Source organism: Camarhynchus parvulus, chromosome 3, assembly GCF_901933205.1.
Source record: "Camarhynchus parvulus chromosome 3, STF_HiC, whole genome shotgun sequence".
Taxonomy (NCBI): domain Eukaryota; kingdom Metazoa; phylum Chordata; class Aves; order Passeriformes; family Thraupidae; genus Camarhynchus; species Camarhynchus parvulus.
In genome coordinates, this window is record NC_044573.1 from 92146572 (window position 1) to 92218660 (window position 72089).

Here is a 72089-nt window from a genome sequence, read left to right on the forward strand (position 1 = left end):
GTTTCTGCTAGAACCAGAACGAATGGCTGGCCAGATTCAAAAATCCCTAAATATGCTTAGGACCCAGTGGTGAGTTTCATAGAGTAAACACAGGTAAATTACAAACTCAAAGAATATCCTGAGTTGAAAGGGACACTCAAGGATCATCGAGTCCAACTTCTGACTCTGCACATGACAACTCCAAAAACCACACCAGGTATCTGAAAGCATTATTCAAACACTTGAACTTCAAATTCAGGCAATATGGAACTCCTTTCTAATTGCCTGGCCTAGGAATATCTAATTGGCACATTTCCCAAACACTTTACCTGCCTCTGTCAGAAACATATCCTGAAATAGAAGTAATAAAACAGCATTTATTTTATTTAGCTGACAACAGCTTACTATTTCATTTTGTAAATAACCTCTTCAAAATCTCCTGGCCTGAGGCATCTTTTTCCACACGAGTTTTATAATGTATTTACCATCCATTTCTGATGGCATTTGTATTCATTTTCCCCCACATCTTTTGTGCTCTTTAATCTTTAGTTTATTTGACTTACTGTACCATTCTTCTCCTAAAAATCCTTTTCTATTTGTTTCTGTAATCACTGCCTCTCACACAAACCCTCTAACATGTCCCAAAATACTTTTCATTGCTGACGCCTTTCCCAAGGGCCTTCCTCTCCTCCTGCACTTCCTCATTTATGCAGGGAAGCAATGCTCAGACTAACATCCAGGAGATCTCATCCGCCAGCAATTCGGTGGGTCGGCTACCCTCTTCTCTGAAGCAAAAATCAGATAAGAAGCTCTCCTCCCAAGAGACTGCTTAAGTAGTGAACAATACCAGCAGAAATGAATTTACAGTACATTTTCTACTTTGACTAACACCCACCTGTGTCAGATACTTATCTTTGGAGAGGATGAATCATCCCCGGAGAGTCTCTTTGCTCTCTGCTGTCTGTAGGTGGGAAACCAGATGATTAGCTAAGAACAGCTGTCTCACAGAAGAAAAGGGAAAAATCAGCAGGCACAGCCCAATCAATGCCAGAGGTCAGAAGTTCCTTGCCCAAATTGAAGATCTTCACTCCCAATTTTGCTCTTAGAGAGAATAGCAATGCCAGTGAAACAGTTTGTCTCAGCTATTATAACCACCATCTGAGGATGAGTGGAATTGCCTTCTGAAGCAGATTTGTAGCTGGCTAGAGAGGGAAGGTAAGGTGCTAAGCTTAGGTCCCCAAGGCTGACTTTTAAACAGGGGACAAATGTTAAAGCAGGTATGCTACCACACAGCTTATGTGAGGGTGAAAATATAATTAAGTAGCAATTCAGCTTTTATTGCACACTGGAGGCCCTAGTAAATTTGGGTACTGGAAGTTCTCCTAAGGATGACAGCATTTTGGGACCAGACTGGCCAGTCTTCATCACAAACAGCTCCAGAGTTAAGATGACCTCCTTAATCTGTTCGCTACTGCTTGCATTACTTATGTTCAAGAATCAGGAGCTATTAAAATTCAGACAATGATGACAAACATATAATCCATTAGTGAAGTTTATTACTTTTTTCTAATACATGATATTAAAGATAAGAATTATTTATGACCAGGATGCATGCAAATCAGTAAGGAAGCATTTGATTCCCTCATGAGTGACTGAAGTGACAAAGATACACTTTGAAATATGTTTGAAACATTATATGCTGTTACTGCATGTTTTCACCACACTCAAAATTAGAGGTTAATTGCAGGCAGGCTGGAAAATAATGAGATAGCATCACCATTTACAAACAGTGACAGCTGTAATATGGTAAATAAGTATGACAACTGAATGAGTAATATGCTATTTCACTCTGAACCTGTACAAGGTCTTTTTCTTGCAGCCTAAGATCATTTTTCACTCTCTATAAGAGAATATGGTATCTTCATCCAAAGGAAGCATTGTAATATATAACAAAAGCAGATATCAGTAAGAAAGCATCAAAAAGGACTTCTGTTTTCTTTGAACAAGAAGACATGTTTGGGACTCAGAGGAAAAAACTGCACATGTAAATGCCATCACTATCTCAAAAGCAATTACTTACTCAGCTACACAGGGTACAGAGGAGGCTGTAGATCCAGCTTTAAATACTAAAACTTCTCCTGATACTAGTGTTTGAATGTTCCATATTTTTACCCTTATTTCTGAATGATGCATAACTTTTTTTTATTACCGGTTCATACACAGAGCTCTTCAATCATTTTAATCACAGACAGTCTCCTCAAATATAAAAGTCTGTGCTTTTAATTCACTGTGACAGACAGCTAAACCCCAAGAATTTTCTATTTTCACTGGGGAGGAAAGACACAAAATGGTTGATTACACTTAACTTACCATGTGTGTAATGTGAATGTTTACATCATCTAGCAATAGCATGAACAACCAAAGTGTGTCTGATTTAAAATTCAGTTCCAGATGGTTTTCAAATTGAACATATTATGAAGAAAATTAGAAGTGAAAAAAAAGAATTGTTCTTACGTCTATCATGCATTTGAATAAGGAAAATCCCTCAAAAAGAGAATCTGTTACCAGTGACAGTTTTTACTCTCTGCATAAGCATGACCTTGATTAATGAGCATAGAATGATATGCATCATGTGAGCTGTCAAAACAGGAGGCGGATATCTAGTAAGTGTTCAATGTCACTAAAATTTTGGCAAAGACAACCACTTTGGAACTGTTCAGAGGATGAGACAGTGAGAGGAATCCTAACAACAAAAAAAAGGCAAAATATTTCTCCTTTATTCAGGCATGTAAAGAGCTTGGCTTGCACATGACCCATAATAAACACCACACAACCCTTTGATGAATATCTATTGGCACTGCAATAGCACTGAGCTTTCTTAATGACCATTGTGGGCTTTCAAAACCAAAAATACTTAGTAGGAATATAGGCATTGTCATATAAAGGGCTAAAACCCCCCAGAAGGGATTGAAGACATATTTTCTCTTATTCTGCATAGGATAGTTGAGGCAAAGAGGAATTAAATTACTCAAGCAAGGCAGCGAGTGTTGTAAATACAACCCATGAATGGAAGCTTCATCTTTTCAAAGCTCTGACCAGATCCAGCAGAACAAATATCCCCCTGGAGGACTTCAGAACAGTTAGCCACATTTCACTGATAGATAAGAGGCAGCATTCAGCTGAAGGAAGAGTGTTTCAGCAGAAAACCAAACCTACAGCTCTGAGGTCGGTATCTCAGCAGACCAAATCTAACTCATGGTATCTTAATGAAAAGACTGATGAAATTCTCTGTTGCTAGATGTGGTCAGGAAGGCTGTGATTGTCTTGATTGATAGGAAGAGGATCCAGGCCATCCTGTCAGGTTATCCTTTCTTGTGGCAGGACATGCTGTAGTACACAAATCCTTCCTTTACCTGCTGCAGAGAAGTGTGCCTGTGTCCTGAGCCACTGGGGACATCTGTCCCCGAGTCAGGCATTGTTGCACTTACCTGATAGCTGCTCTGGGCACCTTTCCTCATATTCTGCCTCATATGTTAAAATATTTCCTGAAATATGGATATGTTATGACTTTCACACCCATTGTAATATATACAAAAATACTCAAGCAAATTTCTGAAGTTTGGGCTTCCAGTAATGGATCTATGCTGATCAACTTTTATTAAATTATATTTTTTGAGCTCTTCTGTCTCGAAGAAGACTGAAGTCAGAGTTTTAAAATTTTATTCAGTGACCATTTGGGGTTTTGTTCTTTTCTTCTTGTCTTACACTTGGGAATCTTCATGTGCAGTCTTCTGTTGTTTTGTCCTTCATGCCTAATGAATCATCAAAATCTTCTTCAATGGTACTTAAATTCCCTGATGCTTCCTTCTATGCAGCCATTGATAAACCTAGCCTTGCAAAAGTGTATTATTCTCTGATTGTGATGTCTTTGGACTTCAGCAATTATTCAATGTTAAATTACAGCATTATGTTCTGCTTCAAATTAGAGAATCCAAATTTATGTTGTAATAGAGTAGGTCCTTTATGTTTTGTTATTCTCACTTATTAATTAAAGGAACAGAACAGTACTCCCAATTTAGGAAACTGAGTCATGAAAGTTATAAGATTATATGTACTTTAAAACATAAACTGCAAGAAAACCCATTTCACTGCATGAACAGGCTGAGCTTAACAGGATTTGTTTTCCTTTGACAGCTTTGTGTCTGCCCTACTTCTGGTTGCTAGAAATGCTTTTCATGTCATGGTGCCCCATGCTCCTTCCTCTCTTTCGACTGTCAAAAAATAAGCATAACAAGATTACTTTGAAAAGTCACTATGGAGGACATATGTTAATCTGAAATGTGACCTCTACCTGCCACCACCTCCACCAGACTGGAAGGAGTGGAAAAGCAAGAGTGCCAGAAATTAAACAGATAGCTGAGCTCCAGACACAGGAGCTGAGGCACTGCATGTGGACAGTCACTGAACCCCAGTTTGATTTCTGTGCTTGTGGATATTTGACCCCAATACCCACTCCTCCACTGTGCTCACCCTGCTTTGGGACAAAGCTCATCCCATGGCATCAGAAGAGTTCAAGCCATGATGGCTCAAACCAGGGAGGTCTCAGCAGGATGTAAAAAAGGTGTTTGCTTTTAATTTGTCAGAATGTGGTATGAATTCTAAGATCAATTTCTCTTCAGAGTAGCTAAGCAGACTAGTACCTCTTATCTCAAGGACTCTGTGGAGGTAAAAATGATTTATAAGTTTTACATAGCAATTTTTTTTCTTCTCTTTGCTATAGTTTCCCCCTATTTTCTGTCATCTATCTTTTTATTCAACTAAATGGCATGTAATTATTTGCACTTACTACCTGGACAAAGAATGAGTTCTCTGTACAAAGAAAAAGCTTATAATGTTTCCCTTGAACAGCACTAGCTTTTTATCATGCCAAAGTGGATACAAAAAGTTTCTCTGGTCAATTACTCACTCACCATCAGCAACCACCACAATTGTGCTCTTTCAGAAACGCATGAAGCTAACATCTTCTGGGTAATAGAAAATAGATTTCCTTGTTCTGAAAAATGACCATAATGAATTTGAAATCTTAGTAGAATGGATAGCCTGTGGACAGCACTTTCAACTAACCACTGGAAGAAGTGTTATAAAAACAACAATAATCAGAATCATTTCTATAGGAACTAACCAAACCTGTCACTTAAGGGCATATGTTCCAGGCTGCCAAATGCACAGGATAATACATTGCTTTGCCAGATTGTGCCTGTATACACCACTGAAAGTCTTTTAATGACCTCTCTAGTGAACCACTTTTTCTCAGTATTTATTTCCACTAGATTTTTCTGATATTGCATTCGTTATGATGCCTTGGAGGACACACTGTATCAGGGTGATTCTAGGGGTCCACCATCTCACAAGAATACGCTGCTCAGAGTTCTCACGGTGTATATGCTGCTCACAATTATTGGAGAGTGCTTCCATTAGGATACATCAGTGGTATCCTTTGCCTCTGCTCCCTGTTTCTTGAATTTTCCCTGAAGAATCCAAAAGGAAAAATAAAATTTTCTTTGCATACGTGTGAGAAGCAAGACATTGAGCTTTATGTGAAACCACAGTCAGCAAAGGGGTGCAAGGACATCTGCTTTAGTGCCCTGACAATGATCTCTTTAAACACTTTGATTGCTTGTGCCTCTGTGAAATTAGCATCAGTATATTAATATATGCCACTACCTCAAAATAGAGATAGAATTTTTTTTTCTGGGAAATTCTTACTGTACTTTTCATGAAAAGAGTAAAAGGCAGTTTGAGAAGTCATAAATGGGAAAAAGTTAGAAATATATGTGTGAACTTAGAAATACCTACACAAGGTTAACTTTTAAAAGGAGTTCCTTTTTTAAAATACAAAAGTTTTTTTAAACGTATTTTCACTGAAACAATTGCCAGTCATGTTCATATAGCATAGAGTCATTCTTCAAGCATGGCAAAATGTAGGAAAGCTAAAAAGAATATGATAATGATTCGGAAAGCCTAACAATTTAAAAAAAAAGAAGTTAGACGTTTGAATGGATGTGAATCACCCCAGTGAACTGTTGATAAGACATTAGACAAGCTAGCTGTTTACAAGGATTTACAAGCTAATATGCTTCACAGCAAGTACAATATACACAATCATAAACAATGTTTGTATCAAAACTTGAATTACCACATTCTAGAGAAACAAGTGAAAAGTGATGTAAATCAGAAAGTTAAGTCTTTTCATGTTAATGTATAATGTTAGTCAAATTCTCAGATATGTAAACACTCTGGATTTATTAACAAAATAAAAATAAATATTAAGACTCTGTGGAGAAAAATTGGTGTCAACACTCTACCCAAAAATAGTACACCTTAACTTCCCATTTTGCTAGAGGTGCAGCTGGGAAAAAAATCGCTTTGTTTGTGGCAAATAAAGAAAGATGTTAAAGGAGAAGATATAAAGGGAGAATGAAAATAGATGGACTTATAAAGAGCTCAAAAAGAGGTTTAGAAAGGCATCTCTACTTGGTGGGTGATGACAAACAAAGGGATTTTGCAGGCTGGTCAGTTTTCTGGGCTGGTCAGCCTGCCAAGAGCTGGCACAACATATTAGTCATTGCTGTTCTCTCATTCAGCAGAAATTACTTTCCAGAATAAATAATCAGATACATTATTTTGTAGCTTCCTCTGTGTGCTTAGTATCGTAAAGGGCACATGCAATACCCTGAGGGCCATGACAAATGGTTTATAAAGCAATGATCATGCTGGCCAAGCTGGCTACATTTACAGCGGGGCACACAGCAGCTCTCACAGAAGGGAAAGCTATCTGGCAGGCCAACCAGCTGCAGGCTTTGTGCACAGAAAGGTAAGGGCTCAGGTGGAGAGATGAACAAAAATATGTTCTCCTTCCTAGGAACTGACTGCAGCAAAAATGCCCAAAGAAATGGAAGTAGCAGAAAATACTGTAATTCCAGTTAAGCTTTAAGACTTAAATAGATGTGAAACTCAGCAGGTCACAGGTCCTCTTTGTGCCGTGACTAAGTGCACCAAAGAAGCAGAAAGTAATAATTTGGTTTTACTTAGAGTGTAAGTGATGAATATCTTCATGGCACAGTGTGGACTGATCCCTCAGTACATCTCCCTAGGGGAGATGTGCTTTGAGATAGATGATCTTACACAGATGAAGGAGTTTTTTGGTTTATCTGCTTAATTGACTGATGCTAATTATTGTTTGCCTTGGCCTATGATAAAGCACACTAAGGGTTTAAACACACACACACACACACACATACACACAGAAGCCTTTTCCTTGCCATACCTGATAGCATAGTACTGGAAACTAATTAGAAGTATAAGATGGGTATGAAAAGCAATAAAAGCAAATTCTAAGAGAAAGTCTTAGAAACATGAAACACCACCATTTTATAACCGTGGTGATGCAATTTACAAATATTTGTCACTAATGTCTCCTACCTATTTTATTCCCAGAAAAGTTGGGAACCCAGCTAATGAGCAATAACAAATGGCACAAAGGGACTGGGTACTGGTGTTGTCATTGAGTATGAAGGAGGATGGCAGAAAATGATAATAGCTCAGTTGTTACTTAACCAATATTTTGTTACGATTACATCTGGCTTGATCATGTCCACTCAGAGACAAAAATCAGTCCAACCTTGGACTTCAGAGGAAAAGAGAAGAGTCATAAAATCCATGCAGCTTATTAGAATCATGTACACTGCAGAGCCCTCTGTGGTGATCTAGTCCCTACCCCTTTCAAAACAGAGCCAGCTTCAACGTTTTCCCAGGTTACCCAGATAGAAACTCCACAACCTCACCGAGAAACTTGTTCAAGTCCTTATGGGAACTCTTGTTGTGATTTTTTTTCCATTTGTCTAAGTGCAACCTGTACTTGCTGTCTCATCTTTTTCTTGCACACCTCTGATTCTACCTAAGGTGCAGACTTCAAAATTGACTAAGACTGATGAGCCTCACGGTAAAGCATTTAGAGAACTGACCGAAACAATCTCAAGCAAAACCCACCAACAATTTTCAGAGTTCATGGAGAACAGATGTGGTCCAAAAGACTACAAATGAGCAAATATATAGCAAGTTTTAAAGAAAGGATAAAGGAAGTACTGTGAGTTAGATACTAGCAAGGACGGGGTTTCAGGAAAAAAATATAGTAATAAATAATCAATCTGTAATTTAGAGACACCTGGATGATGACAAGAAGACCAGCCAGTCTGGAGTTGGTAAATTTGATTTAAGTGTTCCATAAGAGAAAAAAAGCAGGAGAAGTATATATCATATCCTCACTTTAGAAAGGTTTGACAGTTTTATATGATATTTCTGAAAACAAGTTAGGGGAAAAGCCTGTCATACAGAGATTTTTATGAAAGAGTATAAATCTTGAGCATTTGGTAACCACTAAAAGTGTTTATTAATGATTGGTGTCAAAATGGAAGACATGCCAAACGACTTTTGAAGAGCTCCCTCTTGAGATGGCTACTACTCAATTTTTCTGTTAAAAACTTTCATAGCAGAATATGAAGTTTGCAGATGGCACTGAACTGGAGCTGGGGATGAAAGGACAGGGAAAAACAGGTTAGAATTAGATTTGCAGATGGCACTGAACTGGAGCTGGGGATGAAAGGACAGGGAAAAACAGGGTTTTTACTAAATACAGCAGGCTGTTCTCTAGGGATTTTTTTTTCCTCAGCCATTAATGAGTAGTGTCTCCAGCAGTAATAAATATGCTCAATAAAAAAAGGAACTAGTATAGAGTTCAAAGTAATAAAATTGATCTCATAGAGAAAGAGTGGATAATTTTAAATGTCTTAGTCTAGAGTGAAAGAATTTAGAGACTATATATCAAAACATGAAAAAAAATGATCAGTTCCCCATACCTTTGAGTGGAAAGTAGCTTAAACTGAAGCATCGTGAGGAAAATCTCATAGGATGGATAATGAAGCATAGGACTAGGCTTGGAGGGGTTGTGAGATAGACAATTCTGAAAGTTTTTGATAATAATAGGTTAGAAAAACACCAATCAAGAATAATAAAAGCATGAGAAATCCTGGGACAGGAGAAGGACAAGGTAACATCCAAAGGTATCATGTCACCTAGTTTTGCCTTAATGACTGAAAAAACCAAAAATTAATGAGCCATCTCTCACATACAAATTGTTTCAGACTATTAAATATTAAAATTCTGAAGTTTATTATGGTGTTACTTCTCAGTGCTTACTACACCAAACTAGCAGAATAAGGTATTAGCAAATAGGGATTTAAGTGTGGTTTCACCTGTTCAGACAGAGTACAGACAGACAGGAATCTGGTATCTAAGACTGAGTAATTTACTTTACATGATCTATGCATTCCATGAGTAGAGGAGCTAGTCTGCTCATTTTCTCCTGTCTGACCTGTGCTTTCTTTCATTAGTAAAGCACAGCTGTGGGTCTGAGGTCAGCTCCACACCCCAGGATATGCTATCAGCTGGTAGCATCAATCTAATCTGAGAACATACAGCTGTAGTTCCTGCTTCAACTAAACAGTTTTTAGGCATAGGGTGAGTTGGATGTCCAATCCACAGAGGAGCTGGATAAGGAGGGAAGGGTCCAGAACTTGCTCTGTCATGAGTGACAGTTCTTGCTAAAATAGACTGCTGGGCAAAAGGGGACTGTAATGCATCTTCTGTTTCCCTGTGTGTCTCCCTTTGTGGTGTCTCAGGGTAGATAGGAAACACCAGCCAGAGCTAAACACATGGCTTGGAGAAGTCCCTGGTTTCCACAGCCTTTAAGGGTGGGCCTAAGCTGGGTGTCAAGCCACAGTCAACACCAGCTGAGCAGTGGTGCTTGGGGTGTGTTGAGACAGACCTGGGGCAGTTATGTTCTGACCTGAGATTTCAATTATATTCTCACCTGAGAGCCCAAAAGAACAGCTTAGTAGCAATACTGACAACTTAGCTTTTACACTTAGAATTATATTTTATTAGAACTTTGGCTCATCTGACCTTTGGTTGATTTTTTCCAGCTCCAGTTGTACCACAATATATTTTATTCTCCTTTGAGTAGCTATCCTGCAGGGATATTTCAATATCACTAATTCAGTGCAGGTTATGAGAAATACCATAAATAACAGATGATACATAAAAAGGAATATTTCATATTCTGCAGAGTTTTATTAGTGTATATTAGTTGACCTTTAGGTAAAACCTAATTCTTTAGCTCAACAAGCTTCTTTTATTATTAAATTAGAAGAAAAAAAATACTCTTAAAAGAATGTTATAAAGGCTCAGAAGTGTGCAATGGATAGAAAATGTCAAGATAGTTATGTATTGTGATATAGACAAAAAATTCAAGGTTATATTTTCTTCACAGGTGACTCCTTTCCACTTCAGCACAAGACATGATTTGGTTTTGCTTCATATACAGAATTTCCATATTTTGCAGTGTCCTTTTAATATTCTGTGGTGCTGAGGGTTTCACTAACTGAAATCTGGCTTCTTAGCAATCTCTGGCATAAGCACAACCTAGCAGAAAGACCAGAAACAAGGCACAAATAATTTTTAAAATAACAATATATCTTCTGGCTGTGGCTATTACTGCAATAGGCTGGGCTCATTTAAAAATATTTTTTTGGAAACCTCAATAAATAAAATCTCCTTTGTTCAAAGTAAGTCACCTGATTTCAGCTGTTCCAAGGAGTTACCAAAACTTCTGCACATGAGGCCGCAATGACTTAAGACCATAATATTGTTAAAAGGGTTATGTTATTTGCTCCTGGTACTCTCGTGAACTGTGTTTACAGGAATGGACAGCAAATACTATGGGACCATGATTTAACCATGATACTATGGGAAAATGTTACTTTCCTCTATTCAGCCTTTGTGAAGACATACCTGGAGTATTGTAACCAGGCCCTCCAGAGCAAGAGGGAGACTGGCAAACAGTGTGAGGCCAGTGAAAGGCTACTGAATTATCAAGGACTGGAGAGCATGATGTGTTAAGAGAGGCTGAGGTGACTGCATTTGATTAGTTTGGAGAGGAGAAGGCTAAAGGGAAGGTATCCAATCACTATCTTCACTCAGGAAGAGTCTGTCTTGCATCAGGAAGAGTGTCCCCGGCAGGTCACAGGTCTTCCTTCCCTCTGTGCTATGCAGGAACCCAGAAGAGAAAATTTCAATCCAAGTATTTGTCACTAGTAAGAAGTAGCTGCAAACTGATGAGTCTAATCAAAATGTTACGTTAAGAGGAAATTTGTCCCAAATTATGCAAAGAAACAAAATGCAGAGTCTTTTTGCAAGTGTTTTGCTCTCTGCCTGCATTATCTGTGGCCTTTGCATGCAAGGATGAAGTTACTATTCACAGGTTACTATGGGGACTTAGACAACAGTGTGGTGCTTACATTTGTTCCCCTGGCAAATTCCAGAAGGCAGATTAGTGAATGGGGTGGATCTTTGTCTTGACATAATCTACACCTGTTAGCTGTATACAAATTATGATCACAGTTTGTGTCAGCTTCCTGTCATGCCTAAAGCAATAAAAGAGAAAAGATAAAGAAAAAGCCCTTAATCTCCTGCAAACAAGGAAATGGCATGTGCAGTCACCTTTCTGAAGATATCAATTCTTTAGCCCAAGTCACAAGCACTGGCAGTGAAAAGCTTCAGAATGCATAAAGCCCTTCTGAATTCCAAACTTGCAGTCTCACTGAGCATTTAGGAACTTCTTTATTCTCAGTGAGGAATTTTTATAAAAACAAATAATTTCCCTGTAATTGTGGAAAAACTAGTGTTCAGTCCTTGGGAACCTGGAAAACTCTTAGTGTCCTACATGCACTGGTAGAGAAACCTGGACATTGCACGTGCAGAAAGTTTTGATGCTACCTGTGTTTTCCACATATGAACAAATCCAAACATTATAGCCTGTTTTTTCTGTCCAAAATTTTTTTCGTTGATGCACAAGGGAACTTAAGCCAGTACTGTCATTGAGAGAACATGAATTTTGTGCCATCTCTTCCAAAATTTCTTCTCCATCCACCATCCTAAATGTTCCTATTGTATTCAGAGGTACTTTTCCTCTTAGAGCTTTGTGCTGTGTAATTGTGTAGTAAATCTTGTGCAGCATATTTGTAGCTGTGCCTCAGGCAAAATTCCTGGAGTACTGAGATGACTTCACCTGGATTGCTAAATAGAGCAGTCTCTCAATGACAATAGTGCAGCAGTTGATAGGGATTAATGAGCTCCAGGTTTATTTACACTCCCCCGAGTGTTGTTTTGGGTTGTTTATAGACAGCATTAGCAATGTTCGATCCAATTCTGAAAGGCAGTTCTCACAATCCACAGACTAGAAAACAACGGAGGTTTTGCAATCCTCATTGTCACATAAATCAAATAAATACTGCAGTGAGCAGGGTCTAGGGCTGTATACACAATTTCTTCATAGGACCTAAAAACTGACGCTTCAGCACTCTGAAATTTCTATCCAAGCAAGAGTATTTATGATGAAGAAAGGGTAAAGCCTTTGCAAAATTGATACCTCCTAAAAGTACAAGGTACAATCCCATCAGGGACTGAAAAATGGAACCTACAATGCAGACTTTGAGCCATAGCGAGTATAATGTTATATATTCTCTGTCAACTGTGCAGAGCTAGGATCCTAAATCTAGCATAGCCTAGGGTTTCCAAGGACCATTATACTCAAGCCACAGGGAGGTGATCAAAAATATAGTTACAACACTTAATGGAAATAGTCTTTGCTTGACTCTAGTCAGATGGAAGTCAATATTCCTTGTCTTATTTCTCCCCTTGTGCATTGTTCCTCTCAGGATGGCTCCTAGTGCAATGACAATGTACAGCTGTTGCTATTTTGGTTCCTAGGAATTTGCAAGGCAGGTGATACGTCTCCTGGTAAAACTTACACAGAGAGCTAGAGTCAATAGAAAACCCTGAAATATCTAGAGATAGCCTGTGAAAGTGGATATGTAAATTATTTTTGTCTCTAATTTGCTATTCTGAATTTAAAATATTGTGAAAATAAACACATAGCTTGAAAATCAATGAACAAATCAACAATTACAATGCCAAGTAATGTGTCTCAAACAAAGGCTAACAAAACATTTTCCATAGGAAAATAGTGTCAACAGAAAAAAACCCCTTTAATATTTAAGCAGATTGTGCAGTGTTTGAACAACACAGTTAACAATGTGATTATTAAACTTATATTCAGAAGGATGAAAAATTCACTGTGCATTGTTTCAGCCATTCAATTTCTTTTTGACAATATGGAATTCGGTTCATGAAATAAACATGCAAATTAAGTAAATTTTGTAAATGGCAGGTATAAATATAGGGTGCAAAAATATCAATGCAAAATGAATTCACGGAAAATAATCATATTGTAAGATTATCAAATTAAACTTATATTTGAAAGATATGTCTTAATTACCCAGAGATACAGAGAATTAACAATATTATCATACTATTTCTGGTCATTTTAATCCATCATATTTCTTCTTCAGAATGATGACCATGGGTTTTTTCTTATTCTTTGAAGGTCCGAAGTCTCAGACTTAATTCTGACAGGGAATTTTTTCTCCCTGGCTCCTTCCTACTTTTTCTTTTTTACAACTCTGTGGAGAGAATTTCTGACTTGTTCCTGAAACAATTACCAGCATAGGACAGAAGGGTCATATTGCTCAGGAAAACAGGTTTTTAGAAAGCCATGTCAATATGCACTTTTTAGAAAACCATGTCAATATACACCAGATCTTCTTGCCACATGCACTTCCCAGAATTTCTGGGTGTATACCTCAAGCCCTCTTCTTCTACACATTTAATTTCCCTCTTTATAAAGACAGGTACAGGCAACCCACATGTCCCAGCCTCAGACTGCCTCCTAATTCCTGTGATAGGGCCTTATAGAATACACTGTTTTCTTTTTTTTTTTTAATAGATTTTTCCTTAAGCTTGCGACATGTGCCCTACTAAGGAAAGCCAGAGTGAAGGGCTTACAGTTTGTCCTCTACACAGCTTTAACTGAGATAAAACATGGGGCTCTAGAGAAAAGGAACTGGGGCCTGAGTGAGGAATTACTTAGGGAAACACAAGAGATGGATGCAGAACCAGTTAGGTCTATCAGAACATCTATGGCTCTGTCTCTGCAACCACCATCCAGGACAAGATAGTTTTACACATTTGCAGTAAAACCAGAAAACTAGGTAGAAGTAGATGCAGATAACTAGAGTTTCTGTTGGTTTATTTGTTGTTGTTTTTGTAACGAGAGGGGAGTGTAAATGGCAAATAAACCACAAAAATGACAAAAGGGGGGAAAATGGAAAAATAGGAGATGGATTTTGATCCGAACAAACCTTTTCTTTCATTTTGGGTGCATTTGCAATAAACAGCAAGCAAATGGAGACACAGAAAACTGCCTGTAGTGCCCTTTTCTTCCCCAACACACAGGCATGGTCCTAGGGCTAAGGTACAGAGCCCATTCAGAAGGCAGAGAATGCACCTCTGCTGCTTCAGACAGACTGCACTGAAACCTGTGGGCAGTTCCCAGCTCTGTCTTCAAGGACATGGAATCTGTCTCTTTTTTTTTTTCTTTTTTTTTTTTTTTCTTTTTCATTCAGTCACAGTTTCATTTAGTGAAACCACAGGTGTTGACACCTCCTCTCAGCCCTTAACACCCTGCAGGTAGCACTGCTCTCTCTGTACCAAACCACATGCATTTCCAAACATGAAAAGGATGTGAAAAGGATCACATAATAGCAAAGGAGTGGCGGTTAATGACGCTTAAGACCCTGTTTTGGATGTGGGGATTGATATTTACAGGCTAGGATAATCTGGACCTTCATATCCTTGACCTTTTTCATAAGTGAGAATATTTTGACTTTTCATCAAGGGAAAAGCTTTAAAAGGAAAATCTGAAGGCTCAAACAATTTTCATCTGTGATTTCAGCTTAAAGTACTTGCTAAATTCAGGATACATTTGAAAGTTATTTCAATGTTTCCAAAATTATGGAATGGGAACAAAACACACCTCCAAAACATATTATGGCAAAAGGCTCAACCTTCTCTTCAGCATTGTGAGACTCAGACTGTCAGACAGAACTGTTGGGGAGCATAAATGGGCTAAAATCTAAAAAACTATTCTAGAAGTGTGATAAATTCTCACACAGGACTTAACAGTGGCTCTGCCTACTGAGGAAAAAAAAAGGCAATGGGGAAAAAAAAAAAAAGATGCCAGAGACACATTTTTCTTGGAGTAAAGAGTCTGGGGCAAGGTCTTCAGGAGCAGAAAGAGGAAATCCACTCATGCAAACAAGGGTTTTCATATTAAACATCTGAGGGGCCTATGCATCTAAACAGGTACCACTATGCATTTAATTTCATCTAGAAAACAGGCATTTGTTAATTCCTACTCCTTGTTCAGAAGGAAAATGTTTATTTACTCTCATTATGAAATAAAAATATGTGTTAAACTCAAGCAGTTTTCCGTGGTGGTCTAGGCATTTAAAAGAACTTGAAGTCAGTTTTCTCTTGTCCAGGAGTATCTGTAAGTGCATTAAGCATTGTAAAAAATTTTAACAAAAAAATAAAGTGGATATTTTAATCACTTGAAATGGAATGTTCCTTACAAGTTCATAGAAAACAATTATCTGAGACTGACTGCTGTGAAATAAAAAGGTTTTTCACTACACTTTCATTCATATTAGCACTGCTGAGATGTTTACGTACACAATAGTTTGTCTTTATAGGAAGTCTCAATTATCCACTACCTATGGTTCATATATATTATTTTTCTTCCTGAAACTCTGACAAAGATAACCACCTGGAAAGCTGAAAATAAATTTCAAATACAAGATGATTTGTTGAAAGAGGTAGGCATTTTAAAATTTTTTTGCCTCTAGTCAAGTAACTGCAATTTTGAATGCAATTATTTTTCTCTGAGATCATACTTGCAGATATGAGCTACATGGAGCCTCTTTTAAAAGTCTTGCTTTGAATATGGATGAGTGAGAACCATTTATGCAACATGTATCTGAAGGTCATTTAATTTTTTCAGAATTAACCCATAACTCCTGGGAAATGACACTGCATTCCAAATTAATGTCAAACATCCTGGAGTGCTATCAAGAGAAGATTCAGCTCTGTATGGTATCCCAGGCTGTATGGTATTACATTTCAGAAGCCATTTTCTGTTATAGCACAGGAACATGGCAGGAAGAAATACTATCAGAGTAGCTATAAGTATGTAAATGTGTATGGGAATGGCACCAGTTAAAACTAAAAAACTCCATCTGAGTATTTTTTTACTTACAAGATTTTACTATTGCTAAGCTAGTGAGTCTACTTGACTTTAACTCATGGACCCTTGAAAGTTTGTTCTGATTTTCTTTTTTGTATTAACCTTATATTTACAAAAAAATCCCTAATGAGCCATGCTGCAGCTTCTAGTCTTTGAGTTCTGTTTGGATAGCTAGACACACGTAGCAGTTATGCATTACAGAGCATATTTTCTGTCTGAAAACAAAAAACTTAGTGAAAACTGCATTATTCTCTGTTTCAAAGTTAACAATGGCAAAAGGAAACAGCTCTAAAACCCACATTCCTCTGCTTGGGGCAAAAATAATAATGAAAAATATCAAACCAAAACTGTTTTGCAGAATCACTACAAGATGTAACAGAAGGAAGATGTGAATGAACTAGCTAATTGAACCCAAGTATTTTCTGCTTCCTCTCACTACATATATTCATTGAAGCTTAATATTTTTCCTGAGATATTCTTAATTTCAAATTGTGAACCACTTGAATTGTTTTGCCAAGGTAGATACTGAATGATACACTCTGAATTATAAGGAATTGCAAGGACAACTAAGATTAGATCTGTGCCTTCATTTCACTTCATAAAAATTCACTTCCTAGTAGCAGTGAGGACAAGGGTCATTGAAGAGCTTTGTTGAGTATCTTAGAGAACTGTAACAGAAGTATTAAGATTGGCATGAACAGAGACTGTGTGGGTAGGTCTGGCTGCAGGAGCACCCAAGGGAACAGAAATGCCATAAAACTGATGAATCTGGTGTTGCTCAGATGAACAGGTGTCTTAGGTTGGAAGATGTACCTGGGGGTGTATATTCTATCCCCATCTGTTAGAGGTGGGGCAGTTATCTTCTGTTAGTTGGGCAGTTTTCTTTATCTCTTCCACAACCAATCCTTCTTTCAGGGAGATCTCTTCTGTTAATGGGCCTTTGATTCTCACTGCGTGACTGATGAAATTACATCATCCCATTGGGAGAAGCTCTGCCCACAGGGAGGAGCCAAGCATTCCTACGTGGATATAATCTGAGATTTGGAACACCAGAGCAGCCTTTTCCATTGGATTCCCAGAGGAGGACCAGGCCCATCTACACCACCACTGGACCTTCAGAGGAAAACTCCACCCTTCTACAGGATCACTGCTCCAACAGAGCCACGCCTGTCACTCCAGGAGAACTGCAGCCACCATTTAATTGGGACCACTACCAACACCCTGACCACTCTGATCAGGTCATATTCTGACTCTATCAGTGTTGATCTGTATTACTGTATTTTTTATTTTACTTTTATTTTCTTCCCTAATAAAGAACTGTTATTCCTACTCCCATATCTTTGCCTGAGACCCCCTTAATTTCAAAATTATAATAATTTGGAGGGAGGGGGTTTATATTTTCCATTTCAGGGGAGGCTCCTGCCTTCCTTAGCAAACACCATCCTTTCAAACTAAGACAACAGGTCACAGTGCAGCACAGCTACTTGTAATTTCTCAGGACAACTAGAGAGCCAGGAAAAGCCTACACCCAACCTAAAATACACAAACAGTAATCGCTCTTGTCGAAGTGGGAAGATAAAGAACAGACTAGAATCCTAGGCTGCCCTAAGGAAGGGATAAAGGACTCACAAAGGTGGCATGGGATGGGATAGGATGGAAAGGCAAAATCCATCACCAGCTCCTAAAGGGAACAAGAAAGTCAAAGGTCAGTCACCCTCCCTAACCTAGGCAGCATGGCAAGGTTTCAGATTTGGTGTCCACCTAGAGGCACCTGTCCTGGTGCTTATGAGAGCACAGCAAGAAAAAGTGAGTGAAGTAAGATTTATTTTAAAATAAAATTAGATTTTCCTCCCATAAGTGTTCATGCAGAGCTTGGAGCAGCAATGTAGCTACAGCATAGACAAAGTGATCCTCAAGGTCCCCAGAGCAGCAAGATGAGCTCCCTCATGGAAACAACAGCAATGAACACTGTCACTGAAACTGCTCAAGTTTACAGGGGGAAAAGACAGGTGTTGTGAGTAGAAAAGTTGTCCATTTTTTAAAGGTTGCAGAGTTCACAAGTTAAAACAATTGCTGCCAAGTTGGAGTTCTAACTAGTTGTTGTTAATAATTTCATGCTGTAATCCCCTGTTGTTAATAGTTTTTCTTTAATTACCTGTTGTTGATGGTTAGAAGTCCCCTTTTGTCAAGTATCCCCCTGCTGCTTCCTGGGAGGTGGCACCCAGGCCTGTGAGGAGGAGGTGACATCGGGGTTGGCATGTAAATGAGGAAACCCCGCACCAAATCTAGCAGGAAAAACCCCTAAAACAACGAGCCACCCTGGAATTAAGAGATCAAAGTGATGTCTAGACGTGAGGAACAGAATCCAGTGTCCACCAAGACCCTTTTTACCCCCACCCTAACCTAAAAGATGTTGGCTAGAAGGAGGCCCTCAAATGTCTAACTGAAAAACTGGGAATCTCTTGGTGCTCTTGTGAGGATGGAAACTCCAGTTCTGCCTGCATACCAGTGGACACGGCTGCACTCTTGCTCCTCCTCTGTGCAATTCCTGGGAGCAGCAACAGCATGTGCATGACCCATTGGTTCTCCCCACCCGAGCTGATTTTTAATAAAGGCATTAAAAAGGAGAAAGGTCTCCTGCCCTATTTATTTCAACAGGTAAAGATATCAAGTGGTTACCTGAGGAATTAGCTCCCTAAGAACAATACACAGCTTTTAAAATGCTGTGCTCTCCTAGGAAAAAAGGTGCATAATCAGTGTCCAGCTATGCATAGCCCAGCTAATGTTATAGACTTGGCTGGGAGAACAGCTGATGAAGAGTGCTTATCTCCACCAACTGCGGGACTCAAGGTCCCTGGACCACCCCTACACTGCACACAAGCTGAAGAACTGCCTGCAGCCTTCTCACATTTTGCCTTGCTCTTTGCTTCACACTTAACAACTTTGTGTACACTAATTACCTTAATTTTGGGTGCTGAAGAAAAAACTGCTTCTGTTTAGAGTATTTACTTGACAAATATCATTATAGCATTCAGGCTGATTCATCAGAAAGGATCTTGTGCTATTTGCCTATGGAGTGCTTCACAAAACTTTATATCAGGAAGTAGAAATAGTCTTTAATTTGGGGTAGCTTGAGACTTAAGCCAAGTAGGGAGGTACCTAGTGCAGTAACAGCAAAAGAAAGATTTTTTTTTTTTGCCAGGAAGCCTTGGACCTACCACAATTCCAAGGCTGCTGTGCTTGAAACTGGTTTCTCCTCCCTGCTGCTGCTGGTGTGCCTGTCACAGCAGCAACAAACAGTGATGCCGTCAGTGATTTTGAAACACGAGGTGAAACCTCTTCCTTGCAGCCTTTCCCCTGCCACCCCCATGACCCCTTCCTTTCAGTCCACCCCTCCATCTTCCTCCACTGAGTGGTCACTGCCTGCTGGGGAGCTGGGCTGGCACACAGCCTGCTCTGAGGCAATTTATGGGCAAACTGATTGTTAATGGGCTTAGTGTGAAGGCCCCATTTGTTTTCAATCAAAACATTTGATTCCTTCAGGGGGTTTGCACTTAACGTGATAGGGAGTTCAGTTGCTCTGCAGTTTATAAATGCATCCCACTAGCCACTGTTGTACTGAAGAAATATACTTTGGTTGTTTTACATTTCGAGGCACACAGTTTGCTTAAATTCACCAGCACTTATTTCCTCAAGCCTGCTCTATATTCATTACATGCTTATGTTTCCCCTACTTCTATGCATTATAGGAATGCTTGCCATGAGGTTGCCATATATTTCTTTGGATTCTGGTATCTTCAAAACACCTCAGGTATTTTCACAGAAATAATTTTATTTTCTTCCAAGTGAAGTTTATTAAAATATCCATTGCTACAGGCTGTAGTACGTGGAATGGAGCCATAACTCATACTTAACAACCTTTTACCAGTCTTGCTACTGATAGCTGAATAAATTTAAACTCTCCTTTTGACTGTGCTGGTTTTTGGATGTGGCATTTTCCTTACTAACTGGGGTCATTTTTTTCAATGGCCATCAGTGTTCTTACAGGACAGGTGATTAAGGATCATTTCTGGCCTCTCACAAGCATAGAATTCTTAGTGCCTGTTAGGTAGCAGCAATTGTGCTTCTGAAATGCCCACTATTTTTCTATTAAATTCTCCAGCACTTTATCTTAATTACTTCCACTTTGTCTGTTCTATTTTCCCATTACTTACCAACACAGTAAACGATGACCTGAGGTGCTTGGAGACTGCCATAAGTGCTGCCATAAGTGCTGCCATCCAAGGTTAATTGATCTGTAACTCTGGACATCACCTCCAAGGCACACTTCTCGCCTCTTCTGCAGTGAAAGAGCTGTGAAACAAGCACTGCACGTGTGTCTCATAGGGATAATACTCAGCTGATTTCCTGTTTTTCAAGGCCTGTGATTGACCAGTCTGGGTTGTGTGACCTCTTCCCTCCAGGCCCTGCATGGCACCAAAGCACCACGTGGCTGTCACTCTATGTCCACTTGACTTCTTGGTGCAGAATACCTCTGTGTCAGCTTCATGCTCTGCATTTCACCCCTTTGGCTGTGCTTCAGTCTGTAACAGAGAAGGATGAGATTACCATTACAGATATAAAGTAGTATTATATTAAAGATTCTAATCTCTTAGGAGAAGAGCATACAAAATAGTACCCCAACCAGATAAATTTCAACTGAATTTCTCTGTGCATTCTGGAACAGAAAAGATAGTTCACAAAATAAGTGGTTTCTCCATCTCTAGATGCCTCCACATCGGGTGGGATGCCTCCTGAAAGACTGTTTTAAATGGGGCTAAAACTGTGGATCAGCATGAGGCAAAATGCATGGATTTCTCTGACTTCTGCAGTGAGGAGGCTAAACCAGACTAATAGTTGCTTCTTTCTTTAAAATCTTGAACCTGTGTACATTTTCTACACTCGTAGCCTTCTTCATATTTCGGTTATTATGAGCCCTCAAACCTGCACATCTCTTGGCCAAAAAAAAATTGTTTTGGTTAAAATAGGTAGGGACAACAGCTAAGAAAGTAAATTGCCAGTTTCTTATATGACTGCTGATTGTGAGATCCTGGCAAGAGGACACTGAAGAACCTCCATAACTGGACAGGCTGAAAAATGCTTTTCCCTTGCTGTATTTGAAAGTACTTATCAGTATGACTTTGAAGACAGCATTAAAATCTGTAAGAAATAGAAGGGAAATGAAGGACAGAGTTTAAGCACTGAAAATTGTACTTTTGCTTTGTTTCCCTTTTCCATTATTTGTATTAACTACAATATTAATGTGAGACAGCAGTGGCTAGGACACTTCTTGAAGACGGTTCAGAAGAAATTTTCATTTTTGCTTCCAAGCACAGAAAATTGAAGCAAATGAAATATGACTTTTGTGAGAGTCTGGATGGAAATAAACATATCTTGTATTCCCAGTACCTAGTGACTAGGTAATATTATAAGACACAGTGAAAGAAGATCCATAATGCAAGAAAATAAGCAACAGAAGCCAAAGGAAGAAAAGAAATTTAAAAACCTCAAAATCTGATATTGTTTCATGACTACATCAGTCTATTTATCTTTGCAAATTACAATTTTGATCTGATTGTTAATTTTGCTGAACAATTTGCAATGTGTGTTATCTTTTTTTCTGTGCCTGTAGAAGCTGTCAATGAATCAAGACACCGTGTCAAGGCGAATCGCTGCATTTGTATTAGGTATTTCACTTGCTTTAGTCCAAATAACTTTTGCATATACTGACATCCAATATTCAAATATGCAATATAAATTTAATTTGCAGTCTCTTGCATTTCTAATGCATGGGGAATTTTTAACAGAGTGCAACCATTTTAAATATTTATAAAAACTCACAGGACTGCAAATTTATTGGGTATTATAATTTGCTTCATACATAAACATGACAGTAAAAAGATAGGAAAAAAGTGAGAGAGTTCTACCTCATGGCTTTATTATTAAAGGTTGTTTGAAAGAAGTTTCAATATTAAACAGAAAAGAGTTTATCAGAAAGGCACCTAGAAGTTCACAGAAGACAGGATACACAAACAATAAAGGAGAAGTGAGCTCTGGGAATCCTCTTCAGAGAGCAGTGATTTGGGTCATGAATTTGCACCTCAAGGGCTGCTCATTCCCTAAAGCATGGCAACTAAAGAGAATGTAGCTTTTTTCATGTCCTTGTTGTGGTTCACCCCAGCCAACAGCCAAGCCCCATATACCCACTGACTAACTCACTCCCCTACCAACAAGATTGGGAAGAAAATGGAAAAGACAAAAGCAAAAAAACCTCATAGGTTGAGATAGGGACAGTTTAATAGGGAAAGCATAAGCCATGCAGACAAGCAAAACAAAGCAAGGAATTAATTCCCTGCTTTCCATGGCTGGGCAGGGTTTCAGACATCCCCAGGAGAGCAGGGCTCAATCACCTGCAACGGCAACTTGGGAAGACAAACGCCATCACTCCAAATGTCCCCTCCTTCCTTCTTTTCCCCCCCACTTTATATATGGAGCATGATGTCGCATGGTCTGGAATATCCCTTTGGTCAGTTTGGGTCACCTGTCCTGGCTGTGTCCCCTCCCAACCTCACAAGCACTCCCAGCCCACCCCCAGTGTGCCAGTATGAAAAGCAGAAAAGGCCTTGGCTCTGTGTAAGCCCTGCTCAGCAATAACAAAAACATCTCTCTGTTATCAACTCTGTGTTCAGCACAAATTCAGCCACTGTGAAGAAAAAAACCCTCTCCCCCAGCCAAAGTCAGCACAGCCCAACAAACCAAACCACTCCTGGCTGTCCACCAGGCACTGCACGCCCTCCCAGACAGAGGGAGTCACAATGGTAGATGGATAACCATGGCTACCCTCCTCGGCTCCAACTAACTTCTCTTTGAGCTTTGCCAAGCATCATTAACGAATTCAGCCTTCAGGCTGATCTAATATATGGATGATTTTAAATCAACTGAGCTGTATGCGGTTTCTAGCTGTAATCACAGCCCAGCAGTGTGTATAATGCCATTGGGTTTTTCCTGACTTGAGTTATTTATATACAGAGAGCAGTTCTCACTTCCTTTACATTTTTTTGGAAGAACTAAATGGCAATTCCCCTGGCTCCCTCCTTTAAGAAATAGAGGTAGATTGGGGCACTAAATGGTGAAAAGACATCTTCATGCAGCCTAACAGAAATGGAAGAGGAACAGGGTATGTTTGCTTCCTTTTTCAGCATCTAAAGCACAGGCTTTAGACTCATGGAACCCAGCCAAGTTCTGATAAGTTGCCTGGTTCTTATGCTCAGTCTTATAATTTCTGATTTCAGGAAATAGTGAAAACCAGCAAAAAAATAATTAAAGAAAAAAATAATTAAGAGTTTACACTTTTACCCTAAGAAATAGTAACACAAAAATGACTGAACTGAGTCAAAATAATGGTGCATGTAACCTGGTATCCAACAATAAATCCCATTTTAACTAAATAAGACTAGAGCAGGAGAATACAATTGTTTACATACCAGATCTTTACATACTGGGGTACTACAATGTAATTTAGTAAAATGAGTGGCTAATGATCCAATATTCAGTTCTGCATATCACCACAGAGTACAATATTGGTAATGTGCAAGTGCACTGAGGCCACAGTCAAAAAATCCCAAATCACAGAAATGGATTGAAACAAGCCTAAGAAATAGGCTGTTAAGCAGTGCTCCCCCTAAAAAAATCCCCAAGAAGTCAACAACGAGAAAAGGTCATAATAAATCCAGAGGATAATTGGAATTACCTAAGAGCAGAATTCCCATCATTTTCATAATGCCAGAGCATGAGTTCCCTAGAGTTCTTACTAAAATGAACAACTAGAAAAGGAGTGTTAAGAACTTATTTTCTCCTCCATTAGACAATTATCAATTGTTTTATTCAGCTGTTAAATTACCTGTTACAGTGAAACATAATATAAGAATACACAAGACATGTTGCATTACCCAGGAATGAGTCTCTGAAGGACAACGAAAGGGGGAGGCACCTGGAACCAGCTGGTTTTTTTCCTAGCAGACCTTGTTGTAGTTCAATTACAATTGGGAATGCTGTTTTATATTACTTGTGGGCTAAGAAGTAAAACAGTAGAAGGTAAGGTTGTGTTTACTGCTACTCCAGGAGTGAGCTGCAGCATTGGTTACACACTGCCTGAGTGGGCCCAGGGCAACAGGAAATTATTGAACTATTTTCTTCAGAACCAGGAGATGAAGGATGCAGGATGGGGCCAGGTGTCTGCACAGGGTAGGGATGAAACACTCAAAATCATTCCAGGGAAGCCCTAGATCCAGAGTTTCCATCTCAGCCAAGAAAGCCTTGGGGAATTTGTTAAGCCTTTGATAACTTTAAATACAATACTTAGGAAAATAAATGCAAGCCTGTCCTGGCAGTGGGCAATTGACCCAGCAATTCATAAAAGGTCAGTTAAATAATCTGGAATGCTGCTAAACACTCTGGTCTAACATGTTTAGAGGTTTTAATTGCCAGTGAAAAAACACAATACAAACAGTGATTTGAGCAGTGAAGTTTGGCTGACAGAAATAAAAGGAAAACTTATGACCTGGCATCACATTCAAAGGAGAACGTAGATAACAAAGTGTCTTCCTTCATCTCCTTTACCACAATATCATTGATCTCTTCCAAAAATACAGAACAATATGAATCTTTTACAATATCATCACTGCGACTTCTTGCTCAGTGGTAATTCAACTTGAAGTTTGTGAAGAAAAGCCAATATATGAACTGAAGCAGTCCTGTACTTCGCCATTTTTATCAGTCTTCAGAAAAAGACCTTTTCAACTTCAGCAATGGGAAGTATCACTCAGACACCATATTTATCCCACAACAAATATAAATCTTACAGAAGAACACAATGCAGTGCTCCAGAAATGGAAGCAATATAATCCTCAGCAACAGAAAATTCTTCTGTAATGAACAAAATAAAGAGAAAAATTAACTATATATGGAAAGCAGGGGGCAGAGGCTGTACCACTCCACATTCCACCTCAGCAGGAAAATTACAGATTATAGTTGTCATGATATGATTTAAGGTTTAGGCAAGAAATTCAGAAATACTTCTCAGACTAATGTCTTTTTTGTCACAATCCTCCCACGTTTAGTACACAAACATATAAAGTTAAGTGAAAAAATACATTGTAAGGAAGTAAGAAATGTAAGTATACATTTCACTATATTTTACTAATTTTACAGGCCACAGCCTTATAAGAGTTATCACATATAAAAGACACTCCACTGAGTACAAAATCAAGAACCTAAAATCATAAAGCCTTCAGTTAGAAAATTTTGTTTGCATTTATAATAGTTTCTCCTTCATTTGCTCCATCTGTCTGTGGGACATGATTTTTGGCTTGTCCATATGGAGTATAACAATACTGAGATACTTGTGAAAAAATAATTGTGAGAAATCGTTTGGGATAATAAAATAAACACATTGAATTTACAAAGTTCACTTCTAGTTAAATGAAAACTGCATACACATTGTGTCTTCAGGTGCTGCAAGACCTATTTCTGGCAGCATTATGGCAGCTCAGCCAAATTGAAACAGATGCAGGGAGCACAGCAGCCCTCGGGTGACCTCGTGGAGCACCCCGGAGTTTTTCTGCCAAGAAAAGCCTCATTGCCAGGGCCATGTGGTTTGGCAGCACACACACTGGAGCTGCTGCTGGGAGCAGGAGGAAGCCAGCAGCATGTTTGTCAGGAAGGCAAGGTCTTTGCTGGGACACAAGAACTCAGAGAACACAATGGAGAGGAGCCCCAGCTTTTGTCACTAGTGGGTGAGCAGCATCTCATCACTGCAGATCCACCAAGCCAAGGGGAACATGACTTTTAAACAACTTGGTGCCTTTACAGTTTGCACAGAGTTTGGGTACCTTTAATGCTTCAAGACCTGGTCAGAGATTTCTTGGAATCTGAGCAGATCCATTTGGCTCCAAAGTGACTAAGGCTGCTTCCTCTTCACATCGATCCATTCCCTTTTTAAAACATGATGACTTGGAAGATGTGCAAGCTCCTATTTGCAGTCTTTTCCATACTTCCTACAGCAGAATGGATTATTTTCAGTTCCTTTTTACATTTTTAATTCTCGCCTGTCTCTGTTTTTTCCCTCTGAATGTTTGTAGGCATATGTTACTACAGAAGGAGGGAAGTCAGTTGCTGACTTTTTAGGAAGAGTGAAGTCATCCACAAGGCAGTACTGATGAAGTTTATGACTTTTCATTTATTTCCCTTACTGGTCATTCAAAGTTTCCTTTGGTAACAAGTGCTTGGCTAAGCCCTGATAAAGTCTCCTAGGCTTCTGGGGTACTGTGTGACTCTGTCATTGACAGACGTGTTCTTGAGGAGTTTCTTTCCCATCCTTTAATGCAAATCAAGACAGTCCAATTTTAAGAAGATCAGGTGATTAACATCAGATGAGAATCTGCTGTCCTCCATTTTATCTTCTTGGAAAACAACTAGTAATTCAAGGCTTTCCTGCCTAGCAATCAGCAGTCAGTTGTATAAACACTTCTTCTATTAGATGCAAGCTCACGATCAAAAGTTAAAAGTCCACCTAAAAACCCAGCTGTGAGAAGAGATTTGAGAATGATAATCCTTATGTTGAAGAGCATAATGCTACTGAAATATGTATTCAAAGACCATTCCTGCATAAGTACAATAGCTGCTCAAATTCCCAGGCAAGAAAATTATTTGTATAAGATTTTGTTATCCAGTGGCAGCAACAATTTTTTTACATTTTTCTCCTAAATAGCATGTACTGGCTATCGCTGTCTTTAAAAACATACATTTTTAAAATCCCTTAAGCCACTGTTTCTACTTACTCTCTTTGAGGATGTACTAGCTGGTAGCATTGGAACTTTCATCATATATCAATTAGTAAGTGAAAGAGAACTACTGCACATGTTAATTTACTGTTCTCCTTAGATGGAGCTGAACAGTATTAGCAGTGATGAGCCTAATGAAATGAATATTATATCTCAGTGGATACTCTGACTCAAAGACAGAAAACTACCTGCAGGAATTTTCCACACTGAATTCTGAGTGGAAAACCAGCTCATACAGCTCACATACTCACACACACAAATCCACAAAAAATTGCATAAAAATAAAATTTAATTTCTTTAAAGAATGTGTTTGGGAGAGATAAAATTTGTTTTCTGAACAGAATGAAAGTGCTGTTTTTCTGGTAAATTTTTCATTACCTGCTTTGTATCATTTGTCCCAGAGCCTTTTTGTCACAGGACTTGTGTCTGTTCCCAGTGCCCCTGGCTGTCAGGCTGTGATTATGCAGCCATCCGTGGGAACACTAAATAATGTCACAAGACATGAAAACTGTATTAACTTCCTGGTGAGGGGAAACAGGAGGGACACTTCTCTTAGCTTATCATCACTTTTTCCTCCAGTTTGCATGAATTAAACAGTGATGTCTGCAAAAGGACTTGGGAGCTTCAGCTGGTATTTAAGTGGGACACTTGTGATTCAGCTTGTGGGCTCATGAAAGCCAAAGGATGTCTGTATTTTCAAAATAATACAACAGAATGGAAGCCCCTAAACCTTTATTACTTACTCAAAATCCAAATTATTGAAATTTATTTTCTTTTGTCACTGTAGAAGGCAGAGCAGTATCAGCCAGAAATATGCTTATATAAGTAAATGATATTTGACTCTTTCTTAGCAGGTGGCATCACAAGAAAATTTGAGTTAATTGAATGAGATAGAAGTAGAAAAAGGGGTAGAAAAGGTAAGAAAAACATCTCCTCACTGCCTAAGAATTGAGAAGCAAGAGGAATCAGAAAAGAGTTGAAAAACAGAGAGGTTGGAGTGTTGTCTCCAGCCAGATTTGGAGAAACACATCATTCTTAACTCTATATGATGAATTCCAAGCAGCCATGAAAAAATCCAAATCCCTTGCCCTAAAGGCAAAGGTAAAGCAGAACAGTTCTGTTACTTGCAAATAAATCTTGCCTATCAGCCACCTTCAGCAGATGCATGACTTGGACTATTTCTGACCTACCTGAGGCATGGGCTAGAAGCTGTCAGGGTTGCCTTTGGCTGGATGCCATGTGTCCACCAAGCTGCTCCATTACTCCCCTTCTCAGCAGGACAGGACAGGGAGAAAATAAGATAGGAAAAAAACCTCATGTGTCAAGACGAAGGCAGTTTATTAAAGCAAAAGCAAGGGCCATGTACAGAAGCAAAGGAAAATAAAATTATTTTTTCTCTACTTCCAGTAGATGATGTCCAACTACTTTGCAGAAGGTAGGCTTTCAGTAAGTGCTCTGGAAGACAAATGTCATAATAACAAATGTTGCCTGCCTCCTCCTCCTTTCCCCTAGCTTCTATTGTTGAACACATTTCATACAGTACAGAACATCCCTTTGCTTAGTTTGGGTCAGCTGTCCTGGCTAGGTCCTCTTTCAAGTTCTTGCCTCCCCCCACCAGCCTACTGGTGAGGGGAGAAATTTGGGGTAGGACAGCCTTGGTGCAGCAGTAGCCAAATCACTGGTGTGTTATCAGCACATTTCTAAATACTCATACAACCCACAGCTCTGTGAGGGCTGCAGTGGGGAAAATTAACTCTGTCTGAGCCAGAACTCCATCCAGCCACATTGTCATCACCAGGAGATCTGCACAGAAGTTGCTATGAGAGAGAGAAGCTCAGCTGCTTAACTAATGCAAATCAGTATCGTTTCATTACCTTTACAGAGCCCTGACAAATGTATATCAGCTGAAGATCTGGCTTATTCCTCTTGTTCTGCTTCAAGCAAACACACTCCTTTTATCTCTATTTTAATGCAAAGCACCTAATAAAAGCTTCATTTTGACGTAAGTGGGCTGCATGAGTGAAAAAGAAAGCTGATAAGTTTCTCAACAGTTGGCAACAAGATCCTCAATTAATGAGTAAAAAATCTGAATCATGGTCTCACTCTTCCAATGACGAATATTTCTAGTAATTGATGTCAGTAACACAGGCCTTGGAGAGGGACTGGATTGGGTGGGAGATCTAATTCTGCTGGAAGGAATTACAGGCTGTGAGTCCATCTTCAAAGAGCTATACAGAGAGACCCAGGCATTTCTGTCAAAGCTGTCACCTGGACTGATGTGAGCTGCACAGCTACAACTGTTTAATACTGTGCTATTCATTGCCGCATTCCCACAATACCAATCTACCCTCTTCTCGATCCACATGCCTCTTCCTGAGCAGTGGAGTGCCTTGCCAAGAACTAAGATAAGGAGGGCTTGGGCAATGTGGTCCCAAGTGGGTCCTATGTGACCTCCTGTCAACCACCAGGAACCTTCATACTGACAGTACAACGCATCAAGATGAGTTCCCTGGATATCCAGTAAAAATAGCTATGCAGGAAGGGGTGTTCCCAAGTTCCCAGTTAATTTCCCTATGAGCCATATCTGACACGCCAACATCCCATCCACATTCAGTATTTAATCTAGGGCTCAGGCCGGGCTATCAGACAATGACATAATGACCCAGGTGCCACAGGTAAACCACCAAGTGTTTCCTTACATCCTCAGGTTCCTAAATACCTTCAAAACCCGGGTGCCAAATCCTCTCTTCTGGTCTTGGGAGAGCTCTCATCCTTTTCTCCTTGTCAGAGACAATGTGCCACGCTGACAGTTCACTTTGCAGTCCATTCTGGGCACAAGTAATGGCGCTCTGAACCTAGAGAGCCATCATGCTAATTGCCACCATGGGCATGGGGAAAAAGACCAGATCTAAGAGGCTGGCTGAAGCCTTCTCAATTTCAACAAACATTTGCTGTCCAGTGTGTTGTTCAACGTAAAAAATATTTGAAATGCTTACTATTAAAAGCCACTTCAGCTTCACATTTTCTTCAGTATTCCCAAAGTGGCACAAGCAAATGCTCAGCTGGTTCTAAACACCTGCTGCAACCCCTCTGGTGCCCTAATTCCTAGCACGAGACTTGGCAAAGCACGGGAGGCAGCCAGCTCTCCCCCACTGCAGAAAGCCAGGTGGTGATTGCTGAAGCAGCATCGATGCTGACGGAAGAGTGAGTAAGGCTTCAGATAAATAAAATCTATGTTAGGATTTCAAGCATCCCACACCATAGAAAGATCCAGGAATCCTGCTAAAATGACACCATCCAGCTGATATTTTGCAGATATTTTTGAACTCCATTTCCTTATCACTTTTTTAAAGGCCAATTTCTTTGTTAACATGTAAAAGAGGATTTGAAAAGGTCTCACATCTATGTCCTATATGATAAAACAGCAAGTGGTTCGCATGACTGATTTAGAGATTGCTTCCATCTGCAGTATTCTAAATACCATGTCTCATTTCAGAAGAGAAAAGTGGCATAAATATGTGACTAAGTGACATAAAAAATTTGACACTTAAGGAATAGCATTTTCTGCATGATCTCAAACTCGATAGAAATGAAGCATATATTTTTCATGCAAAAGATACTAATCTGAACATTCTGCACAAATGAGGCCCATTGACATTTACCTGAGAAAAAATTATACACAAATTCTATGTGTGGACAAAATAAATGCATATTCCCTTCAAACATTGCCAGTGATCTAAAATTAGCATGGAATTTAATTTAATTGGAATTGGAAAAAGAAATTGGTTCTAGTTATCCAAAATATTTTTGATGAACCCAATGTACGCAATAGGAGTTTTCTTTCCAAGAAAGTAGATTAGTAGAAAAGATCCAGGAGAAATTTTCATGGCAAAACTTTGTAAAGAGAAGAAAACAGTAATTTGCTGTCTCACAGCCAAAGGCAGTCCTATGAGAAAGGGGATTATCCTCAAATTTGTTAGAATCCAGAATTCTCGGTTTTGATCCCTCAAATTGATGACAGTATGTTATTAAGAATAAACCTGTATTTGTTGAAAAAACTACCACAACAACAACAAAACCTAAGCAGAAATAACTGTGAGTGTATCCAGTATGCATATATATTTGATTTTGTTGTTCACAAACACCATCTGGAAAAGCCTCATCCACAAAAATGAAAGAACAAGGAAAAAAAAGTGTTTTCTTCCCTGTATTTCATTAACATCTGAACTTCACGAGGAGAAGGGTCAAACTGAATAGCAAATTAAATTTTACAGTAGCCATACAAAACAAACACAAACAAAGCTAAAATTGTGAATATATTGTATCATCTCCTGTGTTTTGATTTTGTTCAGAAAAGCCTGGAGAAGTATTGCTGGATAGGTTCTCAAATGTGCATCTGTGTGCCTTGTGGTTGCTCTGGAGAGGCGCTTTTCCAGCCGGTTCAGAAACATTTCCTCTCTTTCCTGGAAATGCTGCTGAAAACCTGATTGAGGATTACAATAGGGGTCTTGGCATTACTAACCAGAATTAAAGGATTGGTCTATGTACTTGTTGTCTATACATCTCAGAATGGTACTTCCCTTTGCTGGTTGTACTTGTTTATACATGTCAGAATGGTACTTCCCTTTCTTTCAGACCCACATGCAGCTCAAAGTACATGATATTGTCAGGATATTCCCTGGAGAATGGCTCTGTAGAACAGAATTGGCCAGTTGGTGATGCTGAGCTTGATGCACCCCTGGATGTGGGTGGCCCTCTGGGCTTCCAGGGCACACTGTTGTTTTGTGCAGGGATTGCTGCCAACCAGCAACCCCAGATTGCCTCCTGCAGGGCTGTTCTCCAACCACTTCTCTCCCTATTTGTACTTGTACCCAGCGTTACTTCATCCCAGGTGCAGAATCCAATATTTGGACTTGTTAACTATCACACCATTAATGATTGCTCAAGGCTTCAATCTCTCTAGATTGGAGAATGGAGTCCTGTGCTCTCCATTCCCTATTTGTTCACTAGACTATATCTGGTTATGTGTAGCACTTTCGAGTTTTTTCTATTGAATTTTCAGATTATTTCTCCATTTCCTTTTTTCTGCCTTGGAACATAACTATAGTCCTACTATTTGGTTTTTTTTTAGTGTAAGCACCCTATCTGTTACTTCATCGAGACCACTGATGAAAGCAAACTAGAAGGCAAAATTCTGCAGAGCTGCATAAATATATCTTCCCCTTTTGCAAAGAAAGTGCTGAGAAGTATTTCTTGAGCTCAATTTTGCTTGCAGGTTAGGGTTCTTTCATCTAAACTATGATCCTGTAGCTGACTTGCGAATATAATGTTAAACATTGTGAAAAGCCTTACTAAGAACCCGGTGTAAAATATTCACACTCCCATCCTACCCACAAATGCCATTACACCACTGTAAAAAGAGTTACTTGGATCTGCAAAGAACAAGTTACATGCTACAAGTCAGACAAGAAGAGAGTTTATGCAACTCCTCTCATAATTTTCCAGTTACTTATGAGTGTGTTGCTGAATTATCTTTTCCAGAATTTTTCTGGGTGTTTAAGTTATGCTGAGTGCTATGCAGCTCCCTTGCTTCTCCTCACTCTTGTTCCTTCTAAAGAAAGGGGGGAAAGCAAAAATTATGAGATCAGTTTATGATGCTTCATCCATTTACTCTTTAAATCCCCAGAGCTGGTCACTGCTGGCTCCCACATCTTTTCAGCAAGTGCTTTTTCTGGCAAAGAATGGAGTTCATCAGGTCTGGAAGAGCTACAAACATCTTGTCTATCTAAGTATCTTATTTACCTCTGAGACAGAGGGGCTTATTGCTGGTATTAACTTTGCTAATCTCTCTTGCTGCCTTTTCTATTAATGATTGAAAGGTAGCACTGTCTACCTTGCTTAATAGTTAATTAAAAACTTTGAACCTTCTGCAACACTTCTTATCCTTTATAAAATATAATGATGGCAAATGTTTCCTGAAATTCAATTAGAAATTCAGTTTACAAAAATTCAATACTGTTCATAATTGCAAATGGTTCAGGCATGCAATGGAATGAATTATTGCCTATTGTATTTCCTTTAAATCCTGGTTAACCTCTTGCTGCTTCTAAATTGGAATAAAAGCAGAGGGATGTAGAATGAGAGCACCCTCAGAATACCAATACAAATTGACTGAAACACGTTGCTGAGGATGCAACTTGCATGTTAAAGAAATCACTTCAGTTGTGATGCAGAACTTGAAAGGGGGGAATAATTCAATAATGGTAATGAAATTTCATCTTCTTAAAATGTTATTAAATGTTATGTAAATCACTGTTAATTATATTCAGTGCTGAAAACACTGCTGTGTAGATACTGTTTCAGTGGCAATGAGCACAAGAAAGACAAAATGGTGTTTTTTCTTGCTATACTTGTACTGGAAAAGGGGAACTTTGACACCTTTTGATGACTAGAAAGATATTAAACCTGAAGGGAAAAGTCAGCCCTAGATAAAACAAGTTTTTGATCTGGCAACATCTAAAAGGCAATTTGCACTTGATCTGACTCACATATTAAAAAATATACAGCAGACAATTAATTCAAAGAGTAGTGGCTTTTCAAAGTCTTATTTTTGAAAGAACTAACATTCCCAGAATTAAATTAAAATGCACTTTTAGAAATACATACATAAGTTGAAAGTGCTGTTATCTTTAATATTGGAGGCCATGCTACTCTTCTCCCTTAATTTTTTGCAAAAATCCTTGCTTAAAGGTCTGGAGGAAAAGTTTAACTCAATTGATGGGGCATTATTTTAGCCCTTATTCATAAAGGCATTTGAGCATGTGCTCAATTCTCATTTAAATCAATGAGGGTTAGTGTTTTGGTCCAGGGCAGGGCTGTGTTTACTTCCTTTCATGAGTCACCCTCAGTCTTCAATAATAAAAGAATTCTAGAAGTAATGATTTCATATTTTTAAAAAATAGAGAAAACAGTCTGTAGCTGTATAAACAATTTTTTCCCTGAAGATTCTGTGTAGTTAGGGTTAGCAGTGCTTGGTTAAAATGGTGTAGGACAGTGGAGTAGGAGAAAGAATGTTTCCTTATTATTTGAGATGTGATAGAAAAATTGCTGCAAATACTGGGTGTGAGGACTGCAGGGCTGTGCAGTGCTCTGCTGAGGCACCTTTAGGGCCTCTGCTTCCATCTGAAGGAGAATCATCTACCAAAAAAATACTGTCCCCAGAAAGGAACCAAAATGCTCTCCCACCACACTACATTAGTCCTCCACTTAATGCACCAAGAGGCAAAACAAATAAGGCATGAAAAAGTGCAGTATTTTAAGGAGAGTTGCAGTAGGAGGAGATATTAACAGTCAAGGTTAGGAAAGTAGAATAAAAACTTTTAAGGGCACTTCAAATATTCACTGAAGCTGGAAGGCTGAGACTGCTCAACTTGCAGCTCTCATTAAAGCTTACCCCAAACGCAATGAGCTCAGAATTGGAGCTGAGGGCCCCAGTTGAGGAGAGCACTCAGTCAAATCCTTAAGTGTTTTGTTGACGAGGGCTAGGTTGAAGGATGTGCTTAATGTGCAGGTGCCAGTGCTCACAGGAACAGAATTGAAAATGCATGTCTCACAAGGACTGCAGTGAGAAGTTTCACATTTGCAGAGGTTCTGCTGGATGAATCTTCTGCAAACATGGCTTGCAGAAAGGCAACACAAGCAGTGGCATGAAAATTACAGGAAAAATGATGTATCATTTAAATAAATACATAAAGCCACTTACCATCTGCTCTACCTGCAACCCCAATTGAGAGAAATTCAATGGAATACTGGCATCATGTGGCAAGGATGAAAACACTTTAAGTTGACTATTCTTTTTTTTGTCCTTGGACTAATACAGAACATGTTGTGCTGTAGGGCAGGAAAACAATCCTTGCCTCGAGCTTATAAACAAATCATGAGGAACAGATAGTTTAAAAATTATCTGTTGGACAGAAGAGATGGTGAAGGAAAATTGATGTAAACTATGTCTTGGCACAAAAGTACATGGGCCACTTTAGCATGTGTGAGGCTATTTTACCTTCTCTGCCTTCTCCATGACAAGAACTGACCCAATGGCACAAACAAAACATATGCTTAAAATGTGGAACATGCACAGAAAACAGTAAGCAGTGCCTACATCCTTAATAACATTTAAACAATGGCTTCTACACAGTCACTTTGCAGGAGCCATTGGCTAAAAACCACAAAGGGTCCAGGGAGCTGCAGCCATGGGAATGTCCCCACTGCTGTTTGAATACCTACAGCACTGCACTGCAGTTGAACACCCTACTGTCTCCTCACTTCTCTTTCTTACACACACACACACACACACACACACACACACACACACACACATGTTCAGAGTGAATGCTGCACTCAGCATCATCCTGACTTCAACAGGACAAGTGTTCTCACAAAGAACTAGTGCTGCTCAGGGTCTTCAGTCATGGTGCTGGGAAAAAGGGAATTATTTATGAATGAAAAATATCAAATCAAAGGGACTCCGACCTTCTCCATAGTGTGGACTCCAGCCATTAGTTTGTTATATAAAATATTGGCATTGCACTACACTTGTTCCAGCACCATGTATGGAAAGAGTGAAAAGGACTTTTGTAATGGAAATACAAGACTAAGACGCAATTTTTAGCCTCTGCATTTGCAATATGAAGGTTTTCCAACTAAGTACCAGGATAATCAAGTTCCTTGAAGGAGTATCTTTCAAGAAAGCAGCTGCCAGTAGTTGAAATCTAATAGGATAGTGCTTTAACTTGGAAGATACATAATGCCTTTCTACAGCTTAAGGGCAGTACAAGTGTTTAGAATTCATATTTTTGGATCCATTAATTTATCTTAGATCAAAGAAGTCAGCTAGTAATATGCCCTTTGGTACCAAGTAATCACTTCTGTATCTTTGTAATATTAGATAGGATGCTGTACTTGGAAAAAACACATTGCATACACTACTGATGCTGTAAAGCTGGTGAATCCTGATAAGAAGAATTATTGAATTATTGTTTCCTTTTTTTTTTGTCTTGGTATTAATGAAAAGCCATTTTACATTCCCTTGAAAATACCTACCAGTTCAAAAAGAAGTGCATTCACTTTTGTCTGCCCTCTTTAAATCTGTGGTTAGGTAATAAAGCAGAGGCATACAAGCTAATATATTATTTGTTTGCAATTAAGGCAACATTAATTTTTCAGCACTCTTTTTTAGTGAGAGCACAGCTTCAAACTTCTCAGCTTGATGACAGTAAAGCAGTGATATAGACTCCCAGCTATTCATCTTTCAAAGATTACCTATGAGAAACTGTGCTGAGGCAAGATATCAGTATCTAGTTTCAAATTTCATCTCCCAGCTTTCAGATTTTGGTTGGGCATGGTTCTATCATTTCTACAACTCAGTAGATCTTCACAGTAGTCTCCAAAGAGTAAGCATGTCAAATTACACAGCAGTTAGAGTTTAAGCAGACATTGTTCTGTTAGGGGCCAAGAGCCTCTTCCTCAAATTCCTGGGAAATGTACCATCGTAGTGTTCCATCTTACCTTCTCCAGACAAAAGCTTTTTGGAGCTTTGCTTTTCAATGTAGAGACAATTCCAGTTTCATGAAATGGTTTTAAAAGCCCTAAATGAAACAAAACCCATGTGTGAAATTTCATTACTGGTAAAAAACTGAGCTGTGCTGAGATGGACTGTTGGCTGCAGTTACTATATCCAATCTAGCTAGTCTCCTCTGAGAAAATGAGGATAGATACTGCCAATAAAAAGAAAATGTGAATTGTGTTTTAGCTGTTTGGGTCATGTTTAAAAGCAATCGACACATTTGGGGGGTTTGGTACAATAGAAGATGGTAACAGTGGCTATAAACCACAGTTCAAAGAGATACATCTTCAACATAATCAAGTGCTTGCAAAAGGATATGAAAATCTAATTAGATACTTTCCCCCTTTATTTAGGTGTTCACTAGCCTGCTTGGGGAACTTCTGCAGTCAGTTCAGGTTTGCCTTAGCTGCTGCTGTCATCAGCATTAATTACAGAGATGTTAATTTTGCTCCTAGTCAGCAAAACCACAATAAAGTGTAGTCTAAGATATGTTTCCATAACTGCAGTTGTTCACATTTTGCTACAGTGATATTAACAGTGTGCAGTTGCTGTGGGCTGTAAGATGCCTTTGTCCCAATAAGTTTCTGATTAGATGGCCAAGCATGATTAGCTGAAGTCTGAGCTGTCCAGCAGGAAAGGCAGAGCAGACACTTCCTTGAGATGCATTTGTGTCACTTGGTGTTAATAATCATATCCTTGGTATTTACACACCCAGTTTGTCTCTACAGCTTTTATCAAAGCTTTCTTCTCATTTCCCAGCCTAACCCATATTTCTTCCCCTCTGGAAGACTGAATGAGGACAGGGACATTGAAGACCAGCTACTTGATTTGCTTATAGTAGAGTCCTCAAAGCCATCATTTGAGGAACAGCGTGGTCCTTTATGTGACAAAACTAGGGGGTTTGCCCCCCCTTTTTGGAGGATTTGGAGCAGGGCCAAAGATTTGTAGAGTTTCTGCCATAAGGTGACAGAATTCTGTGGGCTGTTATCAGAAGAGCAGCTTCCTCCTGCTGCTAAGACACATTTGTAAAAGAAAAATGCCCTTGCCTTCAGCTAAACCATAGAGCATTGCACACTGGAAGTAAAGAGCAGAATGCTCTAGAGGAAGAAAAACAAGAAGAAAAAATATAAGAGTTATTTATCCAAACACAAAAAATAATATAAATTTATTTTTTATTAGACTCACCAGCATGCTGAGCTCTAAACTGAGTAAACCAGGGCTTCAGCCAGGGCTGCAGAAGGCAGAAATTGAGCTTGACTGCTGCTCATGCCATGGGATGCAGCTGCAGGAAAATCAACTGAGCACTGTGATATTCTCATGTGGGTGAAGATGGACCTGTTTATACCCAAGTTAACTGGATGGTTGGAGCTAGAGCCAAGGGTGGGACCTGCACAGCAGCACCTCTACAGAGGTACCATGTGGTAATGGAATGAGTCATTGCTGCAGACAGGAAATGATGGAAACCAGGAAGCCCAGCAGGAACACGTGGACAGCATTCAGCATGGCAGTGATTGTGAGTGAGCTGGAGATGTGCACTGATGTGAACAGGCATGTTCTCCTAAGCCACCAAATTAACAGGATACACAAAACTTGAAGAATTTTAAAAGAGTGAAAAATGTGGCATGCCCTTGCTAGAAAGGCAATGAAGACCAAAAGCAGACATGCTGTTCAGACATTAAAACATCTAGAAAAACTGCAGCTGTAAGTTTTCCTTTTTTCCACAAGGCTGAAATTTTAGACAATGCAACAAGAATGCAAACTTACACACAGTTCAGCTACAGAGAATTTTTTATCAGTTCCAGCTCCAGCAGAAATGTTTCAATACACACCCACAAGGAAATGCTTGGAGCAGTAAGAATTGAGGCTGTCATTCAAAAAATCTCGCACTGCCAGTTCTGCTGATTACTTTCACGTGATGGGGAAAAAACACCACAGGAACTGCTAAAGATAGAGTGTTGGGAAAGACAAAGACCTTCACAAGGAGGCAGAGCAGATGGATGGACTTCAAAACAGTCACTTCTCACTGCTGACGAATGTTAAAACTTAAAAATCATCCTCCACCTCTGCTCAAGGTTTAATTTCTTTTGCTACAGAAGAAATTAATCTTAATGACTTCTGCAGTTGCTTGTTTTCTGAAGAAAGTTAATGGGACCTGTCAGCTCTTGTTCTCCCTGTCATATCTGCTGACATCATTGAGAAGAGGAGCCTGCAAGGTGTAACACCTCTGTTTAGAACCACAGCTGCAACAGACACACAGAGACATCCCTGTTCCCACATTGCTTTGTTTATGCTAAGCAACAGGTCTCCAGGGGGGGTCTGGACATTTGTCTTGCTGTCCAGAAGAGGAAATTACAGTCCCAAACAGTTCCTTTGAAGAAAAAAGATGTGGCAGAGGTGCATTGCTGAAAAATGGATAGGAGGAATATTTTGAATCCTGACAGTTCTCAGCTAGATAGAAACCTGACAGCTCATTTTGGGAAAATTATAAAAATCATCATAAAATACTTCAGGGTGGGAAGGACCCTCAGAGGCATCTAGTGCTACCCACAGCTGAAAGCAAGGCTTTAACTAACTTTAGTGTTAGATCAACTTCTTCAAAACCTTTTTGAGTTTGGGAAATTTCCGGGAGTGGAGGCACTACAGTGTCCTAAGCAATGTGTTCCTGTGTTTAGACAACTTCACTGCGAAATTTTTTTGTGGTGGTGGTGGGGTTTTTTATTTCTGGGTTTTGGGGTTTTTTTGCAAATGTAGGGGCTTTTTCCTTTTTTTAAATATGAGGGAGTAACCTGGAGAGCAATTTAACATTGACATAGGCCATAACTTAAGAACTAATAAGTAAACCATCTGTGTTCCTCACTGCATAAAGAATTCAGTTTCTCAAGAGGACTGTGGAAAGATTATGAAGGACCTCTTGTAAGCTAAGGAGAAATTCTCCCCCTTTGTGATGGAATTTTTCAAATACACTACAGTATTACATGTCAACAAAAGCCCTCTGCATTTTTGTGCACAAGCCAGCAAGGCTGCTGTCAAATCATACAAGCTTTCTTAGGAAAAGCTTGGGAAAAGCCTGTCTTAGCAAACCAGCTTAACACACAAAGAGACACAACTTCTGCTCAGGCATCGGGTCTGATGAGGCGACAATCAGGTGCTTAAGAACGACCTCAGACTTTCTGTTCTCCGTTGGGAAGGATCCTCACCGAGCAGCACAAGCTGACCCTTACAGTCAGCACTATTCCCTTTTCTTTTGAAGCAGGATGATGCCAGCACAGTCTAAACAAGTCAGTTCTTAAATATTGAGGAAGATTAAACAGGAAAGCCTTATAAATATGATTGTCTGGCAAAAGATTTTGGGAATATGGAAACTATAAGCGAGATTGAAATGAAAGCAAACTTTGAGATCCCTTAGTTACTGAACATAGTTAGTGAGAATCAGAATATTCAACACAGAAGATGATTTATTGTATTGTAATGGGAACTTCGCTCTCTTAGCTCTTATCTCTTAGCTCTTACCTCGTCTCTTAGCTCTTGCCTTTTACGCTCTTACCCCTTTTACTCTCTTATGCTTTTACTCTCTCACCCTCTCATCCTCTCTCCCCTTCTCTCCTCTGGGGCCTGCAGCTTAACAGTTAGTGAACACAATAAGATTGATGGCAAGGAAGCTCAAATGGCCTTGATGGGAGGGAAACCCAAAAAAACCCCAAACCCACTCAATTCATCACAGTGAAAGGACAAATATATCATTGGGCTAAGCAGACCTAGGGTTAACAGATGTCAAAATGTCCTGCCTCTGATAGGACTTTCATACTTACAGCTCAGACTTGGGTCCAGAGTGTCTGGCAAACATGGGTAAAACAAACATAGCAGGTACTGAACAACTGAGTCACAGAGTAGAGAGCTCAAAACACTGTGGTCACCTCAGCACACTGATACCACCACACAAAAGGACATTCAGTACTTTTTCTTCTCTTTTTATGACTTGCTACAGGATAACAAAATTTGTTTTATAATGCAGCTCCCTAATAGCTTTGGAGGCCGATTAAATGTTTTATTTCTGTGTCAGCTATTAATTTATCCCAGGGTTACCCATGGCTTTATGTTTCAAATCAATAGAGATTATCTGTTAAATAACCTTTAAGGAGATGGGCAAGCAATGCAGCACTACAGCTCCCAGAAAATGGTTTTATCTCTTATTAACTCAGTAAAATCACGACAGGCTTTCAAGGTATGCAGGGGTGAACTTTTTAAACCAAAAGGGGAGCATTGATTATCTGAGGCCATTTTATTATGAACAACACAATGATAACTAACACCATACCAGTGACCTCAGGAAAGAACACAGAAGCTGAATGTCACAAAAGCAAAGGCATCCAGAAGGGTTCTCTTCTTCCTCCAGTCCCATCACCCAACATTTGGGTTTTGTACAGAGCCTTTCATGCAAGAGCACTTATAGAGGCCAGTCATAGGGGTCTGGGGATAACAGATAACAAAGCCACTCCAGGACTAGGTCCACTCAGGATAAAGAAAATTTTTCAAGGAAATGGACTGGAAAGAGGGGTTGCAAAGGTCTGACCCATCTTTATAGTCTTTGTGGTGCCTACACAGAATATCTGAAACTTTTGCTCAGGGAATGAAAAAGTCTTGCAAGGTCAACTAATACACAACTATCACACTTCCTTTCTCCCTAAATAGTTCAGCTGTGGCTGTTTATAAAAATATAATTTGAAAGATAAAATAAGTCAGACTTATTATTATACTTTTATGATAGTATATAATATGTACTGTTCCAAAGTTTTCCAGACTTCTGTTCTGCTCCCATAATGTTAGTGCCTCACAGTTCTACAAGAAAGTTGCAGACAAGCAGCTATTTTGATGGAATAATATGTAAAAGAACCCATTTTCTCATTCTCTTCATCCTTTTCCTCTTAGATCTGTTCCTGGCTCCTCATTCCCTAACCTAAATTCCCATGAAGTCCATATAAAACCACAGAATAATAATCACAAGTTCTGGTAAATACCAGATTTGAGAGGGTACTGCTTCACCCTCAGTATTTCCAAAAGTGGTGAAGAAACACATTTGTTATAATTGTGATGTCATCCACTGCTTCTGTAGGCAGTAGCGAAGGCCTTAATGGAGAATCCAAAATATTTTTTTATATTAAAGATGCCTTAGATATGTTCAGCTTTCAAACTTTCAAAATATATTTATACCCAGTCTGCAAACAAAGCCACACTGTTAGAAAGATCAGGAGAGCAGGAGTGGCCTGAATAAATGAGAATGGGCAAAAGTCACAGGAATGACATTTTAAGGATATTCAGTGAGAATTATGTCAGACTGCAGGACTTTGTGCATGCATGTGTGTACATGAACCCAAGACCTGGGGCGTGCAGGGAAATCCTTCTCTGAAAATTTCCTTTTTTATTGTGTATGAATATAATGGCTAAGACACTTAGATAGCAGCTTGTGAATGATTTATCTTGTTTGTAATTATTGACAACTTCAATCAAACATCTTGCTATTATTTAACATGGTATTTGCTACTAATTAGCGCCCAGTTTAGTTTTCTTTCCTGAGCACAAGCAACATCAGCTCCTCAGCAACCAGAGAAGTCAGACCGATATTTCTTCCCCTTCCCACCCTCTTTAGGAGTAACCTGTCACACAAACAACAATTATGCCAGAGGACTGATGATACAACCTCACATCAGTGTAAAGGTCTCTGCAGGGGAGCCAAGGCACCACAGACTCTGGAGACTGACTTCCAGCTCTGATGAGACAGCAGAGCCTGTAACGAAGAACGAGGAGGAGATGGATGGAGACGGACTGCTGGGAAGGTGACAGTGTGGTGTCTGTACCTGCTGCACTAACAAGCTGGTGCCTGACTAGGATATCAATGACTGTGTAGATAAAGGTGATCCAGCAGGTGTGATTTATTGGGATTCTCTGCAACTGACAAGGTTCTTCCAGAGAATTTATTATAGGAACTAACAAGATCTAAGGAAAGGTCCTTTTACAAATTTTTGTGTTCCTATTGTTTTAATAACCAAGCTGGCTGGAAATCCCTGAAGACCTAGCCCATAAAATCTGCTGCTCTTTAGAACATGGTGAAGACACAAGTACCACTATTTACCTTTAGACCATAGGGAAACCCCTTAAAAAACCTTACATCTTCTATGAGGAAAACCAAGGCCCTGCAAAGTAAAGAAACATCAGCTGCAATGTCAAATCTAAACTACTGGAAAATCTAAATGCCTTCCCTGGGTACCTCTAATAGGCCATGTTTTCAGATTTACATTTCTGTAAACTGTGAGTCTACATGAAAACTCAGCATCAGCTTAGGGAAAATAAAGTGTAACTCTACATGGGTAGATGTAATCCGACTTTCCTCTTGTAAATGCTGACAGTAAGCAGTCCACCTCTACAGTTCCTCACCCAGCTGTACCTGTACTTGATAAATAAATATTCTTTTACTGCTCATTTTCCTTTCTTCCCTCCAACCATATCCCCTTCACTCACAGCTTTAGTGTTGGTGGGTTTTGCCCTACCTACCTTTTGCATTTTTCCTGAGAAACTACCCAATCTGATGATTTCATTAATTCAGTTGTAGGAACCTCAGTTCATAAAGCTGCTTAGTAGATGGATGCTCAGTAGGACTCAACCCTGCTGCTCTCACCCATAGCTTTTGTGAGTGTTTAGCTGTAGACATAGCATTTTAACTACTACCTTTCCAAACACCTTGTAGAAGCACCATGGAGAAGAGAACAGGAACACTAATGAGACTTGAGTTTCCTTCTTAGCCTGTGAACCTGTTAAGTTACAGCAGCTTCAAATGATTGGTAGGGAAAACAATATAAAATCCTCATATTCTTCAAGGATGAATCTTTAAGATGTTCAGCAATAGATGAGGCCACAGAGCTCTTTCTATGCCCAGCCTGGTTGAATCCATTCCTAGAGTGGTCTCCCTGTGCCAAAAGCCCATAGAGGACCTTATAGCATGGAGGATGTGTATTTCCCTATTCCCCCTCAGAAACCCATCACCCTTCATGGAAGAGGAGATGAGGAAGTGCAGTTTCAGCCTCAGGCCTTGGGCTTAGATTCCTCCATTTTCAGCCTGCCCTTTGATGAGAGCACCTGTGCTTTCCTCTCAATCTCTCTTTCTTCAGCTCTTCTCAGGTCTAGTATGGCAGATGGCAGCAGGCAGGGCAGGGGCTGGGGCTCAGGAATCCCCATGAGAGCACACAGAGAGCAGAGAAAGAACTGACAAGAGAGCAGTTGCAGAGATGGATTCACCACAGAGCAAGAGGAATGATTTCCTGTAATTAAGTAACATGCAGAAATTTTGGGTGGGGAAGGAGCCTGAACACTAAACAATGTGAAGTATTGGGATGAAAATTTGCAGTGGCATAAAACCAAAATGCTATCGGCCGAAGGAGCTGTTCTGATTTTTTCTACTTATCTCAGGAAAAAACTTAGGGAGTCCACAATTGCTCCAGCATGAGAACTCTGGCAGCCTTCAATATTTTCAGGTGATTGTTTGGCAGCTTGACTAATATTGGCTTTCTTCAGTCTTCCATGAGCAAATAGATGTTATTTTCCACTTATCTCTCTTCATTGCTCTTTTAGAATCTGTTTTCAAATAGAAATCTGTCATTTTTTCCTAGTGAATTAAGAACTCATACATGCAAGTTATTTTGACAAGAACAAACCTACCACAAAAATCTTATTTGCAAGAATTACAGTTCTGAGATATAGTGAATCTTGCTACATCAAATTTTTATGAGAAGTGAGTGTTCAGCTATCACAAGGCCATTGCAATGTGCCAGAAACCTAATGACAAATAAACCTGATATGGGTTCCCATCCACACAGGCATAAATCCTTTGCAAATGACAGAAACTATACAAGCATCTCAGGTGGAGCCCATTTAACCTAATTTAGACATTCAAATTAGTAGTTACATAAGACTGCTAGCAGTTCCATCCTTTGCAGTCAGTAGAAAGAAATAACAAGTGAAAATCCATGTAAAACACACCAGACAAACTTCCCCATAGATGTGCTTGTTACTTAGTCATCTAGAAAACTCAGGCTGACCAGAAAACTAAATGTTGTGGAGTAAACTAAACCTATGAATCCCAACAAGAAAGGAGAAGGCAACCACCAAGCAATGTACTCTAATTATAGAGATCTTCTGTCTATTTGTTGCATATCTTTGTATTTGTGGGAGCTGAGCTGTAAAGGGAAGGAAGTTTCAACATCCTCCATGGTTAGGATCTTGGAGGATGTGTGGGACTGCAATGGAAATTATTATTATAGACAATCAGAGATCTGCTCAGGAGCTAGCAGCACTCATTGCTAAGTTTTTTTTTTGAAGCTGAATGGCAAAATTGGGTCTTCACTGTTGCACAGAGGCAGTCACATTCCCTTGTCCACAGCACGCTTCTTGTCAATAAACACATTTTAAAAAGTGTCCCCTGGAAAACAATTGATTTGTGCCAACAGGCAAGGGACATCACTTACAGAGCTGCCTATATGACACAGGGCAGGGCCAGAGTAGCTGAAAATCCCAGCACTACCCACACTGAGAGATGGCAGCCACTCCTCCTGGACAGCACCACTGTCAGGCTGAGCCCCATGGGACACTGCTCACTTCTGACATTGGAGAGAAGATATTTTATAAACTATCATATTTCCTTCTTGTCTTCCAGAGGAGCAAGAGAGTTAGTAAGATCATCCTCTGAAATAAGCCAGATTCTGAAATATGTGGTCTTTCAGAGCCCCCCAGGCTGGTGAGGGCTGGCATTTAGGAGCAAGACTGAGCTCTGAATGAGAGCTATTTACTTTCCCATGGGGAGACACAGATTGGTCTTCTCTGCTGTAGCTTAAACACTTGGAAGCACAAACAATTTTTTACATTTAACTGCATGTTCAGAACACATCAACAGCTGCATCTCATCCCTAGGACTAACACACAAAAGTCTCAATTTCAGGGATACTTCTAGAAATACTACCCAAGCAATCCTCTGGTTATAAAGCAGTATCAGCAGCTGCTATTGAGGTACTCACTTCCCAAACTCTGCAGTCTCCTCCTGCCTCTTCTCTTTCCCAGCTTGCCCCAGCCATTATTTCCCTCTGCAGACTGGTGAGAAGCAGTAACAAGATTAGTGCTGCTTGAAAAGAGTGTAACTACAGACAAGAAGGATCATTTCACTGATCAGTGGGCTGTAATTTAGAAAACAAAACTAGTAATATCATACCAAAAAAAAACTAGTAATATCATACTCCCAAACAATCCAAACTCTTTTGCTATTAGGCATATTAATTTATTACAAGATTACCACTTAAAAGCTCGGATTTCACACTGCCCAAATTACATTCAAATTAAATAAATTACCCCAGGAAAAAGATAACAAACACATTTATATTCAACTTATTTGTATGGTTTTTATGGCAATAAGATACAAAATTTGTAGAGAAAGGATAAGAAAATATTTTTTCAAAGCTTCAAAATAGATCTTTAAGCCTTATACACACATCATTTTACAAGAATGGATCTTGCTATTAAATTTCGAATTTGAAAAAGTGCCACTTCTCTGTCTACATGGCACAGAATCACAGAATAAACTGAGTTGAAAGGGACCCACAAGGATCACTGAGTCCATTAATGTTCTGCACAGCACCATCCCCAAGAGTCACACCCTGTGCCTGGGAGCATTGTCCAAACACTTCTTGAACTCTGTCAGGCTGGTGCTGTGATCACTTTCCTGGGGAGCCTGTTCCAGTGCCCAACCATCCTCTGGGTGAAGAAACTTTTCCTGATATCCAACCTAAACTCCCCTGACACAACTTCAGGCCATTCCCTCGGGTCCTGTCACTGTCACCACAGAGCAGATATCAGTGCCTGCCCCTCCTCTTCCCCTCTCAAGGAAGCTGTAGCTGCAGTGAGGTCTCCCCTCAGTCTCCTCCAAGCTGAGCAGACCAAGTGCCCTCAGCTGCTCCTCACACAGCTTCCCCTCAAGGCCCTTCCCCATCTTTGTTGCCCTCCTTGGACACTCTCTGATAGTTTAATGTCTTTCTTACATTGTGGTGCCCAGAACTGCCCCCAGCACTCGAGGTGAGGCTGCCCCAGTGCAGAGCAGAGCAGGACAATCCCCTCCCTTGCCCAGCTGGTGATGCTGTGCCTGATGCCCCCAGGACAGGGTTGGCTCTCCTGGCTGCCAGGGCACTGCTGGCTCATGTTCAACTTGCCATTGACCAAGTCCCTTTCCCTGGCACTGCTTCCCAGTATCCCATTCCCCACTCTGTCCATACATCCAGGGTTGGCCTGTTCCAGGTGCAGAATCCAGCACTTTCCCTTGTTGAACTTCACGTGGTTGGTGGTTGCCCAGCCTTTCATTTGTCAAGGTCTCTGCAGTGCCTCCCTGCCCTGGAGGGAGTCAGCAGCTCCTCCCAGTTTTGTATCATCTGTGAACTTGCTCAGTATCTCTTCCAGTCCTGCCTCCAAGTCATTTATGAAGATGTTGAAAACCACAGGGCTGAGAATTGGAGCCCTGTGGAACCCCTCTAGTGCCAGGTCACCAGTCTGATGTCACCCCATTCACTGTAACCCTTTGTGCCCAATCTGTGAGCCAGCTCCTCACCCATGACGTGTTTATCGTGAGCTGGACATTTTGTCCAGAATAATCCTGTGAGAGACAGCAGCAAGATATCTATGACACTTAGTAACTGCTTTACCTGGTATTAAGAAGAGGAAAAAAATGTCCAGAAGTTTAAGTCTCCACCAGAAGTTATAAGGCTTGATTGTTTTACTCTATTTTGCAGAAATCACACTTTCTACTAATCCTTTGCTTCTAAATTGCCATTCTTTTTTCACCACATGGAAATCACATTTTCTACTAGTCCTTGGCTTCCTATTAAAAATATTGAACATTTCCAGGTTGTTACTTAGATATTTTAACTAAATATGAAGAAATCCACTGATGCTGCCTCAAAACCAGCAGGAAAGGATTTTCCCTGGTTTCTACAGGGCAATGAATACTTAGATCACAATCCAAAATCTAAACCAAAACTGTAAACAATTTTGAATAATAAGAATACTGAACTGCTACAGCACACAAATTATATTGGCCATTTAGCACAACTTTGATGCAGGAGCTCAGCTCCAAGTTGCGATTATTATCAATCCCAGCAGCTGCAATGTAATGCAATTTCAGGAAATATCAGGCAATTTCTCTCCAGCCAAGAAGCCCATCACATGTCCTACCTCAAGCTGTGCTCATGAGGTCCCTGCAAACAGAATTGAGCCTGGGGTGCTTGCACACCCAAAGGGCCGTGCAGCCCTGAGGCTCAGGGGTGCAGACACTGTCTCAGTGGGGTTCAGCTGTTACACACACTAAAAATGGGGCTGTTCAGCTTGGCTGCTGTGCACTGGAGTGACTTCAGTACAAAATAGATGAGCTTTGAGGGCCACAATTGTGAGCAGGCAATGATTTGTATTTCTTCTCAAGGATAGAGAATAGCTGTCAGTTTTTCAGCTCGAAGTAGTTGCTGTCATCTAGGAAGTCATTTATTGTTGAGGAGATCAAGTAATTTCTTAAATATCTGCTAAAAAATCCTTTCTTTCTTTCTCCTGGGATTTAATCCATTTGATTTATTAGTTCATTATATAGAAGTAAAGCACTTGTTAATGGTGAACAAAGATGACAGAGTACAATTTTTATCTAATAATACTAAGGTGAAGGGACTTAAACATGCTTTTGAAGCTGAAATATCTACTAAAAATTTATAGTGAAAAATTCTCACTAATTCAATGCTGCTTTTTTAGTACACTGCAGGTTTTTTTTAATTTATTTATTTATTGTGGAAAGAATGGGTTCACAAATAGATAGCAAATTTCAGAAAATTTTTAGGAACAGGTTAGAGAAATAGTCATCATAAAATATCTGCTGAGCTTGCACAAGTGGGATGAGATGACTCTTGGGGAATCTTTTCAATACTCCATCTCTTTATGAATGCACTTAAAAATTTGGCACATCATAAGAAATTCTTCTAGCCCTTACAAAGGACATAGTGAGATGACTATAATCAATAACACTATATTCTAGCAATGCAAGACAGACTATTACAAGAAAATGAAACCAAGAAACATGGTTTATTTAAAAGAAAAAGAAAAAATAATTGGACTAACAGCACAGGAAGACACTTGAATTAATAAAACTATTTTACTTTTTCTTCTAGCAAGAGCAGAATGATTGAGACAGTGAAAAATTCCGTCAATGTGTCAAAAAACAAGAGGGGAAACAAACCCTACAGATATTCTAGGGAGCTCCTAAACCTTTATCATCTAAAAGTACACAGTTTGCCATATTAGGTTTCTTTTCAGTTGTGTTTTAATTCAAACACATTTGTGGATCCATCCCTCCAAGAAGGACTCAGTGTACCTCAGTTCACTTCCCTGGATCCTTGCCAGATCTTTTCAACCTCATCTCAGGTTTTCAGTCAAAACTCCCATACAACCCACAACTTCTGGTCCATTTTCTGATCACATCTATCATCCAAGTTTCAATTAGATGAATTATGAATTAACCTTTGGGCACCTTCTCCTTGTTCAGGAGTCAGAGCTTTGATCTTCAACAGTAGGTAACTAAAACCAAAAAATCTGATCCTGATTACAGCTTTTTTCGATGTATGATTTCCTACTGGAGGAAAAAAATGTACTTCTTCAAAATAATACACTATGTCTCTCAGTGGAGACACAAGATGTCTTGTGAATCTTCTACAAGCCAAGATGGTCAGAATCACAAGTCATGATTTTTAAAATTTTCTTTACAGCTTCCTGATGAACAATATTAAAGCTGATGCACTAATCATTAATCTGGGAACAAACATAAACAACCTCGTTTAGATTACAGATAGAAAAGACACATCCCCTGTGTGACACTGACAATGACACCTTCAATGACAGCTTTCAATATCTGAGCACAACTTGGAACATGAAAATACCTCTGCATTGCCATTTATTCCTTCTTGCATGTGTCAAATTAAAAATATTCTTTAAAATAGGTTGACAGCCAGTTGACAGGGACTTCAAGTGAGAGGATCATTGTCCCTATGATCAAGATCAGAATAAAAAAATCTTACGCTAAGTTCTTAGATAAGAAAATTGAGATCAGAATGAGTAATTGAAAATAATTTTTAAAATAATAAATAAGCTAAACAAGCTGACAAAAAAAGATTATGAGGGGAGGAAAGTGGAAACATATCTCAGTGACATTCCTTCACAGCAACACTAGCTGGTCTGATTGAGACTCTCTTGAATGTTTCCTGCCATGTGTAAGGCAAATTATCCTTCCATCTCTGTAATCATTGCTTTAGTCCTCTTCGTCAGAGAACTAAATAGTTACATAAGCCTTGAGATTTTCAAGCATTCTTCGATGATTTTTGGTTGGCAGAATCCTTTGTAGCCTGTGTAAATTCTGTGTACAAGAAAGTTTTAGCAGCCTTGATAACACCAGCACTAGAGGGAAATGGAGTCTCTATGCTACTGTGCAATATATGTTCAGCTTCATTAAAACAGACAGGCAGAACTATCTGCACTTTGCACCATAGCTCCTCTGATGAATCTGGACGACAAACACTACCAAACAATGCATTTCAACACATGGATTGCCTCACTGAGAAGGATTCTGGATTGGTTCCTCACCTGGTGCAACAGTACCACCTGGCCCATGGATAACAAGCTCCAGAACATCATGCAGCAATCTCCTCAACAGAATAAGCAAACAGTGCATGAGTACATATAAAGTTCACAAAAGTAACTTTTTCATGTATTATTTTCAATAAGCTGCATTCTTTTTCACTGGGTGCCTCCTGCTGAAAACCCTAACAATGAGAAATCACATCTAATGCTTTTATATGTTTCTATGACAAAGGATGACATTCAATATTAAACACATTCCTTGCTGCTATTTTATTTGCTTTTTCCACTTGATGATAACCATGGTAGGTTACAGGGAAAAAGAGATTTAAGGTAAAAAAAAAAAATAAATCTATAGCTCTGCTGCCCAGAAGTTCCTACTTCCAACCACATGACTCAATATTAAATATTCTTTCATTCATCTTTCAAAAGATTTTAAACTGTTTATTTTTCTAACTCGATTGGAATGTGTTGCCTGAAAATCCTGACTTGTATGTTAAATTGAACTGTCAGAGACAGTTTATAACTGGTGTGTGATAACTTTAATCAAGGAGGTGCCTCTTTCAGTTCATAAGCAAGATTTATTTCCCAAAAAACTGAAGCACCTGTATTTTCCATTGGTATTATGTAGCACTTATACCAGTATTCACAACACAAAAATTCTGAATTCCTCAGGTAACTTAATCTTCTTGTTGGTGCCCATTCTTGCAATACAAGCACTGACTTGCCTGTTAGACAACCTTATTTTTTAGAGAAATGGTGTTGTCCAAAGAGTGTAACATTTCTCTTAATGTGAAGTAGACTGTAGTAGAGATGTTTAATGAATAAGAGTAACCAGAATAATGATTTATGTGACTAAACAGTGACAACAGATTATACTCAGTACAGCAAACATGGACTGCATTTCATTTGCCAGGACTCCTTGTATCCTTTGGAGCTACCCAGCTGTGGCTGGGCTCAACTCCTGCTTGCTTGGCATCATCAGTGTTAACCACAAAGCTGGTATTCCACTTATTTTGTAGTGCTCTTTTTTGAAGTACACGTATGCCAACTAACATCTCATAAATTACCTTGTTATTTTCAATCTGTAGTCGCCATTGTGGCTTAATTCTTTAATAATATACACTCCCAGCAAAGTGAGTTTGAGTCAGCAGAGCTGCTCTGCTGTGATTGCACCTGATGGACTCTGCAGAATGGTGTTTCTCCCAGAAAAGGGTGAGTGCCTTGGCTACCATGACAACCATTGTGGTGTCTGACAATGAATTTCCTACTTATTTCAGCTCTAAGGGAGTACCTCTCTACGTCTGCTGTAACCTCTGAACTGATGGTTAAAATAATCTTCAGGAATACAGGAGCTAAAGAGAACTTTGAACCTAAGACTTTTTTCTTTGAATATCAAACTTTTTGAATGTATATAAGAAGTAAGCAGTACCACCAAATATCTATTCTTTAAAAGAAAAGGCTAAGCCTTGCCCCCTAAAATGAATAATCCCAGACATGCTTTGAGAAGAAGGCTACACATCTGATGGGTGACCAGACCAGAAAGAAGGGCTTCCATATAGGTATTTTTAAGCTGTCTGCTCTGGAATATCAGTGTGGGTCTTCAAACTACATTTAAACTTCTTCTTAACCTTTCAGTATATCCAGCTTCAAATAACCACTTATCCAGTGTTTTACCCATTTGGATCTCATTCTGACATGCCTGAGGGTCCTCACACAAAGATTACTATGCTTCTGTACTGAAGTGAGCTTTGCGTTGCTTTGTCAGAAACAAAATCCAGACTAAGTGATTACAGTACCTTCATACAGCACATCAATTTTTAAGTATTTTAATTGGTCCTAATTTAGAGACATCTGGCTTAAAAGGGAGCTGATTCTACTTCTGCCGTAGTGCTATTGGCTTTCATAGAAAGCAGCTGCTCCATTTTATTCTAGTAATCTCCAAATTTTTCTTAAATAACTGTATAATTCCTAGATCCTTTTGTCATCTCATTTCAGATGGTGAATGAAGAAACAGCTGTAATAGCTGTGTGCCTTTGCCTTTAGCACCTACTCCAGACACATGGAGAAAAGACTCTCTTTAAAATGCAAGGCAAAAGATAATACAAATTACTCATGCTGCTGAGACTGGAAAAACTCTTAGCAACTAGAACACTGGAGAGAGATAGTAAAAGGGGCTGGACAAATTAAACATCCCGTGGGAAGATCTGAATTCTTGTTCTGTTCCAATCATTCTGCATGAAACTTAAAAGATAATAAAAAAGAGACCTCAAAGTCCAGTTGAGAGACAGTCATCCAGCATGGCAAAAGTTTGACGTTTACCTGGTGTTGGTGTAGAATAGCTTTCATGCATCTGAGGGATCCCTCCTCAGTTCTTTGAAAAAAGGGCATATGGGATGAAGACAGTGTTCAAACCATGTATGCCAAAGTGATGAATGGGTCAGCAGCACTGGGCTTCCAGATTTTTATTTACACTGTCTCCTTGTTTTATGCAGCTGTGCTTTCCTCTAACTCTAGGTGACTCCATACCTCACCTGCTTAAATTTTAAAATTCTGTTGCCTTTGCACTACATTTGGGAGTGAGCTATCTAAATCTAGGCCTATTTTGAGTGGCAGGAACTTCCAGAAGCAAGAAAGCTTTAATTTTATCTTCTATAGGCTGATTTATTCTATCTATCCTTCCCAACGAAACTTTGTTCTTGTTTATGCATCTCAACCAGATAAACTAGAGAGCTAGTGTCATGGTTTGACACTGGCACAATGCCAGTGCCCCATGAAAATATACTTCCCTGGTGTTTGCTGTGAGATGTGACCAGGAAATAAGCAAAGCAGGCCTCTACCTTAGAAAAAAAAGTTTATTAACTAAACTACAAAAGGGAAAAAAAAACCCCACACACACACATGCACACACACACCTGGAAAATGAAAACTCCACAAAAACATTTCCTCCTCCCCCCACCACATTTCCAATACATCTTCCAAATTTCAACTCTCCATCCATCACCCTGTAAATACTCAATTTCAGTTCATCAAGAGGAGAGGAGTCCTTCTTGGGGCCATGGTGACCTCTTCCTTGCATGCCCAGCGCTCTCACCACTGGACATCGATCAGAGCTGCTTCAAGGGTTGTCCTTTTAAGGGTGTTCCAAAAAAGCACAGTTTTCTCTCACTCTCGGGACCTCTTGTCCCCCCCATACTTGTCTACCCCCTGGGGCCGGGGGGTCTCCAAAACTGAACCCTCTCAGTTCTGAGCCATCGCCTCCCCCCTGCATGCAGCCTCTGTGTCGCGAGGAAGCATGGTTCTGTCCATGGCTGTACCAAAAAGAGTCCAGCAACCAGCTACTCCATCATCTCTTTCCAGCCTCATCTTTACTCTTCCAGCCTCACTCACTGCTCCAACTGTCATTCACTTGCCCATTTCCTCTTTATCATCCACTCCATCTCCCCTCCAGGAAAGGTCCAAATGCTCTGTGAGGTCTTCATTGTCCAGAAAGGGGTTAACAAACTCCTGCACACGGCCAGGCTCCTTCCCTGCTGCCCTCCCCCCTTCCCCCTCCTTCTCCACAGCCGATAGCACTTCAAGGCCAAAGACCCGTACTGGCTTTCTCTCTCCTGTCTTCTGGCTGGGTGGGGGGGGGGCTGCCCAAATCTTCTCGGGGCCTCTCTCCCTCTGTCTCTCCTGGGGGGGGGCTGCCCAACGCCTCCTGGTGTCCCCACCACCCTTCCATCCTGAGGGGTCAGGCCTACCTCTGCCAGGCTGCAGGTTTCCCCTCCCCCGCCCAGCTCGAAGCCGGGCAGGGGAGGCCTTGCCTCTTTGCTGGCCGGAAATCAAAGAGAGAGCCCAAGGGAGTGCTCTGCTTCTAACCCCTGTGTTCTCAGAGGCGCATCCACCCTCAGTGGCCAAGCCTGGTGTCAATTTAAAATCTGAACACCTATTGGCCTCTGGCCACTCCATTCCTAGAAAACTTGTTTCCTGTAAACCCACGACAGCTAGTAAGTCACAGGATATTATTACAACCTTTTCTTTGCTGGGCACCTTGATTAGGTACTGAATTTCAGGCTCAGACTTTCTTCTTAGAGCCCAATTATTGGAAGAACATTGACAGGCTTTCATAGCTAATATATGCTTTTCCTTCATGCGATTTTTGCTATGAGAAAGCCCATCCTCATCCTTGAAACCTTACTACAATTCATTCTTGCATTCCCACTGTCTGCTTTAAGCACCTCCTGGAACACTTTCGGATTTGAAGTCCTCTTGTCTTGACTATTGCTCTTCATCTCTCTGAGTCTTTGCAGTAAGTACACCCCACATGTCAGGTGGTGTATATTTTATATTCCAGAAGCTGCACTTTATCAATCCCTTTCCTTAGCCTTTGTGGTATTTTAAAATCAAATTAAAACTTTTCCTCCTTCTCTTAAGAATCTCCAGCAGACATTCTGACCTCTCTTCTACACTCTCCTCCATGCTTATTCTACACCTCTGATCTTGCCCTCCCTCCCCTCCCCTCCCTCTTCTCTATTTGTACCATCCTGTATATCCTGAAGATTTTTCTCCTTACCTGAACCTCTGGTTTGTATTAGAAGCCTGCTTTACAATGTAGGCTTTGATACTGAAGCACCTTTTACTTTCCCTTTTGTTTCTCATCATGCAAGTCCACTCTCACTAGCTCATTCCTGAAAGTTTCCACCACTGACTCAGAAGCTGTTAAATTCCATCCTACTGTTCTGCTCCTTGCTGTGCCCCTATCCTGCCAGAACCTTTCTGCTGGCACAGGGCTCCTACACAGCACACATTTAAACACACAGTGCATGTTGCTCTACACGCACAACACAAGGGCAATACTAACACAACACAAACTTTCTTCTCATTGCTCAGATAGTTTTGCCTGATTTTCTCTTCCTCCAAAGTGAAAAATCATAGCATGGGATAGTAAATCCTCTCACTATGGCTATCACTATAATGATATGAATAAATAATTATGCTGGAACAAGTGACATTCACATAGAAAACCTGCATGAATGCTACATACTTCGGCAGACAAAAACAAACAAACAAGAACCCCCAACCAAAACAAACAAAATGAAATGAAAAAAAAGCACTAGCTTTTTCAGCTCAGGAAAATCTATTTCTCTGGAGCAGCTCTTCAATTTTACAGAAATGCAAGCTCTCTTTACCTTACCAGACTCCCACGATACACTATGTGATGTACCCAGTATAATTTTAAAACTCACCAGAGAGCCAGTGCAAAAGTCCCTGGGGTCCAATGGTCATTTCTTAACCAATTTGCCCCTTTACTGAGAGTTTTAGTGAGAGTTTGGAACATGCAATAAACATAAAGTGGGTCCTCTAAAGCACAGTGATTTTTTACCTACAATATTTGGCAGTAACTCTCAAACATAACTAGGTGAGTTCTTGTGCACGCACAGTTCACTGTAATTTGGATGCATGCTTCATATTGAATCTCAGTTTCCATTGACACATAGGACAGTATTTCTGTGATTAAACAATAACTTTTTATGATTTAGTAAACAAAATATGCATCACATACATAGATTTGCTTCTGTGCAGACACAATTAGAATAAAAAAAGGAAAAAATACTATCCAAGGAAACTGAGTTGTAAAACAACCCTGTTGATGAAAGTATTGAAGTTTTATTCTGTATTTTAAGAGGACAAATAGATTTTAGTAACAGTTTTAAAAGCACATTTGTTTATCCTGTGGGAAAGTTTTTTTTTTTGGTTGTTACTTTGATTTTGTTTAAAACATAAAATAGGAATGTTGAGAGATAATTACTGGACAATAGCTCTGCCTTTGTGGAATTATTATCTGGTTGTGTTTCTCTCTCTGATGTGTCACATAAGGACAAAATGCCCCAGCTCAGAGAAATACTGGGCTCATTTAAGCCATGTACAATTGAGCTCCCTCCTGTGACTCACTAGCAGGCTCTGGAGATACTTTACAGAAGTCTGTTCAGATCCATTGCAAAGCCTGTATAATCACAGCTTAGAAAAATCTATTTCCCCTTTCTCTCCATCAGATGCCATGTAGGGCAAGCCCTGGCAGAGCAGCAGCAGGGGTTCAAGGGAGGGCTGGTGGGCTGGGCTCCTCACTGCCCTCCTCTGCCAGGGCCAAGGAGCCAGCAGCAAGAGCAGCAGAAGGGTGCACAGCAAGTCAGTACACGACAGCCTGTGACCTCTTTTTCTCTACCATCCATCAGCAGCTGGTTCTTTACATCTTTTTCTTGGCCCAGAAGATGGTAGCTAGCTGTGATGTCAAGCACTGCAACAGCCTGCCCAGGGAAGTGGTTGAGCACCATCCCTGAAGGTATTTAGAAGATGTTGACACCATGGTGCTCAGGGAATGGTTTAGTGGTGGACTTGGCAGCGTCAGGCTTATAGCTGGTCTTGATCTTAAAAGTCTTGTCCAATCTAAATGATTCCATGATTTGCTGTGGCTTCTGGGTCTTGAAAAGGTCTGGAATACAAGTTTGCAGTTAGATGCAGGTGCTGCTGCCTCCACAAGTTCATTATAGGCCAAAGCCACATCCATTTAATTTTCCTACAAATTTGCTGTAGTACTATCATCTCCACTGTCTCAAAAAATCATGTCTTCTTCATTTTAAAAACGGAGCTTCCACACAGGCATTAATGATAACAGACAAACAGAAAAGGAAATATCTATTAATACGTGCCACTAAGTCACAGACAAAACACAGACTTAGTTAAATGATAGCATTTGAAATTTGCAAATGCAGCCACTAGAAAACTAAGACTAATTAAGTAGGGCTACAGTAATTATGAATTCTGAAACAAGTCTACTAAAAGTTTTGAAACAAAGACATAATATTTATTTGCTTTCCTTTGTAAGCCTGATCGTGTTTCATCTTACATCAAAAACGCAAAATTATACAATTTCCTGTGACGATGAAGTAAGAGTAAATGAAGTTAAATGAATAAATGAGTTTCCCTATTAGTGGAAATAATTAAGAATATGGTGGCTTAAAAAAAATATATATATATATATATATATATACTGTTGGAATGTAACAAAGGCAGAGATATATGCTGAGATTCTGCATTATATAGAAAGATTTGGGGGTTGGGTGTGTTTGGAGTTTTTTCCCCTCTTCCCATGGTATTCAACCTATTGACTCAGCAACAAGACAATTTTCCAGGTGACTTGCATACTAGATACCATTCCCTAGAAGAGTGCATATAGTTTTATCATTAATTGTGAACCAATTTCTGAAGTAATAGAGCTTATTAACCTACTCATCAGATACCAGTCTATCCAATTCCGAACTCCTGCATCACTGCAGTTTCTGACATCAGTCGCAAAACCCATGTGGCTCTTGCAAGGAACACAAATAACAACAGCTTTGTTTTGCAATGTTTCCTAATGTGCACATTTACATGAAGCATAATTTAAGGGTTTTGTTCTTTTTGTCTCTTAATTCAATGCCTTTCACAAACAGAATGGCTTCCCTGTAAAATACTAACACCAGTTTGGCAACCATTCTAAAGCACTTCATGTATAACATTGTATAGAACACTTAGAAAAGCCTATTTGTTCTACTACAAAACCTTTTTACTGTAGAAAGAAGGGGAAATTGATTAAGCTTTTGTGATTTCTGCCATTAAAATTGCTCCTATCAAAGTCTGCTAAATAAAATATGTCAGTGTTCCAACACAAATAAGTTTTGCTCCAATAATCACAACAAATCCCAGGTGGAACATGCTGGAAATGCTTAGAACCAAAAATTATCCAAACCTTTTGAAGATTACTTTTTGCCCTAGGTTTGCCACATAAAAGATTAAGAAATAAGTTGATATTGACAGGTGTACGATTGGAAGGAAAGTTTTTGAGAGAAAGAAACTTTTTCTTACTTCAGACAGAAGTAATCTATTTCACTTTTATCAAGAACCCATTTCAATATTATCAAGAAAAAAGAAAATCACTGCTTAACTAGTATTTCCCAGCAAAGACCAGAGGAATTAGAATTTATAAATAAGCACATGGCTTGATTACCACTTCTAAACCAAAAACCATTAAAACTTGAATTTAGATCCAGTTTTTAAAATTCAGATGTTAGTTTTGGGACTGGAAAAAAAATTAAAGTTATCTTTGTTATGTGAGCTTAACCATGTAAAGTTATTTCAAACCCAGCCTAGTAGGAGTAAATTTATGCTATTGAAATACAGTTTAAACCATACAATCTATTACAAGCTTTTGAAACACTAGTGTATGTTTATGTAAAATTTATTACAAATCCCTCAACCATCACACTAATAGGGAAACTTAATGTCCTACAATGTCTCCAGAAAACATTTCCTTATTCCCTCCAAGTAAATAATTATACCTGTTCTTACAGAACACCCTGCACCAGAGCATCCCTTCCTTTCACAAGGCAAGATTTTTAATTTCAGCCTATTGGAGATCTTATTGTCCAATCATATGGGCAATTTGTGGTGTCTAGTACTAATTCTCTTTTTTTTTTTTCAAATTTTCTGAGGCCCTTGAGGAGTTGCAGTGTCTCATTTTCTCTGTAGTCACATCATGCTGAATGGTGATGAGACGGACAGGTTTGGCCCTTCTTAACATTAATGATCAGAGCTTTACTTAAAATACCTCATCACCAGATGATATTAAACAGGTTTACTATCCACCAAATGTAACACAAAAAATCCCAGTGCTTAAAATTCCCCTGTTTTTTCAAACACATTGAAGTGTGATTGAAATATTAACAAGAAGACATCAGGGGTGAAAAAGGCTGTACAATTGATGCAATAGTAAAGAATAAAAGAACACATTAAAATAAAATTAAAATTGTGATCTCTCACTCATACCAAAATGCTTTTGCATGCATAATTTAATGAAAATCCTATTCAATTTCACTGAATTTTTATGCATTCAGTAAATCTAACATGGAAAGGCCACAAGTCAAAATATTTTACCCAAATGTTTCCAATAAACTTGTCATATAAAGTCAGGAATAATATGCCTAGAGAACATCATAGAATTGTTTCAGTGCTCAGTTTTGAGTCAGGCCAGATCTCCAGGTTTATTTATTTTCTCAGAGGGAAAGAAAAAAAAAAGCAATTCAGCATTTCTCAGAAATCATAAACAATGATTTGCATAATAATACATAATAACAGTAAAAAAGTAGTTAATGTATTAATCAAGTTGGGTTCCCATGGTATTTCTTTAAAGTAAAGCCATATCTATTGACCATTGCTCTTCCCTAATTATCACTGTTGCAAAATGGGAATTAGGAACAATGTTATATTTTTTGAATCACATGTAGTAAAACAAGCACAGTTGTGTGCAATCCAAATAAGCCATCAACAGTTGGATAGAAGTAAATAATTGCAGTTGGACTAAAAGGACAGATGAGGATTTCCTCTGAAGGTTGCTTTCTGGACAAATCTTTCTTGAGGGTTAGACTAGATGTTAAAGGATTTGTTAAAAGTCACTTCCAACCCAAACTATTCTATGATTATTTAAGAATAGAAGTATTATTCATAGATAATGAAAGGTGAAATAAATTAACAACAGACACAATGTGGGGAAGTATTGTCACAACAGAAGAATGTGCCAAAGTTAGAGGAACAGAGGCAGCCTTACACTTGGAATAATGTGCTAAAATGCAGCTAAACCAGCTGGAAAACACAGAGGAGCTCCAGACATTAATCCATGATGACTTGATTTGAAGGATGGCTCAAATGTGGAGTATCTTGCTTCCACAGCTTCCTCAAGACACCTCACACCACTCAGCAGGCATGGACAGACCCTGACTGACACAGAGCCGTGGTCTCTCAGCTTCGTATCCACCTACAGTATATCTTTCTCTCAAAACACATTAATGTTCCTTATTTGCTTTTAATTGCTGACTTTAGAGTTCATTTGTGGGGGACACAGAAGCATTAATTTAGGAAAAATGGCTTAAGTAACTGAAGTTATTTACCAACTTATTGACAAACTCAGAGTTAACGATGCAATTTGAAAGATCAATTCTCTTCTGTGTGTAGGGATTATGATTAAAGGAAGAAGTGAATAACAATAACAATGGCTGGGGCTAAATTACTGTAAATTGTCCTGCTAATTAAAAATAAACAGTGAATATATCAAATCAAAGACTGAGTGAATCAACCAATGAATCAATAATAATTTGTTCCTGAATTTTGAAATTATCAAATCACTGAATTAAAACAATAAATCATGAAGCTGACATAAGGGAAAAATGTCTTTTTAAAAACCCCAACAATTCATGCATAGAGATACTGCTGGAAGATGTGTTACATCCCCTGCTTCAGAAAACATAAAAGCCAAAAACCTGTCTATCTGTCTCCTTTCTACCCAATAACTAATACCCTGTCTGCTGCTATGGCCTTGACTTAATAGTAGAAAAACTTGAATGTTCATTCTTAATGTAGCTCTTTTACTCAGGGAGTTCACCCAAAAGGGCAGCTAATTGGAGAGAAATAATGAGATTTAAGTACTTTCTCTTCATTCAAATGCTAAAATGTCACTGCAGCTAAAATGAGTTTTTCATCCTGTTTCCTTCACAGAAATTAACAGAAGTCTTAAAAAATAGAGGTAACTACTGAAAAATTAACAACTCCAGCACAATTCTTTCATCTTAACTACCTGAATTTAGATAATAGCCAACATAAAATTATAAAAAAACTCAAACCAATAAAAGAACAGGACAAGTAGATGTTTAAGATCTGAGATCCTGCTTGAACAGTGTTTCTCTTCGTGGGAGTTGTTAGGTACAAGCAGGAGGAAGACCTTGAGGACAAGATGAGAGTGGAGCCAGAAGAGGCAAGAACATTGGAGATGCACGATCAAGCGGGAGTTAGGCCAAGAAAGTAAGAAAATAGGGCAATAGCCTAAAGACTAAGGCAAGAGAGGATCCAGAGGCTGAGATGAAGATTGGCCAACTTTTTACCAGTCTAAATTCTACTGGGAAAGAGTGTGGGCCAAAACCCAGACATGATTAATGGAACAAAACCCAGAGATTGCCTAAAAAGGCATTAGAGCCAGCTTCATAGATGTTGATAGGAAATTTACTGCAATTATTGCTTAGGAATTTACGCTGCAAAATATAACCTCACTCAGACTACCTTCTTATTGTCTATCAAAATTGTTGCTCCCTTAAATCAGACTTGAGAAATATATTACTACTGGAGCAGTCCACAGAGACACACATGACTGTGGCCCCACTGTGAATGCTGTAATACACACCCAAGAACAATTCAGTTTTTTAAAAGTCTGTAAGGAAAAGCACAGAAGGGCATATGAGCCATGAATGTGCCAAATAACATTTTTGTTGTACCTTGGAGTCATTGCTTGTAGGCAACTCTTGCCTGATGTGTCAGGCTCAGAGTCAAACCAAAAGAAAGCTACAAAGTAGGTCACCCAAGGCCCTGAGGGATTATGATGCCTGAAAAACTGGACTTGGATGGAAGCAGCATCTTGGTGTGTGTCAGTAACACACCTCCTGTATCATAAATACCCATGGCTGTCTCTTCATGGAAACAGAGCTGTTATTGAATCCCAGGGAGTGCTGAGGGTAGCCCTCATCCTGCTAGGCTTATATTGGACCTTGACATGTCTTATTTATCTAGTTTAAGAACCTCTAGCAGGAAATAATCCTACATTTAGTTTTCCCAATTACCAGTAGAAACAATCTTGGGGACTGATTTCTGTGGTGAAAAGGAATATGCTTTTCACAAAGGAGGTGCTGAAGAATGAGTCCACTTTTGGGACAAGAAATTCTCAATACAATACAGGTAGATTAGCCCTCTGAATTAAATAAATCTCAGAAACTGCAGGGAACCCATGTATTTGCAGAGAGAGGATGAACAACAGAACTCAAACCTTTTTTTCCCTACCTGATGATACTACCAAAAATAGAAAGACACTTAAAAATCAGGTGCAATGTTAACCTTGCCAAGGGATGGAAAAATGGGCTCTCAGAGTCCTCTATGTCTTGAACGAGTCCCCAGAAAGGGGAAGGCTGCCAGACAGCAAAAGAACAATATAGGTAATACATCCTCAGGCCGTGGGATTGTGAATTCATGGGACTACGCTGAAAAAGCTCTGGCTAGAGGGTTACTCAGAGAAACTGAAGGGGGTCCTGATGCAAAGTTATTAAGCAAGTGGCCTCTCAGGGTCTCTCAGGACTTGGAACTTGGCTGCTGCTCAAAAGTAAGACACATTCCAGACAAGGAGCTGAAGACTCATGACCTCTAGCCCTTTTCAGTCAGAGAAAAACTCCAAAAGCTGCTTGTGCAGCATTTTTTGAGTTTAGTCTCATTTTCCTGAGATATTCTTTGGCGAAACATGCATAACATAGTCACTGTGTTCAGCCACTGTAGATGGAGGTTGGTGGCTGATGACAACATGACACAACAAAAAAAGATAATCAATGAAACTTTCATGGCCAAGGCAAATCAATAAGTGATGAAGTAGAAACTATATTGAAAAGAACAGAAGTGCTACATAGGAAATGTTACATATGTCTTGAGCCACTGCTGACAAAAGGAAATGAGAATCACCACAGATTTTGAATGACAGCCTTACACAGAGCATTAGAGAAAGGAATGTTTGAGAAATTACCTAAAATATCACAAAAGTTAACAATCCTTCAGTCAGGCATGGTTTGGCGTATGTATTCTCCAGAAATTTAATGAGAGTAGAAGGTCCACCCTCCAGAATTTAAAATGTCACTTTTAGTAATTTTCATATCACAAAACTGGTGTTTTTTTATTCTGAACAAGTACAAAGTACATCATACCTTCCCTCTGGATATTAACTCCCAAATTCAAACAATATTAATTCTAAAAATCTGAAAAAAACCCCAGTTTTTATTATGTCATCTTCTCTTATAACTGGTCTTCTAGCTTTGGAATACTGCTTTGTTAAATTTGATTTAAATTCAGAATTACTTATGGCAGAAACATATATTTTTATGTAAATTGAATTTTAACTTGTAGTGAAGTCTAGTAAGAGATGGTGATGCAATTGAGAAGAAATGGAAATTCTGAGTGAAGTTGTGTAGAAATCTATTACCCACATTATTAAGTGTTTGCTGACCTGGGGTTTTTCATATTTTACTTCTATTCTAGCTGCAGAGGTTAAAATAAGTGGTTTTCACTCCTATAGGAAAACAGTGTCGGCCAAAATATTAGACTACTCAGTTGAAGTCTGAAATGAGAAATTAAATACACTTTCAACGTGGACATCTGGGAATCGAGTGTACTGCTAAGAGATGAATTATTTCTGCTTCTCTCAGGAGTGCAGCAAGAAAAAGAATGACACAAATGTTATGACTCTTGAATAGCCTGTTCAGTAAACAGAGAGGTCTTCTTTTCCAGCCTTCACTTTCTCCCTAAAACATGAGGATGCCAAATATGAATAAGAGGTTTGGATATTTTCTCTGAACAGACCTTATTCTCATTTCATTTTATTTCTTCTAAAAAGTATGGATTAAACAAACAAATACCTCAAGCTACTTTCTGCTTTCTTCTTCTTTTTCGTTTTTTTAATTTCAGCTGAAAGATCAAGTTTCTGACAGAGAGTAATGCATGACTTAGTTCTGTCTGTACTTTAAACCAATCCTTTTTAAGCTGGAGTTCAGCCAGAGTATATTCCATCTGACAACTCTGTTCTGCCATGCTGATTCCTGCAAGTCACTTTATAAGCTTCAGTGTGCATATGAACCAGAAATTCAGAATCAGATGTAATATTTAAATACACCTCTTATGTACTTGAAAGCTTCTATTAATTGCTCCCTTAAGTTTTCTCTTTATTAGGCTAAAGAATTCTACTTTTCCAGTGTTCCCACAAACATCATGGTAGATGTCTAATCATGAAGAATTGTAAAAAACCAACAACCCCACCACCAATTCTTTGTCTACAGAGAGATTATCAAGGGGCCAAAGCCAGGCTTTTCACAGTGATTCCTGAAAAGAAGAGAGATAACAAGAATAAAAGAAATAATAGAAATAAATAAGAATAATATATATAAAAGGCATTAAAACTGAGTAAGGAGAAACATTCTCACTATAAGGCCAAACGAATAGCAGAATATGCTGACCTGAGTGGTCATGCAGACTATGAACTGGTCATACTTCCAACTGAGCATCCTTGGAATTTTTCAAAACTCAACTGGATAAATCACTGGTTTTGTGACAACCTGGTTTGTCCTTCTAGTGGACACTGCTTTGAGCAGGAGGCAGGCCTGGACATTCTGAGATGTTTTCCAACCCGAATTTTCCTACAGTCCTAAAAATCAAAGTGACTCCTACCTTTTGGGGAGTCACTAAAGCTCTGAAAAAACCAGGTGTATCCAATGCTATTTTGTAATGTTCACAAGTTTAGCACGTACTGCTTTTTTTTTTTTTTTTTTTTAACTATAAACCAGTATATTTATCACTGATGCTTGAAGTTGCATTTAAATTGTCAGTCAACTATATGGAATGAAATGGGTTTTCTGAGCTCTTATTTTTGTTCCAGGGAAGGCTAGAAAAACAAGAGCTGAGTAAACAAAAAAAGCCCTACTCATAAAGAACTCTTTGGACATCTTATTTGTCCCTTAATCTGTCCTTTATTGCTTGCCAATTGCATTTTTCTTTACATTTAACAAGCTCACTTGCAAGGGCAAACAAGTGTTCTCCTAATGATGTTCTGATGGAAGAAACATAATTGCACACCATAAAACCTTAGTAGGTACTTTAATTGCTCCACAAATTACCTTTAAGTGCTGCGCATGATTTATAAAAGCAAAACGTTCCCCTTTTCAGCAGCTAAATAGAGCTGACTGGAAACTTTCAAGAAAACTTTTTTTTTTTTTTTTTGGTAGAAAAGTGCCCACCAGACAAAACCTATTTTTCAGGTCAGTTTTAATTAAAAAAATAAGTTTTGCTGAGTAAGTTTTCTTAAATTTAAGTAGAATTTTTAATCAGATTTAAAAGTAACAGGTAAATGAGATTTTAATCACACCAAGAATATCCAAGCTGTGATCGACAGAGAGATGGACAATTTGTAAGCTAAGGCAGACAAAATGATAGAAACAGATTCAAGATCTTTATTCAACCAGACTGCAAAGAAGAAAAAAACCTTGAAATTGGGTCTATGAGAGGGATTTCTCTTGGATGAAGGTTTGTCTTTTCTACTGTACTGGAAGGAATTTAATGTGAAAGACAAAAAAAATTCAGCAAATCAAGTTTTTGTTTGCTGATGAGTCCTATCTTCAGATAACACTTAGGCAGCTGTGAGACAATAAGAAAACACAAATACTTGCATAATTACAGCAATTTCCACAGTTCTCATCACCTCAGCATTTTATAACAGTAAATGAAGTGGCAACTTTGATGCAGAGCTGCATCATTTTTAGACAGAAAATACTGCTGAAAGAACTATGAAAAGATCAACACTTTAAAAAGTGAAAACTGTTTCTCTACAACAAAGCTCTACACTAATTAGGCCATAATTTAATGAGTAGGAAATAGAAATCAGTGAGGCATTAGGAAAGCTTTTAGAAAGAGACAAACTTTCTAACTGTTCCATCAGAGGACTACATACTGCTATAATTGCAGCTTATGTTTTCAAAGAGGTGTATATTAGTGGGTTCCAGCTCATTAATGGAAAATGTTTGTTTCTATAGAATTCATTGTTGACATGTCTAAACAACTTTGAGCTGAACTTAATGCAATCTGATATGCTGAATGAAATCCTTAATTATTAGCACTTTATGGAGCCACTTGCAGTCTAAAACCTTTTCAAACACAAAGTGCTGGAACAATCTTGCTGTATACTTATAATGGATATAATTATTTTCTGAACAAGACAAATTGACTGTGGTGTGAAACACACCTACAGAGTTCAAGCTGGAATTATAAACAAATGCTAAAACAAAACAATCTTGAAAGGCAATAGGTAACAGGCAATCTAGAAATCCAAGTAAACTGTGCAAACTTTGTAAGAATAAACTCTACATAAGAACAGATGCTTATGGATAGCAGATCTCTAGCAAGTGCTACTGAAAAAAAAATCAAACTCAGAGACAGACACTTTTCTTCTGTGCCCCAGACCTGTCTTAGGAGACAATGACTGCAGAAACATCTCAAGTTTCAAACTGGAGGCACCAAAGAGAAAATGACAAACATATTTCAAGAAGAACTGAGAAACAGCTGCTTATAAGATTTAAACCAAAGATGAAGTAACACTTCAAATCATAGAAGTTTCAGTTGCTATGGCATACCAATAACCATTAATAAGTTTGCATAATTTATTACAAAATTACAGCACATAGCAGAAATAAGTCTAAAATAAAATTAAATGTACAAGCAAGGTATATATAAAGCATAAGTACATACGCATATGCATTTAAAACCAGAAATAAATGCAGTCTATAATTAAAAAGAGAATTTCAAAGCTAAGATTCCAATACAGGAAAAAAAAAAGAGAAACTGGGGAGTTGCAGAAATTATATTTCATGCAAAGTACTATCAAAATTTCATAATTCACAGAATCACTGGGTTGGAAGAGACCTTCAAGATCATCGAGTCCAACCCATGCCCTAACACCTCAACTACACCATGGCACTGTGTGCCACATCCAGTCTTTTCTTAAACACATCCAGGGATGGTGACTCCACCATCTCCCCGGGCAGACCATTCCAGTACTTTATCATCCCTTCTGTAAAAAACTTTTTCCTAATATCCAACCTATATTTCCCTTGGTGCAGCTTAAGACTGTGTCCTCTGGTTCTGTCAGTGGTTGCCTGGAGAAAGAGACCAACACCTACCTGACTACAGCCACCTTTCAGGGAGTTGTAGAGAGTGATAAGGTCACCTCTAAGCCTCCTTTTCTCCAGGCTAAACACCCCCAGCTCCCTCAGTTGTTCCTCACAGGGCTTGTGTTCCAAGCCCCTCACCAACCTTGTTGCCTCCTCTGGATGTGCTCAAGCATCTCAATGTCCTTCCCAAACTGAGGGGCCCAGAACTAAACACAGCGCTCAAGTTTACAACTCTAAAACAAAATTTTATATCAGCACTTTCAATTCACTCCAGATCCATCTTATGCTTAACTTTTTTTTCTTCTAAATCATTCCCAGGTCAAGTCAGTCTGTTCACAATTTTTGTCTTGGTAAGTTACAGAGCTTCTGTGCTAGAGGAGGATTATCTTTAAAATTTTGGGCAATCTGAAGACTTCAATATGTGGAAGTTGTTACTGGGTGTAGCTGGCCTCAATTTTTAGAACTTAAAATGAAATTTTCAAAATCTGCTTACTTCCAGGTATTAATATTATGAAGCTAATGGGTTTTGAAAAAAAAATCTATAAAACCAGATAAAAATAGAAACAGAATGCTTGATAATTCTAATAAAAGTCCAGAATACATTGGTTTCATGACAAGAAATACACTACTAACTCTAATGTGTCTCCTTAATCTCAATATCTGTAAATGAAAACTTGCCCCTCCTGATTTCATTATGATATCAGTGCCGGGAAGGTTAATCTTCAAAGTGCTGTGAAGAGAAACCTACACTAACATAAATTCACAACAATCACAATCACAATTTTATCATAATCCCTAACGAATTTATTAAAGATGAAGAAGTCAGTATTACTTATATTACTTGCACTAATATACTTTTTATTTTTATTGCTTATTTACCTTAATTTCTTGCACACTACTGAATCCATCTTCACTTTCAGCTTCTCTCTTCTGTAATAATTCAGCTGCAGCGATTTCAGGAGACAGCCTTTATTGAAAAACAGCTACCTTCTATTGTAACCTTTTGAATTGTTGCAGATTTTTATAAAAGTTTCTTTTTTCCATCATATGCTTTGAGGCTCTATTCCCAGTAAAGCTGTCTTTTTGAAGGTCAAACCAAGATACTCTTATTTTCTGAGTGATTTACCCTCCCCTGAGTCTTAATTTCTTTACTGTCAGCTGCTCCCCCTTACAGTTACTATTTCATTCAGGATGATAAACACTGGAGTTGATAAATGGGTAAGACCAGTGGTATTATTAAAGATTTAAACAGCTGCTGGAGATGGAATCTGAATATACAACAGGACTCTTAGCGTTGATGATCCCCCCCTTTAAGCCTGGCTTGTTCTTCTCTACCTTGGGGACCTTATGTGGATTGTCATTTAAATTTCCCCTTGGAAGTCTACCCATGGCTCAGACACACTACTACTTGAGCAAAAAACCTGACAGAAGCAGCATTAGCAAAAGATAATGCTGAATGCTGGTGAATGACTGCAGAGAGCTATGCTGGAGTGTATTGTGGAGGACGGTGACAGGACTGAGAGTGTTTGATACTGTCAGAAGTGATCTGCAAGAAGGAACAGAGATTGTATTAGTGACACTCTCAAACATAGGGAGGGCATAAGGAGAGACCTTGCAAATCACAAATGTGGCAGAAATCAACAGGCAAAATTAATCAGAGGAATAAATAAAACACAGAAAATTTCAATTAACAGAAAAAAAAAATCTTCCCCAGGAAGAAAATAATCTCGTATATACTAGTGATTTCAGCCCTTGTCAGTATCTTGTCTCCAGCTGCTGATTTATGCTCTAGCTGTCACATACTACCTGCTTCAGAAGCACAGGCACTAGCTCTACTTTTCAGGAATCATGTTACTTCGACTTCCCTTTCTTCTCTTTCCTGGAAGTTCAGGTCCCATGGCTTGTTACTCATCTAATGCTCTGCTCCTCTGCTTCCTCTAGGACTTTTCCTGACACCCTCTGCAGAGCTGAGAACCTCTGATGACATTTCCTTTGGGGTAAGGTGACATTTAAAGCAAAGGGCACAAACCCTGCAGTGGAATTGGTAAACACACATAAGTAAATATTAGGCATCCACACAGATTTCTGGCAACAGTCACATCTGTACAAAAATATATTTCAGTCTCTGCATGACCTTTGAAACCTGAGGACTTTGTCTGTACTGGTGAATTAGAGAGTGTCAGGACAGAGAGGTTAAATCACCTATTGCTGAAATGTCAGACTGAACAGGGATCACTGATTTTCCACAGTTGGATGGATGACCCACCTGGATACTGCATAAGAAGAACAAACAAATATCCTTACTACTGCCTTCTGGGGCCACCTTTTGAACCAGGAGACTGCAAATGAATCTCTGAGAAGCCCTACAGGTCATATTGGCTTAAGATAATTCTTTATAAATATGTGTGGTGAGTGATGCAAATTGTACAGGATCTATCACAAAAAGAAAATTAAAAAGAGGAAGGGGGAAAGAGAAAACTGTTAAGTGTGCAAAGAGAAAAGGAGAGCCCAGAATCTGTAAGGTTGCAAACACACTTTTTGCTGACTGCATCTGAACTGACTGAAAAGGTCACTTCCCAAAATTACTTCTAGACTGCGGTTGCCTGGGATCATTACAGCCTACTGAACTGCTCTTCTTCATACATCAAAACCATCTCAGTTGAAATGAAGAGCATGTTTGTGCCAGACTGAGCCATCCTAACCAAACACCTATACCAGTGTGATCAGAGACTGGTTAGAAGAGTTTAACCACTTCTTCCACTGAAAAAAAATTAAAAACCTCCATGTCTAAATCTTAATGCACAAACCTGTCCAGTAGTGTTAGTGCACTTAAGTGTTTAATGTATCTAGCACAATATACAATGTTTTTGTACAAGCAGCTGCCGCATGCTCAAGGAAGATTGCAATTACACAAAGCAGATCAGGTACAGTCTCAGCTAGAATTACTACTCTCCAAGCAGAATAACATTATCAGAAAGTTATTATCAAATCAGCTCAGGATATTAACACAAATAATACTGCCTGGAAAAACTGAATCATAGGGGAGAGCATAGAGAGTTAAATGAAAGCCAGTGAAGAATATAAGATCTGTCAGGGACAAGGAATATTAAATGGACGTATTCCTGTTTATCAACACTTCGTAGCACATTGCCAAGACAACATGTAAAATGTTCTGATATATTTATCAGTCTTGAAATCAGTAAGATATTTTTTCATTTATAATTTCTCATCTTCCTTTAAAGTGCTACTGATGTGAATTCAGTCACTGAGCTTGAAAGTGGATTTGATAGTTTGGTTATGATAAACCCTTTTCTTCAAAATGTTTTTGAACATTATCCATCCAGAAGAACTACATAAAGCCCCCCTAAAAACTATACAGCCTTATTCATCAGCGTAATTTATAAGGTTTTTGTTTTTTCTGCTCTTTGAGTAGAGTGCTGTGGGATCTTAGGATTCATGTTTCTGCTTTTATATTAATTCCTGCATCATGGGTGCATCCTGAAGCTAAAATTAATAAACCAGGATTGGGAACAAAAAACCCCACTCTAAGTTACTATGAATAAAGAATGTAGAATCTAATCTTTAGTTAGGTCTATGTGCCTGCAGCCACCAAAACACAGGTGAAAGATCCTGCAAAAATAAAACAGGTAAGAAGACCTTGGAATGGTTTCATTTTAAAGGTGATCACACAATTTCAGAATTTCTGCCTTCTCATTAACTGCTGAACAGGTACAGATAGTTGTCACTGTACGGGCTGCCTAAGCAAGGCTGAAGACATGAGGGAAGGTGTTAACAGTAAGGGTAGATGTGGTACTGGTGTGCAGTCTAGACACAGAACACAACAATGCCTTTCAGCCATCAATATTTTCCCTTGTTAAAAATGAAAACCCTTAGTTTATTTCAAAATAGCCATAAGGGAACTTAGTGTGGAACAGGATCATTAACTTAGCAGTGAAATGATTTGAGTACAACCTGCCTCCAGTGCCTTTTTCAACTTTAGTAGAAAACTAATGAGTGGAAAAACCAGAAAGTGTCAAAAATAATTCTGGTGAGATACACGACTGGCACATATTTCTTTAACTTATTTGTTTCACTTACTGCCTTAAGTGATTTTAATACTACAGCTACAATGTTAAGTAGATTTTCTTTCTCATTTGGAGCAAAAACTAGAAATGCCAAACAGAAGCCTAAAGTTTTAGTCTGTTTACTTCTTACAGTTTGGGATGTCAATTTTGGTTTGTATAAAGATTAAGAAGAAAAAAGTGAAGTTGAGTATGCTGCTCAAGAGTATACATTAATGTCACACACTGGTGTTTGCAATCATACCTTAGTCCAACAAGGAATTTGTAGTAGTATCCATGTGGAACAGGCTTCCTTTGTGCTTCTATTAGCTTCTAATATATGAGTAGACTTTTGACAGCTCAAAGAGTACAATCTGTTTTCTGAAAAGTAGAACAAATTGCTGCACTAAAAACCTACCAAAAAAATCTATTACATTCTAATGGTAGTGGCCTAACATTTAAAGTGTTGCATAGTTTCTTATAAATTCTCTCTAGTCACAAGAGCATTTTATATAAAAACAAAAAGAGAAAAACAAAGTCTCCTTTGACATAGTTGGCATGTTTGCCTTAAAAAAGTGATAACTAACAAAAAAAATCGAATGGGACATTAGCAATTTACATCGCCTAGTTATGAGGGGTTCCTTGATTTTTTTTTTTTGCAAAACACACATGAAGAACCTGCAACTGACTCTTTATTTAGGAAGCAGACTACGCTTAGTTTAATAAAGAAGA